The following is a 60,948-nucleotide window of genomic DNA, read 5'->3' as shown; positions in this document are numbered from 1 at the left end:
TCCACCCATCTAATCACTTTTCTTAATGAAACAAATTTCACGAAAATATTATCTGTTAAAACTTCTCACGACATAGCGAATCAAAATATATTCTAAATTTATTTATTTTCTAAACTCAGAAAAAGATTTTAGTATGCTGTTTCCCTGTCATTTTGCATTGAATTGAACTGAGCACGCCCAAGAGCGTCTTAATCTATATATAGAACTTTAAAGGTGGGGGCGTCTTATAAATATTCTCTTACAATTCTGTTCAATAGCTCTGTGAAGATCATCAGAGTGACGTGCCACCCGGATGTCACAACCAGGAAGTTCTACGCCTATTGGTGGAAGGTTATTTTGGGGGGTACCATGTGCTATATAATAAGCTGGGTAAGACGGAGTGGCAAGCATCTCTAGGACTGCAGGACAACTCACATATAAGCTGACAGAAGTTTGCATCTTACCAACCAGAATCGACACGATGGATCTCAAAATGGTGGGTACAAGTTGCCGGATTTCTTTTGGCAGAGTTATGTCATATAAAACCACCTCACAAGAAACATTGTCGATTATTTTGTTTTATCATACCGACTTGACACATAAGCAATTGCAAACGTTATTTTTGGAATGAATTGCTCTGATACTTTTGGTTGGAATTAGCCACAATCTGTCAAATGGTAAAGGTTAGCCAGTATTGAGATTTAGCTTCGGTAACAAAGAGAGACGGCAATGAAAGCATTCATTAGATTATTCAGCAGGTTAGAAATATCATATAAAACCATGTTTATTAATCTGAAGGTGGAATACTTTCTTCATATTTCATTCGTTTTATCGATATTTTATAAATATATAAATGTGCGTATGAATTTATGTTTTAGTACATAGGTACCTAAATTTACAAACTTGCTTCCAGATTATGCACCTATTCAGTGCATGTGTGCTGATCTGTGCTGTTGTTGGACAATGTCCGGCTCCAGATGACACTGTTTTGAGCTTGGAGCCCCACGATTCGTCAGCTGTCACACGATCATATTCCTCGGTCAGGTGAGTTCATGACTTACAATGCTCTAGCAATGATGCCATAAACATACGACTGATACCGCATTAACTATCAGCGGCTGGCATAAGTTAATGTAATTGTTATGCATAATAAATATAAATATATCTGATTATGAAGAAAGTACACATCCCAGTCTGTTGGTTATAAAATTAACAAGAAATAATTATTCGTTTGACATAAATTTATTAAGGGTTTTAGACCTCATGTTATGGTGAGTATCTTCAGGTAATTGTTTTTATGAAAACATTTGCAATTGTTTTCGGGATCGTACTGATAAATGTTTCAAAGTTGACATGTAGACATGAGAACAAAGGTTCCACATTTTCACGTAAAGGCTTCCTTTTATTTATTTCCAGAAGACAGGTATCAGCCTCTTCATCTGATCGGATGATCCAGATGTTCCTCAATACTCTTGAGAACAGCAAATGCGCGGACCTCAACACAATCCCTGAAGACAACCCCGACCTAACATCCAGGTAAAGAATACATATAAATGGAATATTTACAACCTTTTCATCTTGCAAATGTTCGAAAATTGATTCTGATTTGTCAAATTGATCATATCTATTAGTAAAAAATTCATTACTTGTTTCTAATACCTGTTCTCGGTTCCTGCAGGTCAAAGTCCAAGCCGGTGTTTCAGGTCAGTCTGGCCGTCAATGGATGCGAGCCATGTCCCCCAACGGTTCATTTCCTCGGTCGCTTCTACGGCAGCTGTTATGTCATCCAACCCCAGGAACAGCAAGTCCGATACGTCACCTGCAGGTGAGTTTCTCCATGGGTCGTCAAACTAGCTCTAATATTCACAGCAGGGTCAACTGGTTTTATTGGGAAGTTGTACTTTTCTATGGTCTTTGTATCATAATCTACATACCCATTGTGTGTAATATGCCATCTGACATGTTGGTTTTACAGTTTTAGGGCGAAGTGGGCCAATGGCTAGCAGGGAGCGATACAATGGTTGTCTCCCATTAGTTACACGCGCTTTTAGTTACCCAGTTTGAAATTGCCAACTCTCTGTTATATGGCCTCAGTCTCGTATTTACTGATATCTAAATAATTTCTTGCACGTAGATATACAATAGACGTCCTCGGATAATTTGTTCAAAACGCCCTTTTCCCAAACCAAAAATGAATTCGACATCAAGGATTACTAAACCAGAAGTTCTGACAAAAGAGCATCAGGCGGGGTTGGATTGTTAAAGTTGGTTACTTCATCACTACAACCATCTTATGTCATGTTTTTTTCTGACCTCAGCAAAACATGCCAGCAGCCATGCATGTGTTCCCGGAGCTACTGTCAGAGAACACGCTACTCCAAGGTCTGGTTCCTCTCTTACTGTACGAGAAATGTTGGAGTTGGAGGTTTCCAAAGCGGTTTAAACTTCCGATTCTTGTATCTCCCACAAGACTGCATGTGCAGAAACTATTAAGACAATAGTCTCGTGAACTATTAGTGACACAATATGTCTCTTTAAAAGATTTTAAACTTAAGTTGAAGAAAATGATTAATGTTGAAAAGCTTGAAAAGAAAATAGTTGTATTTTTATTGATTGTTGTTTTTGTCTTAGTGTTAGCTGTCTCATTGCCTTGCTATTCGACTCTTCCACAGACACTCCCAATGCCTGTGGCTCCCACAAGATTGCATGTGTAGAAACTATTTGAGTCAGTCTCGTGAGCTACTTGTGAACTAATGTTTCACTGTGAAAGCTTAAACCTAAAGTTAAAGAAATGTAATGCACTTCTTACGTTCAATGTTAACAATAAAGTGTTTATGTATTTATTGTTGTTCTGTTTTCATAATGTCAGCAGTCTTGTTATGTTATTATCTGTCAGCTGCAGTCAGGTGGTTTGCAATATAACCGAAAAAATATATGCTTGATTTATCTTTTAAGATACAGTAAACACAGGTTTCAACATACATTGTTACCACATATCAGATATACTCGGCATACTGATGAATACTCATAACAATGATAGCAGATCATATGATATACGCACCTGGGAGTTATACGAGATGCTGTCTAAAGTTATTCATGTTATCACGTGCCCACAGAAAGTAACCTGTCCGATCGGTGGTACAAACACAAGTAATTGCAAATAACATGTACACGTGAAAAATCCCAACACACACACACAGACACACACACACACACAGAGACACACACAGACACACACACACGGACACACGGGAACGTATCGTATAGTACAAGTATAAATATTGAATTGAAATTGTTGATAATACATGTTTATTTTTCTGACGAAATTGATGTTTGTATGAATTTAGGGTTACCATATGTTCCAGAGGTACACGGACATAGACACAGATAGAGACACACGCGCACGCACACAGATACACAGACACTCACCCACACGCACAGACACACTCGCGCACACAGATGCACAGACACTCACACACACGCAGAGACAGACGCACGCACACAGACACAGTCACAGACACGCATGTATGCAGACATTTGTAGAAAACTAAAACGTTGTTGTAATGATATAGTGGAGCGCTTAAACAGTATGGAGCATTGAAATGTAATAGGTTAAACATTGAAAATGTGTGTTTGTATTCATTTATATGATGGTTCCCAAGCTGAAACCGTGAATCAGTCCATAAAAAACTGAGTGTGAAAGCACCACACAACAAAGACATTGCAGTTGTAGGGGAGTCTGGCCATGAAATCCTTCTCCATCATGTGTCGTCTGCAATGGCTACCCAAAAGTGATGAAGGCTACAACATGTTGGCAGTGTAAAGAAATATTCACATATAGAACTTTTACATTTTTGACCGAAATTCTTTTACTGAAACTCTTTCATGTTGTCTGCAACACATATCTCCATAACAAGACTTTAACAATTACTTCACTGATAGGCGTACTCCATGAAAACCGAACATGGAGGTCACTATTTCTACTTTATACTTGAGTGAGTGAGTGAGTTTTAGCAATTTTCTAGCAATATCACGGCGGGGGACACCAGAAAATGGGTTCACACATTGTGCCCATGTGGGTACCTCATACTTGATTCTCTATGCAAGTGTATTACAGAACAAAGCTCAAAGCCGGTAACATTTACACAGTGTAATAGCGGTACTCATCTTCAGTTTAAGTATATATGTGTATGTTATTTGGAAACTCATCTTCAGTTTAAGTATATATGTGTATGTTATTTGGAAACTCGTTCCACTCTGGGTTCCATTTTGTATCTACCATATTCAATACGAAGAACTACGCCTTATGTTAGCCAAAGCCTGTCTATATTTCGTATATGTTAAATATGTTGTGTATTTCAGACCAAAGAGTAATTTTGATTACTGTTTTGATTTTGTGCTGTGTGATAAGCGCTGCTCGACGGTCTTGTTCATACCAAGGTGTTGATGTACATTGAAATTCGGTGATAACCGCAGTGATTTTCATCAAGACATTTTTTGAAGGAGAATACTGTTTACCATTTTGAAAAGTCTGGAGTAACATATTATATTTTTTATACCATATCGTGAAACTGGCAATTGAAAATGTATTACATCAATATTTAATATATCTTTAATTTGCATGAATGTAAGTGTCCAGTGTGATTTGAGATTGAGTTTTGAACTCCTGATGTCGTTTACACACGGTCATGTGGACAAACGTCCTATAGACCTATATATCTGACTCGTATAACATTGTAGGGACGAATTTGGTACCAAATATTGTGAACAAAAGACTGAAAGATAAGGGCTGAGGTTTGGATACAAGTGCTCCGAAAGATACTTCTGTTGCTGGCAGTGCTTCACCTTATACTTGTTTACCCAATGATACAAAAATAGCAAATGTTAATCTTTAACTCGTGTATCAGAGGCAAGATGTACCTCTGCCTATTGCATACGATAATACACTTCTGGTCAAAGTAATATTTATATCTAATAACCGTAGCCTGAGAGAAAATTAGATGACAACGTGAAGCATCTCCATAACCGTAACCTCATAAACAATATCCCGTGTCATATAAAAATTATTCATATTCATAGCCTTTACATCGTTGCTTTTGAAACTGTGAGCAGACTGAGTAGAACAGTCGAGGCACTGCATGCAGCGGGAGCGGTGCCGTTCTAACAGCTGAGTTTCTTAATATTCCGCTGTGTGTCGCATTGATATAACATTCTAATAACAACATTATACCACTTAGTTATTTTACATTGAAGATAAAAGAAAGTCAAACACTTTCTCAAGGGGGCATGTTTAAGCCATGCTCATTTTAATTTCAAGACCAGAACGAACAATAGGTGTGAGGAAATGTCTATCGTCAACATGCCGATCAGGAATATCATTTACCTGCGCGTTCACAGCAATTCGTTGCAGTCAGATCAAAAGACTATCACTTGCAACAACAATTTGAGTAAAAGAATTATCTGACAATCCCATGGGTTCACTGATTAAGCAAACATAAGACTTGTGACTTTTAATCCCATAATCCTTTAAGGACTAAATAGCTACTTCTCTCTTAAGAATGAAGATTTTTATGGATATCAACTTCTTTATTATGAGAGTTATTTATTCGGAGTTAATGCTTACTCCTTCATCAGGTGAATGAGAATGGGGTACAGAGCTATTTTTATATGTACAGGTCAAAAATAATAAGTGACACGTGGAATGAATTAACAAAAGCTGGAAGCCAGTATAAACAGTATAAAGAAGTACTGATAGGAAGCCGACAGTTATGATAACAATGATGGAAGCCAATGGTAAGATTATGTTTACATAACACAGATTGGGGATTAAGGACGATGTACGTGATTGGGGATTAAGGATGGAAGCCAATGGTGATGACATACACATGATAGCCTTAGGGTTAAGGATGATGTACGGATGATGATGAGGATGTACATGGGTGGATTGGCTATATATTGGCACACTGTTGTGTAAACACTGATGAATTACATAGATGGAATGCACACAGATAGACAAGATTAATTTATCAACAAGTCCCTTTGTAACAGTTTTTGTTGAATTAGTTTTGTTTTGGCAAAGACTTGAGAATAATTGCGTGAGACTTACAGTATAAACAAAGTAAATGACTAGAGAAGAGGATTAAATATCTATTTTCTGTGACATTTATCCATGACTTTTTCCTATAACATTTTCCTTTAACTCAGTTAAATACATAAGCTTTTAAATGATGAATGTGAAGTGAGTAAACCTAACGGGGCGCCTCATGAGCAAATATATACAAGTGTACATTCATATGTTCGTGTCTAAATCAACATTGTCGACTGTCACGTTTCTCTTTGTAACCCTCTGATCGGCTCGACGGCTCACTGAACTCATTCATTGTTGATTGTGTTTCATTTGTGTGTTTAACCGTCATTGTACTAACCCGGATGTTGGCCTTACGCACAGCTCTTGTGCGTCTACTTGAATAGATTCAGGATATAGGTCAGTGAAAGAGATTAGGCGAGTTCATTCGTTCTGTGGTGGCCAACTGTTTTTCTCACTTATACACTTCCGACATCACCAGATGAAGTATTTTCAGTATGTTGATACATATACGTACACGCTTATCTCATTACTCGCCAGCCTCGGTAGCAGGCATTGAGATTGCATTGTAATCAATAATCCAAGGGACCTCAGGGTCGATGGGGTAGTCTAGTGGTTAAGGCGTTCGCTCGTTACTTGGTTTCGATTCCCCACATGGGTACAATCTGCGAAGACCATTTCTTGTGTTCCCCGCAGTGACATTAGTGGAATATTGTTAAAAGCGGCGTAAAACTAAGCTCGCTCGCTCGCTCGCTCATTCACTCACTCACTCACTCACTCACTCACTCACTCACTCACTCACTCACTCACTCACTCACTCACTCACTCACTCACTCACTCACTCACTCACTCACTCACTCACTCACTCACTCACTCACTCACTCACTCACTCACTCACTCACTCACTCTGCTTCTCTCTCGCCCGCAAACGAAACCGCAGACAGGTTATAATTACGTAACTCTGCCGCCAGAGCCCTACAGTGACGTCATAGAAGGAACGATTTCCCGTTAAATGTGTAGAAAATGTGTAGGAAGCTCGTCATTTTGCTGACGTCACCAAAGACATGCCGAATTGTTGTGTTGCCGTCTATTGTTCCTTGGGGTCGGGTGACGGTGTCACTATGCACAGATTTCCACCAGACTCCGTAGTTTGTGCTTAAATTGGTTGTTTGTGTGTGCGAAGTGAGCTTTGTGGAAGCCTGTGGTATATACTAAATCGGATGGTTCGCCCCCAACCACGCTTCCAGGATAGAAATGGAGTTCAAGTTTCATAGAGTTTATATAATCAAGACTGCTTACTACACATTGCTGACCAAAAGGATTTTGCATGGATATATCGCTTTCTTGACTCAGCCTGTAACATAACCTAAACGAGGTCGGGGTCGAAGTGAAAATACTGCGCGATAAATTTCTTCACTTGCTAAATTTACTTGGTTTGTAACGTTCACTCACCAGTATGTAGACACTTGTCAATATACGTCTTTATACTTGGTCTCATAATCCTAATTACTTTATAATCATACTTGCATGCATTTTGAAGCTTAATAAAAAAGGAGCGATCTGCGAATGTATAACAGGAATGTAATATGTAGACATTTCATAGTTTTCCTATATGAATCATAATTCGCACGCACGCCCTAGTGTATGTCGTCTGCATCATTACACTTAACGACGAAAACAATGAATCTACGACAACTTATTAAAAGGAAAAATGCAAATATTAAAATGAAAGTTTTAGCCAGGTTACTTACTGTTTAGATCTGTGAAATCGTGCACTAACATTCGTGCACTCTGATGTAACAATGGCGTCGGACAAGGGGAAAATCTGTCACCGCTATAGTTTTCCATTTTCATAAATGATATTGAATCTCATTTACTTCATTCAGGCTGTAATGGTGCAAATCTAAATTATATTGAAGACGAAAATTTGGTTTAAAATGTTGTTAGTTTTATTATACGCAAATGATACAATAATGTATGATGAATCACCAAAGGGACAACAAGATGCTTAAACTCCTTTAAGAAGTATTGGAATGTATGAAATCTAAAAGTGAAAATAACCAAAACTAAAATAGTAATACATTTGCATTTGTGGGAGGACCACCAAAAAGCACAAAAAAAATTAAATTTAATTGGATGGTAAGCTGCTTGAAATAGTTGAAAGTTATACCTACCTCGGTATAACGATCCATGGAAACAGAAAACTCGTTTCAAGTATTAAAACTGTAAGTAATAGTGCTTCAAAGGCAATGTATAGTGCAGTTAAAACGCTAGAAAGTTAGACTTACCTTTAGACTGTTAATTGGTAGGATCTGTCTTAATGGTAACACCTATCTTGACCTGTGGTGCTGAAGTGGGGTCTTTCGAAAACCTTGAAATTTTAGAGAAAATTCATTACAAATTACAGGATTACACATTACAGGATTAAGAATTTCAACCCCTCGTTTTATGCGGTATGGGGAACTAGGAAGTTTCCCTACTAGACTTCTGATATATAAACGATTATTAAACTTTTGGCACAAGTTAACTAACCAAGAAGGTGTTTTTAAGCTTACTAACTTAATTTACAATCATTTATCATTCCACAGAAGTACAAATAAATATATAATCCCTGGTTACAGCACGTGAAATATATATTAGACAATACTGGACTCTCCTATGTTTTTGAAAATTCATCAATTTGCACAACCGACCGGCTGGTCTCGAAAGTTGAACACATTCTTAAAGATGACTTTATCCAAAACTGGCACAACGACATTTTATCTTGCCACACGCCGTTTCCTAAGTTTGATGTACATATCTCCTCTTTCCAAAACGTATTTCATTCCCATTGTTGAGATTTTGAACATTGTTTACGCATTAAGACGGGTCGCTGGTACAATATTCCAAGGGACGAGAGAACGTGCCAGCTATGAACTTCTGAAAGAATTGCAGACGAGTATCATTATATTTTCCATTGAAAAGGATCAGATACTTTGAGGAAGCAATATGTATCCACCCATCTAATCACTTTTCTTAATGAAACAAATTTCACGAAAATATTATCTGTTAAAACTTCTCACGACATAGCGAATCAAAATATATTCTAAATTTATTTATTTTCTAAAATCAGAAAAAGATTTTAGTATGCTGTTTCCCTGTCATTTTGCATTGAATTGAACTGAGCACGCCCAAGAGCGTCTTAATCTATATATAGAACTTTAAAGGTGGGGGCGTCTTATAATTATTCTCTTACAATTCTGTTCAATAGCTCTGTGAAGATCATCAGAGTGACGTGCCACCCGGATGTCACAACCAGGAAGTTCTACGCCTATTGGTGGAAGGTTATTTTGGGGGGTACCATGTGCTATATAATAAGCTGGGTAAGACGGAGTGGCAAGCATCTCTAGGACTGCAGGACAACTCACATATAAGCTGACAGAAGTTTGCATCTTACCAACCAGAATCGACACGATGGATCTCAAAATGGTGGGTACAAGTTGCCGGATTTCTTTTGGCAGAGTTATGTCATATAAAACCACCTCACAAGAAACATTGTCGATTATTTTGTTTTATCATACCGACTTGACACATAAGCAATTGCAAACGTTATTTTTGGAATGAATTGCTCTGATACTTTTGGTTGGAATTAGCCACAATCTGTCAAATGGTAAAGGTTAGCCAGTATTGAGATTTTGCTTCGGTAACAAAGAGAGACGGCAATGAAAGCATTCATTAGATTATTCAGCAGGTTAGAAATATCATATAAAACCATGTTTATTAATCTGAAGGTGGAATACTTTCTTCATATTTCATTCGTTTTATCGATATTTTATAAATATATAAATGTGCGTATGAATTTATGTTTTAGTACATAGGTACCTAAATTTACAAACTTGCTTCCAGATTATGCACCTATTCAGTGCATGTGTGCTGATCTGTGCTGTTGTTGGACAATGTCCGGCTCCAGATGACACTGTTTTGAGCTTGGAGCCCCACGATTCGTCAGCTGTCACACGATCATATTCCTCGGTCAGGTGAGTTCATGACTTACAATGCTCTAGCAATGATGCCATAAACATACGACTGATACCGCATTAACTATCAGCGGCTGGCATAAGTTAATGTAATTGTTATGCATAATAAATATAAATATATCTGATTATGAAGAAAGTACACATCCCAGTCTGTTGGTTATAAAATTAACAAGAAATAATTATTCGTTTGACATAAATTTATTAAGGGTTTTAGACCTCATGTTATGGTGAGTATCTTCAGGTAATTGTTTTTATGAAAACATTTGCAATTGTTTTCGGGATCGTACTGATAAATGTTTCAAAGTTGACATGTAGACATGAGAACAAAGGTTCCACATTTTCACGTAAAGGCTTCCTTTTATTTATTTCCAGAAGACAGGTATCAGCCTCTTCATCTGATCGGATGATCCAGATGTTCCTCAATACTCTTGAGAACAGCAAATGCGCGGACCTCAACACAATCCCTGAAGACAACCCCGACCTAACATCCAGGTAAAGAATACATATAAATGGAATATTTACAACCTTTTCATCTTGCAAATGTTCGAAAATTGATTCTGATTTGTCAAATTGATCATATCTATTAGTCAAAAATTCATTACTTGTTTCTAATACCTGTTCTCGGTTCCTGCAGGTCAAAGTCCAAGCCGGTGTTTCAGGTCAGTCTGGCCGTCAATGGATGCGAGCCATGTCCCCCAACGGTTCATTTCCTCGGTCGCTTCTACGGCAGCTGTTATGTCATCCAACCCCAGGAACAGCAAGTCCGATACGTCACCTGCAGGTGAGTTTCTCCATGGGTCGTCAAACTAGCTCTAATATTCACAGCAGGGTCAACTGGTTTTATTGGGAAGTTGTACTTTTCTATGGTCTTTGTATCATAATCTACATACCCATTGTGTGTAATATGCCATCTGACATGTTGGTTTTACAGTTTTAGGGCGAAGTGGGCCAATGGCTAGCAGGGAGCGATACAATGGTTGTCTCCCATTAGTTACACGCGCTTTTAGTTACCCAGTTTGAAATTGCCAACTCTCTGTTATATGGCCTCAGTCTCGTATTTACTGGTATCTAAATAATTTCTTGCACGTAGATATACAATAGACGTCCTCGGATAATTTGTTCAAAACGCCCTTTTCCCAAACCAAAAATGAATTCGACATCAAGGATTACTAAACCAGAAGTTCTGACAAAAGAGCATCAGGCGGGGTTGGATTGTTAAAGTTGGTTACTTCATCACTACAACCATCTTATGTCATGTTTTTTTCTGACCTCAGCAAAACATGCCAGCAGCCATGCATGTGTTCCCGGAGCTACTGTCAGAGAACACGCTACTCCAAGGTCTGGTTCCTCTCTTACTGTACGAGAAATGTTGGAGTTGGAGGTTTCCAAAGCGGTTTAAACTTCCGATTCTTGTATCTCCCACAAGACTGCATGTGCAGAAACTATTAAGACAATAGTCTCGTGAACTATTAGTGACACAATATGTCTCTTTAAAAGATTTTAAACTTAAGTTGAAGAAAATGATTAATGTTGAAAAGCTTGAAAAGAAAATAGTTGTATTTTTATTGATTGTTGTTTTTGTCTTAGTGTTAGCTGTCTCATTGCCTTGCTATTCGACTCTTCCACAGACACTCCCAATGCCTGTGGCTCCCACAAGATTGCATGTGTAGAAACTATTTGAGTCAGTCTCGTGAGCTACTTGTGAACTAATGTTTCACTGTGAAAGCTTAAACCTAAAGTTAAAGAAATGTAATGCACTTCTTACGTTCAATGTTAACAATAAAGTGTTTATGTATTTATTGTTGTTCTGTTTTCATAATGTCAGCAGTCTTGTTATGTTATTATCTGTCAGCTGCAGTCAGGTGGTTTGCAATATAACCGAAAAAATATATGCTTGATTTATCTTTTAAGATACAGTAAACACAGGTTTCAACATACATTGTTACCACATATCAGATATACTCGGCATACTGATGAATACTCATAACAATGATAGCAGATCATATGATATACGCACCTGGGAGTTATACGAGATGCTGTCTAAAGTTATTCATGTTATCACGTGCCCACAGAAAGTAACCTGTCCGATCGGTGGTACAAACACAAGTAATTGCAAATAACATGTACACGTGAAAAATCCCAACACACACACACACACACACACACAGAGACACACACAGACACACACACACGGACACACGGGAACGTATCGTATAGTACAAGTATAAATATTGAATTGAAATTGTTGATAATACATGTTTATTTTTCTGACGAAATTGATGTTTGTATGAATTTAGGGTTACCATATGTTCCAGAGGTACACGGACATAGACACAGATAGAGACACACGCGCACGCACACAGATACACAGACACTCACCCACACGCACAGACACACTCGCGCACACAGATGCACAGACACTCACACACACGCAGAGACAGACGCACGCACACAGACACAGTCACAGACACGCATGTATGCAGACATTTGTAGAAAACTAAAACGTTGTTGTAATGATATAGTGGAGCGCTTAAACAGTATGGAGCATTGAAATGTAATAGGTTAAACATTGAAAATGTGTGTTTGTATTCATTTATATGATGGTTCCCAAGCTGAAACCGTGAATCAGTCCATAAAAAACTGAGTGTGAAAGCACCACACAACAAAGACATTGCAGTTGTAGGGGAGTCTGGCCATGAAATCCTTCTCCATCATGTGTCGTCTGCAATGGCTACCCAAAAGTGATGAAGGCTACAACATGTTGGCAGTGTAAAGAAATATTCACATATAGAACTTTTACATTTTTGACCGAAATTCTTTTACTGAAACTCTTTCATGTTGTCTGCAACACATATCTCCATAACAAGACTTTAACAATTACTTCACTGATAGGCGTACTCCATGAAAACCGAACATGGAGGTCACTATTTCTACTTTATACTTGAGTGAGTGAGTGAGTTTTAGCAATTTTCTAGCAATATCACGGCGGGGGACACCAGAAAATGGGTTCACACATTGTGCCCATGTGGGTACCTCATACTTGATTCTCTATGCAAGTGTATTACAGAACAAAGCTCAAAGCCGGTAACATTTACACAGTGTAATAGCGGTACTCATCTTCAGTTTAAGTATATATGTGTATGTTATTTGGAAACTCATCTTCAGTTTAAGTATATATGTGTATGTTATTTGGAAACTCGTTCCACTCTGGGTTCCATTTTGTATCTACCATATTCAATACGAAGAACTACGCCTTATGTTAGCCAAAGCCTGTCTATATTTCGTATATGTTAAATATGTTGTGTATTTCAGACCAAAGAGTAATTTTGATTACTGTTTTGATTTTGTGCTGTGTGATAAGCGCTGCTCGACGGTCTTGTTCATACCAAGGTGTTGATGTACATTGAAATTCGGTGATAACCGCAGTGATTTTCATCAAGACATTTTTTGAAGGAGAATACTGTTTACCATTTTGAAAAGTCTGGAGTAACATATTATATTTTTTATACCATATCGTGAAACTGGCAATTGAAAATGTATTACATCAATATTTAATATATCTTTAATTTGCATGAATGTAAGTGTCCAGTGTGATTTGAGATTGAGTTTTGAACTCCTGATGTCGTTTACACACGGTCATGTGGACAAACGTCCTATAGACCTATATATCTGACTCGTATAACATTGTAGGGACGAATTTGGTACCAAATATTGTGAACAAAAGACTGAAAGATAAGGGCTGAGGTTTGGATACAAGTGCTCCGAAAGATACTTCTGTTGCTGGCAGTGCTTCACCTTATACTTGTTTACCCAATGATACAAAAATAGCAAATGTTAATCTTTAACTCGTGTATCAGAGGCAAGATGTACCTCTGCCTATTGCATACGATAATACACTTCTGGTCAAAGTAATATTTATATCTAATAACCGTAGCCTGAGAGAAAATTAGATGACAACGTGAAGCATCTCCATAACCGTAACCTCATAAACAATATCCCGTGTCATATAAAAATTATTCATATTCATAGCCTTTACATCGTTGCTTTTGAAACTGTGAGCAGACTGAGTAGAACAGTCGAGGCACTGCATGCAGCGGGAGCGGTGCCGTTCTAACAGCTGAGTTTCTTAATATTCCGCTGTGTGTCGCATTGATATAACATTCTAATAACAACATTATACCACTTAGTTATTTTACATTGAAGATAAAAGAAAGTCAAACACTTTCTCAAGGGGGCATGTTTAAGCCATGCTCATTTTAATTTCAAGACCAGAACGAACAATAGGTGTGAGGAAATGTCTATCGTCAACATGCCGATCAGGAATATCATTTACCTGCGCGTTCACAGCAATTCGTTGCAGTCAGATCAAAAGACTATCACTTGCAACAGCAATTTGAGTAAAAGAATTATCTGACAACCCCATGGGTTCACTGATTAAGCAAACATAAGACTTGTGACTTTTAATCCCATAATCATTTAAGGACTAAATAGCTACTTCTCTCTTAAGAATGAAGATTTTTATGGATATCAACTTCTTTATTATGAGAGTTATTTATTCGGAGTTAATGCTTACTCCTTCATCAGGTGAATGAGAATGGGGTACAGAGCTATATTTATATGTACAGGTCAAAAATAATAAGTGACACGTGGAATGAATTAACAAAAGCTGGAAGCCAGTATAAACAGTATAAAGAAGTACTGATAGGAAGCCGACAGTTATGATAACAATGATGGAAGCCAATGGTAAGATTATGTTTACATAACACAGATTGGGGATTAAGGACGATGTACGTGATTGGGGATTAAGGATGGAAGCCAATGGTGATGACATACACATGATAGCCTTAGGGTTAAGGATGATGTACGGATGATGATGAGGATGTACATGGGTGGATTGGCTATATATTGGCACACTGTTGTGTAAACACTAATGAATTACATAGATGGAATGCACACAGATAGACACGATTAATTTATCAACAAGTCCCTTTGTAACAGTTTTTGTTGAAGTAGTTTTGTTTTGGCAAAGACTTGAGAATAACTGCGTGAGACTTACAGTATAAACAAAGTAAATGACTCGAGAACAGGATTAAATATCTATTTTCTGTGACATTTATCCATGACTTTTTCCTATAACTTTTTCCTTTGACTCAGTTAAAATACATAAGCTTTTAAATGATGAATGTGAAGTGAGTAAACCTAACGGGGCGCCTCATGAGCAAGTATATACAACTGTACATTCATATATTCGTGTCTAAATCAACATTGTCGACTGTCACGTTTCTCTTTGTAACCCTCTGATCGGCTCGACGGCTCACTGAACTCATTCATTGTTAATTGTGTTTCATTTGTGTGTTTAACCGTCATTGTACTAACCCGGATGTTGGCCTTACGCACAGCTCTTGTGCATCTACTTGATTGGTTGAAATTTCGTTTGCGGGTGAGAATTGTGCACGGTTGACAAAAAGGTTGATTTAAAGTAATTAAAGATCGAAATGAGCAGTTGTAATGGCGGGGTTTCATTTATAACGATGCCAGCAAGTGATTTTGCATTTGTACCCTATTAGAGTATATGTGACATTTAAGGTAAAGCCAGAGTCTTGATAAACGTCGTCATACGACACACAAACAACTTCGACCCACTAACTCTTCGCGAAATATATTGCGTAAAGCAATTTAGCAGTCGTTATACAGTGCAGTGAGAAGTATTTCTATCCATTGTGCATAAACGTAAGAATATGTGAGATGCGTCATTAAGAAAGAGCTGTTAAATTTTTTCTATTGTCTGTATGTGTTATCATTGCTTTCTTCAGGGGAAAGATCCACATATACGTATACGTAAAAAGGACAAAAAGCAAACTAAAAATAGAAAAGAATAACAAAACAAAACAAAGCAAAGCCAAACAAGAAACACCGGCAAGAGGCAACATAAAGCATGATACTGTAGAAAGACAAGAGGCAACATAAAGCATGATACTGTAGAAAGACAAGAGGCAACATAAAGCATGATACTGTAGAAAGGCAAGAGACAACATAAAGCATGATACTGTAGAAAGACAAGAGGCAACATAAAGCATGATACTGTAGAAAGGCAAGAGACAACATAAAGCATGATACTGTAGAAAGACAAGAGGCAACATAAAGCATGATACTGTAGAAAGGCAAGAGGCAACATAAAGCATGATACTGTAGAAAGGCAAGAGGCAACATAAAGCATGATACTGTAGAAAGGCAAGAAGCAACATTAAGCATGATACTGTAGAAAGGCAAGAGACAACATAAAGCATGATACTGTAGAAAGGCAAGAGGCAACATAAAGCATGATACTGTAGAAAGACAAGAGGCAACATAAAGCATGATACTGTAGAAAGGCAAGAGGCAACATAAAGCATGATACTGTAGAAAGGTAAGAGGCAACATAAAGCATGATACTGTAGAAGGGCAAGAGACAACATAAAGCATGATACTGTAGAAAGGCAACATAAAGCATGATACTGTAGAAAGGCAAGAGGCAACATAAAGCATGATACTGTAGATGGGCAAGAGGCAACATAAAGCATGATACTGTAGAAAGGCAAGAGGCAACATAAAGCATGATACTGTAGATGGGCAAGAGGCAACATAAAGCATGATACTGTAGAAAGGCAAGAGACAACATAAAGCATGATACTGTAGAAAGGCAACATAAAGCATGATACTGTAGAAAGGCAAGAGGCAACATAAAGCATGATACTGTAGATGGGCAAGAGGCAACATAAAGCATGATACTGTAAAAAGGCAAGAGGCAACATAAAGCATGATACTGTAGATGGGCAAGAGGCAACATAAAGCATGATACTGTAGAAAGGCAAGAGACAACATAAAGCATGATACTGTAGAAAGGTAAGAGGCAACATAAAGCATGATACTGTAGAAGGGCAAGAGACAACATAAAGCATGATACTGTAGATGGGCAAGAGGCAACATAAAGCATGATACTGTAGAAAGGCAAGAGGCAACATAAAGCATGATACTGTACAAAGGCAAGAAGCAACATAAAGCATGATACTGTAGAAAGACAAGAGGCAACATAAAGCATGATACTGTAGAAAGGCAACATAAAGCATGATACTGTAGAAAGGCAAGAGGCAACATAAAGCATGATACTGTAGAAAGGCAAGAGACAACATAAGCATGATACTGTAGATGGGCAAGAGGCAACATAAAGTATGATACTGTAGAAAGGCAAGAGGTAACATAAAGCATGATACTGTAGAAAGGCAAGAGGCAACATAAAGCATGATACTGTAGAAGGGCAAGAGGCAACATAAAGCATGATACTGTAGAAAGACAAGAGGCAACATAAAGCATGATACTGTAGAAAGGCAAGAGGAAACATAAAGCATGATACTGTAGAAAGGCAAGAGGCAACATAAAGCATGATACTGTAGAAAGGCAACATAAAGCATGATACTGTAGATGGGCAAGAGACAACATAAAGCATGATACTGTAGAAAGGCAAGAGACAACATAAAGCATGATACTGCAGAAAGACAAGAGGCAACATAAAGCATGATACTGCAGAAAGACAAGAGGCAACATAAAGCATGATACTGTAAATGGACAAGAGGCAACATAAAGCATGATACTGTACAAAGGCAAGAGGCAACATAAAGCACGTCATCAGCGACTGTGTCGAGTGCCTTCATTAAATATATAAGCTAATTCTGAACAAACTATATAAATAATTATTGGTTCAGGATGTCTTTGAGTTTAGGGTAACGCAATGGTGTTTGCGGTCTTTCGGATAATGGTTATAGAACTTGTAAGGCTTTGAAAATATTTACAATCTTAGTGAAGTTCACGTTTAGTCAAAGATCGTACTGATAGGTTTTATTAGACTCTGCTTTTAGTAGAAATTTCTAGTGGATGTTTCATGCAAAGCTATCTATACTGAGTCAAAAAAGAAGAAAAAACAAAACAAAACACAAAATGTATTTTTTAAAAATATAATTTTTCTCTGATGATACATCTATGTATCCGAAATGGGATTCCTATCTTTCGACTCTAAGAAAAACGTTAGCAAAACCCACTCAAACCCATCTAATTACGTTAGTGCCAAATCAGGTTTTGCACGTGCAGTTGATCACGTGATCCTCGCATCGAAGTTTTCTTAATTTGCACGTGTTTGCATTGGCCTCAAGAATTGAAAAACAAGTTTTAAACCACAGTTCTAACGGTACTTTAAATGTCACGATTGTCAAATGCGCAACGTGAACGTGCCGTTGGCATGTTGCAAGCGGGAAGATCAGTTATTGACGTCGCAAGAGCAATGGGATGCAGCCGTCCTACTGTGTATGACTTGCGAGGTCGTCTAGAATTAACTGGCACCACTTCGGATCGCCCAAGGTCGGGTCGCCCAAGTGTGACGTCATGATCAGAAGACCGTCAAATCGCCCTACGTCACCTACTTGGCAGATTTCTGCCGGCTACACGAACCAGGGCTGAGATGTTTCCAGGTCGATTGTCCTCACAGACCATTCGAAATCGTTTGCAGGCTGCCAATCTCCATTCTCGATGTCTATATCGTGGGCTACTATTGACGCCGTTTCATTGACGTCAGCGTCTGATGTGGGCCCAACGTCACCTCCGATAGACCTAGAGAGACTGGAAATCGAATCGTCTTTAGCGATGAATCCAGGTTGCAGGCATAGAGTCTGGAGACCACGTCGTGAACGGTATGCCCAATGTTGTGTACAGGAAGTCGACAGATTCAGGGGCGGAAGTTGCATGGTGTGGGGTGTTTTCTGTGGGAACAACCGTTCTCACAGCTGCTGCTTACCTCGAAAAGGTGCTCAATTCTGAACCTAACTCATGGCCTAGGTCTACAGTTCCAGTATGATAATGCTCGGCTGCATACCGCGATGTTGACACGAAATTTCCTCCAAAACGCTTGAATCAACGTCATGGACTGGCCATCGATGTTCCCTGACCTTAATCCAATAGAACACGTTTGGGATGCTCGTGGGAGAAGGCTTCGTGGTGTTAGGAAAAAACCTCAGAATTTACAGGAAGTTGGCGCTGCCTTGCAAGAGCAATGGTGCAGAATCCCCAAGCATCAGGCAGTCGATGAGGAGGCGGTGTTTGGCAGCGGTGAATGCGCGGGGCGGCAATACACAACACAGACCTGAGAAATTTCGAAATTGCATTCTTGTGACTTGACATTCTGTATACCCATGATTTGGAACGGCGATGTAGCCTAATGGAACTGATTGTGGCACTGTCAGTGTATCGAGTACATTGCACAGATCTCAGCAATGAAATAACAGTTTAACCATCCTTACCATCTCTTGTTCTTTTATAGTGCCCTGAAGAAAGAATATGATGTTTCTTTTTTGACTCAGTATATATTAATTTCCAGAAGACAGATATCAGTGTCATCAGCTGATCGGATGAGCCAGATGTTGAGAAAAGAAAATGTGCGGACCTCAACACAATCCCTGAAGACAACCCCGATCTAACATCACGGTACACAATGCATAACAATGGAAGACATACACTTTTGTCATCTTACATTAGACATGTGATAATGATTAGTAGAATATGTCATCCAACCGAAGGACCAGCAAGTCCGATACGTCACCTGCTGGTGGGTCAAACTAGCCCTAGGGTGTGAACGTGAATGCAAGCGCGTACGTGCGTGCTTGTGTGTTTACGCTTGTCTCATATCATATTTTGCATGTATTTTCTTGCACCGAGATCATGTAATGGAGTCTGTCTGGGATATTTCTCATTTAAAACGCAAAGTCTACATCAAGTACTGCTAGGTCAAGAAGTGTTACAATTAAAGTTTTATTGTAGGGCTACGTCATCAAAGTAACCATCTTATGTCATGTTTTTTCTGACCCCAGCTAAACATGCTAGCAGCCATGCATGTGTTCCTGGAACTACTTTTATCAGTGGTAGCATAACAAGCTTATGTATATGTTACATCCATTCAGTGTAAGTTCCTATTGCGTATATTGCGACTGTCGTTGCTATCGACAACACAGCTTCCCCATTTCACGTAATGGATAGTAAATGTTTTTTACTGTCCTATTCACAGAAACCCAAATGGTCCCATTCGGGATTCGAACCCGCACTTTCAGAACTACGATGTAGTGCATGCTATGGCATTGTAGAATGTGTGAAACAACAAACCACCTTCAATTTTACATACCATGCCGTAATGTATGACGGATACAACAGCATAAAGTTGTAACACTACCATAATTTCAATTGTATACCAATTGTGACTACAAACATTATGCAGGGAACCAAAGAACGTAATAATTTCGCTCACAGCAACAGAGAAAACTGAGAAAAGATTCTATACGAGTAATATATAAGAAATATTTTGAGTTTGCAATCTTTATTTCACTGGGACAGTTACAAATAGTTCATTGGACTTTGCTTTAAACTGGCTTTTTACTGTCGCAGGGGTCAAAAAGCAGAGCCGTGATAGCACTTAAGGCCTCATCCACGCCATATACGTGATTTGGAATTGGTTCAGATGCGATCTTCGTGACAGCAGCTGTGTCCACATACGGCGTCACCGTCACCACAAACACCTCCGCCATTCTTTGTAAGTATGCCAGTATGGTTTGGGTCTCGCTTCCATCGTCTTTGTATTTGCCGTCGGTGATGAACAGAACCACGTTTCTGGCTTGTGGCCGATCCCCATACTCCTGTCGGAAGACATTTCCCAGGGCCACTTTGGCAGCGGGCGTTAGATAGGTGCCACCCCCTGTGACAGCCTGGGAACGTATGGCTGAAAGAACACTTTTTTGTTGACATGTGCATTCAACTTGAAGCCAACGTGTGGCTTTGAGGCAAAGGTAATATATGCGACATTGTTGCTTTCTCTGCTGACATCCATGCCCAAGACAAAGTTGTTGATGAAGTTGCGCGCCGTACCATTATCATGTTTCTCAACAGACGAAGAAACATCTTCTATAATGAGAATATCAAGAGGACCACCTTTACACTCTGCAACAAAGAACGTATATACTGTATTCATTTAACTTTCAGGTTAGATAGATGTAAGGATATGTGAACTGGAACCACGGTTACATTACATGATAGATACACCTTGGGCCCCATTCGTTCTTGTAACATATTTCTATCAATGATTTTCTCTCGCTCAGACTTCAACGATTGTCAGAATGATTCTTCGTAATGTGATTTAAACGTACATCAGATCAAAATTTGAAAGATAGGCCCTCAAACGAGCTTTCGGATCATAAGATAGGAAAGGGTGTATATTAAGCTTGAGTTGGGTGCTCGTAGATTACAAACAGATCCTGCTTGCATTTAAGAATGGTAAACAGTAAGTGAACCACAGTGAAATCTGTCCCGACGGCCAACTTCGATCGAGTCATGCGCAATGGACAGAAAACGAAGGTATAGTCATGAAACGGCCTGGGTTTGTTTATCATAATGCAATCCACATTAAAAACTCACCTAAGCAGACTACTCCATGATACGTCCGTGAGTAAAATCCGTAAACATCCCTGTCTGCACATTTATGTAAGAGGGCGACATGGGGAAATTCACAATCTGATTTCGTTGAGACATCGCACATGCCTATCATATTAGCGCTCCTCCCTGCAAAACAAAACAAAACAAAAAGACCTTATGAAAACACATATGGGTCCATGTGGCATTGGATAAATCAAAAGTTGTAAATGACTTATCAAGTCCATATAAGGACGGAAATATTAATTCTGTATCTGATCGGTTTTCAGTGAGCATAAGCTAGGCAAGCGACTTGCATACCAGTCTTCAGCAGTTCATTCAAAACGTAGTCGGTACCGGGATCGTCCCACGGCTGTATATTGTCAACTGGTGGAATCGTCGTCAATATTCATGTCAGTCTTGCCGCTAGAAAGACTTCCAAATTGAAAAGGTTGTACATATGTGATATTATGTCAATCTAGTATTCCATCCAAATCCAGGGCTGACCTCGTGGATTGATTTATTTGCTAAACTAGAAGCCCGCCTCAGTAAGCGAACAGACACGGCACCACTGTATTTTCCGTGTTTGAGCGACTCTCGAGTATGACGTCACACGAAATGGCGAAATGCTTTCGAGGGACGTACGTTTTAGATTCACAATACAAGCTGTATGGTGAAATATTACTGTTTATAACTCTATTTTGTGTATATTATATCCATTAAGGTGTTCATTAAGATCAAAATGTAAAGAATGTGTTGTGACCCTTTCAAAAATACTCCAAAATAAAAGCTTATAACATTTTATTAACGACATTCTCAAGAATAAATACCGCCCCTTCTCTTACCTGCCGGTATGCCCAAGCTGCCAGTATCTCGAAGGTGTGGGTCAAAACGTAAATCGTAAATGTGTTCACTTGTTCATACACAGCTGAACTAAGAGTTCGCGATGTGTAGATATAAAAATAATTATATCGCCGGTGCGGCGTAACATTTGAACCTACTCACTTACACAGTCGAAATTGGACCAGACAGTTCCATGACTGATGTCATCAATACCGATCTACGTCACTGCGATAGAACGTCACAGGATTGTAAAATTTACAGAGCATCTAGGAATAAGCTTTAAATAATAAGCGAGTGCAGGATAACGTTCACCCCAGAGGTGTTTTGGTTTGATTTTCGAGTTTGAGGACGTATTAAAATTAATATAATGGGTGTTATGTCGTGGAAATCAGGCAGGATGTGTGGGGAAATGTATAATTGAGAGGTACGTGTGCATAGTTTCGAATGTCACCGAATTCTTAGGGTACATTTCAGCTTGAAATCGGAAGGAGTCGATGTCTGCACGACAATCCAATATGGCAGCTGTTGCTCCTTGACTGTATTAATATATACGACGTGCGTGTAGATCTACGGTCTATGTTTAACCTACAGTGCGATATAGGGTTCCTGTGATTCATTCCCATATATCTCCCAATTCCGACAATCGCACATTGACAGTACAGTTCCCCTATTGTTTTGAATAGTATACAATGTTATCAAACAGTTCGTCACTATTTTCTTTTGTAGGACTTAATATGTTAATAAAATAGTCCTGTAGGACATCAACTGACAGTTGGCACTTGGGTTTTTTCTTTTATATAGTTCTTTCTTGTTAGAACAGCACTTCATAAAATTCTGTTTTGCCCGTATGTAATTTTGTAGATTTTCACCACACCTGTATCGTTGGAAACGATAAATGATAATACTTTTCCATTTTAATAATTATACATTCCTGGTCAAACCACGGTAGCTGGTGTCTGTTAGATTTAGAACAGTTGGTCAGTTTAGCACATGATGTGAAAACATCTCTCCTTAACTCGAGTCTCCGCGTCCTCCCGTGTCTCACATGCAATTGCTCCGTCGTGACAGAGATTCAAATTTGTCTATTTTCTTCTCCGTGTGTTCAAGTTTTTCTTGGAGTTTGGCGCTGTCCTCTTCCAGTTTATGGAGTTTGTTGCTGTATTCGGAAGTGAACAAATCCATCTTCAGCACAAGGGAGATAATCTGTGAACTGATCAGGTCATGGATGGCGGACAGCCTAGGTCCACTAGTTTAATGGGTTCTTCACTGATAGTGGATAGACAGGTTCGTGTTTGTATGCGATAGTCGGTGAAGTCTTTAGGAGTCCTGGGTTAGGTTCTACGTCACCACACGTAACTGTTAGTATCATGGCTAGGATAGCTAGTCTTAGTCTCGGTGTTACACACACACGCACACACACACACACACACACACACACAGAAAGAGAGAGAGAGAGAGAGAGAGAGAGAGAGGAGCGACTCTTCGTCACCCCTTTCTCTCTCTTTCCCTCCCCAGGGAGAGGGTTTCTGTTGTATGACACTTTACAGCGGAATTTCAAACCGGACAAGAAAAGAGTGAATGAGTTTAGTTCTACGCCAAAGTCAACAATATTTCAGTTACATGGCGGCGATCTGTAAATAATCGAGTTGGTTACTGAAGGTCAATATTCTAACCCGGACATTCACGGGTTCAGGTCAAGAAGTGATGAATCGAAAGTGCAGTGAAGAGGCAGAGTGTTTAAAAGACTGTTTATCAAATAAGATGTGACGTGACAGAATGAACTTACCGACAGCATAAATGGGATTCAAGGCTGAACAAGAGCCCACTGGTGGTGCGTGGTCCAACAATGCCATGCCTCTCGGCACATCGTACCAGCCTCGACCATAAGATGTATCTCGAGTGGATTGAGTTTCATCTCTGTCATCAACTTGACGTTTTTCGAAATACGGTAACATCGTGCTGTTTCTGCAGGGATCTACAATACAAAAAAGTACGTCAATTTTACATGAACGCCCTGGGTAGCAATGTTTCGTATTTCCAGCTATATATTATGGTGACTTTCTGGTATTTATGTAACTGAGCGCTCATATCAGGACAAGGGAACTGAGGCCCTGTAACCGCGTACAGTAAGACTCCTATACCAGGCCTGAAGATCCGTTACCGAGTACAGAAACACGCCTCCATCAGTTTTGAAGATCTGTAACCGACTACAGGAGCACGCCTGTATCAGGTCTGAGGATCTGTAACCAAATACAGTATTACTCCTATGCCAGGCCTGAAGATCTGTAACCGAGTACAGTATCACGCTTTCATCAGGTCTGAAGATCTGTAACCGGGTACAGGAAAGATTTGTAACCGAGTACAGTAACACGCCTACACCAGGGCTGAAGTTCTGTAACCGAGTACAGCAACACGCCTACACCAGGGCTGAAGTTCTGTAACCGAGTACAGTAACACGCCTACACCAGGGCTGAAGTTCTGTAACCGACTACAGTAACACGCCTACACCAGGGCTGAAGATCTGTAACCGACTACAGTAACACACCTACACCAGGTCTGAAGTTCTGTAACCGACTACAGTAACACACCTACACCAGGGCTGAAGTTCTGTAACCGACTACAGTAACACACATACACCAGGGCTGAAGATCTGTAACCGACTACAGTAACACACCTACACCAGGTCTGAAGTTCTGTAACCGACTACAGTAACACACCTACACCAGGGCTGAAGATCTGTAACCGACTACGGTAACACACCTACACCAGGGCTGAAGTTCTGTAACCGACTACAGGAACACGCCTACACCAGGGCTGAAGTTCTGTAACCGACTACAGGAACACACCTACACCAGGGCTGAAGATCTGTAACCGACTACAGTAACACACCTACACCAGGTCTGAAGTTCTGTAACCGACTACAGTAACACACCTACACCAGGGCTGAAGATCTGTAACCGACTACGGTAACACACCTACACCAGGGCTGAAGTTCTGTAACCGACTACAGGAACACGCCTACACCAGGGCTGAAGTTCTGTAACCGACTACAGGAACACGCATGTATCAGGTTCCATCATGGCCTTTCTGTCCATTTGCTTCATGGCTTGATATTATTTGCTCACCTACCAAAATCAGGACGATACAACCACCTGCAGCTCCAACATTATGGAATGTATCTCTTGTTTCAAACGATCGAAGTTAAGTGTTTTAAGTAAATAAGTTGAGTCCGTTAATCGTTACTTTTGATCTTATGAGGATGACTTCCGATTGCGCGACTGCAGTTTTCAGTTGCAACAACCAGCTTTGACAGTTCGAGACAAAAGGGTAAATTTGTACTTGTTAGAGCCTTTGGGGACCCTAAAATGAGTTCGACACAACCGGGAATTCGACACATCTAGTTCGACACATCAGGGTAAAAATAATGATAAATATAAGGAAATCGGCAGGGACCGAGATGTCAGTTCGATACATCCGAGAATTCGTCTCAACCGAGTTCGAGACAATGGGGTTCGACTGTATAGCAGTGCGTACTTCTTCATGCTGTACAACTGACTTGGCCTCAAGCAGAAATTACTTATAATTATGGCAAGGGTGTGTAGATTAAATTCACCGTCAATAAGGAGCGGCGGTGTAGTCTATTGGTTAAAGTGTTCGCTCATCATTCTGAAGACACGGTTTTCGATTTCTCAAATGGGTACAATGTGCGAAGCCCATTTCTGGTGTTCCCCAGTTGCTGGAATGTTTCTAAAGCGGCGTAAAACCGTACCCACTCACTCACAGTATATAAACACAAGTACCGCCGCTACTTGTTCATGGCCCCACAGAAAATGTCTAAATAAATTTTGACTTACGTGTTACCTCTTTGGTTCTTGTATTTCAGTTAAAGATGAATTATTTAAGGTTATAGTGGCATGGTTGGGTTGTTATTTTACGTTATGTAGCCGCGGTCTGTATGGAATTTGTACTAGATTCGCCTATATCGGATGATGAATTCACAAATGCAATTTCACAACTAAAATGTGGAAAAGCAGCTGGTCCTGATAGCATCATTATTGAAATGCTTAAATGTTTCTGTCTATCTATCGGTTAATTAAGACTAAACTAACATACTCATATTTAGATTGGGAGGCGGTGAACTTAAAATGTTGTGGCCATGGCTTGGTTCGACGTGCAAAGAAAGCTACGATTTCAATTTTATCTATCTCCCAGGAATGTGGAATGGTGGACTGTTTACTCCAAATATATTTTTCAATTTTTTTGATGCCCAGGTACAACCCATTTTATTATTTGGATCGGAAGTGTGGAGATTTCAACGCTACGACGACTTGGATAGATTCCATCTTATGGCCTGCAAAAAGTTCTTATGTGTTGGACCCACCACTCCAAATTGCATGGTTTACGGTGAATGCGGGAGACACCCCGTGTATATTACTTCACAAATACGATGCCTTAAATACTGGTTTAAAATTCTGATAATGCCTGAAAGTCGTCTACCAAATATGTCGTATAATATGATGGTTCATCTAGATAATATGGGTAAAACATCATAGGCATCACATATAGGAAATCTTCTGTTTTCTCATGGGTATGGACTGGTATGGATAAGCCAGGGTGTTGGGGATGTCGTTATGTTTTTGAAAGAATTTCGTGATCGAGTGGTAAATATGTTTTATCAGGAATGTCATTTCACTCTAGAAAGTAGCTCTAGTTGTGAATTATATAGAACATTTAAAACTCTAATACAACCTGAACTGTATTTATCTAAACTAATTTTTAAGTGTAATAGAAACATATTTCCCAAATACAGGACAGGCTTGTTGGACATAGTGGTAAATAGAGGCAGAAAACTGTCCATCCCAAAATCAGAAAGAATTTGTCCTTTATGCAGTTCTTCAGTTGAAGATGAAGTACATTTTACCCTTGATTGTCCGTTTTATGAAGAATTACGTTACAAGTATATCCCTGAATATCTATCGAAACCATCATTGACAGCCTTTACTGGTATATTAACAACTAATAATGAATCCACCCTTCATAGCCTAGCTCTCTATGTTAAAGATCACGTATACACTAGGGAGTGCAAATGCATAAATCACTCATTGACATCGTTATAAATGAATCCCTGTCATTAAAACTGCTCATTTCGATCTTTAATTACCTTACATCGACCTTTTTGACAGCAGTGCACAATTTTCAGCCGCAAACGAAATTTCAACATTGCATTTATTCGTCGTAACGAGCACAATTTGTCATGTCCTAACGTATATCCCTACAACATGTATCACAACGCTGTATGCAACTCTCTTGCATAAGGGTCGGTGGCCTAAAATACAAAAAACGATTGTCTTGTCTTGTGGTTACCTTTATGGTTCTTGTATTTCCGTTAGAGATGAATTATTTAAGGTTATAGTGGCATGGTTGGCTTGTTGCTTAACGTTATGTAGCCGAGGTCTGTAAATGATTGAGTCTGGACGAGACAAAGCAGTGATAAACAACATCAGCATTGATCCAGGAACTGGGATACAATGGCATGTGTCAATCAAGTCAGCTAGCATCACACTACCGATGCTACTGATCGTCCTTGGTTTGCTGAAGAGAAATTCTGTGTCTCATTTTCACATGTCATTTGATGTTACAAGTAGAAAGCACACCCATCTCCTTCACAGGTAGGTCCTGAAAACCCATCCGGACAACGGCAGGAAATACCATCCCGAGTGTTGGTACAGATTCCTCCATTCTTACACGGCCGGAGCATACAGACATCGGGTTCTAAAAAAATGACGTTGTAATAAGCGGGTATAACTTTTGACGTTTTTTGGTTAAAGAAACCTTCAGAAATCTGCTTTTAGTTTAAATACATCTTGTAAGTCATGTGTAAATTTGTCTTACGAATGAGTTGCCACTGGCACAGGGGTACACTGAAATGTAAGTGGGGGTACATTGGAAGCAATAGAAGAGCGCTTGGCCAATCAGAAAACGGCATTTACGTGAGAGGAAAAATAATTAATTGGGTACAACCATATACTAAGGAAAGTTACATAAAGAAGTATGCACGAGATGACAATTGTATAAGTTAGGTCCTATTGCATCGGTAGATATCCATTTTCAAGGTTGCCGAGACGTTCAGCTTCCCCAGCCGATGATGTCAAACACAGGCTGGAATGGCTGTCCACACGAAATGTGGAGTTGCCCCCAAAGTAACTCCATTTCCTCAACGGACAGTGAAAGAGGAACAAGTGGCACATAAGAAAAGGTAAGTTTTCCCTCGCGTTTTCATTAGTTTGCATGTATATCAAATTTTGCCATTTGGTAGAGGGGTCTAGAAATCTACAGATCTTTCTGTAATAGCTTGACACCCTCTACATCTATTTGGTAACTTGGAGAGGGAGGGGGGAGGGACATGGTGATGGCGTGCATTGGAAACGATCTTCTTAATAAAAGTTAAATCACAATAAAGATGGATGTTTGCACTGGAAATAGGTGCGGAAACTATACCATACTGCTCATCTTGGGGAACGAGCTTCCTTGATACGGTTATTTATGGCCCACGGGCCTTTCCACGAAGCGATCTCAGCGCCACGAGTGTCGTTAGTCTGTGTTAAAGTATGAGAGTTACGATCACCACAGTGACAGAGGTGCTATAGCGCTTATCCATGCGCCAGTTACATAAGAGTTATGAATTATACTTACGAAAACAAAACACACTCCCTGCAACATCAGTGTGTAGTTGATATACGTGGAAATAAGGGCACTCGGCTGTCTCAATCTCTATTTGTTTGAAGCAGGTGCTTGTCTCGTTTTGGATACACATCACGGAGGTAGTATTTCCTTTTGTTTCTAGAACATAACAGGTCCATATGCCATGATCAACCGAAACACATGTAATGAGTAAGCGAGTATAGTATTACGCCACTTTATGTAATATTCCGGCAATATCAGTGCGGAGGATACCTAAATAAGTTTCAGGCAGTTTACTGATCTGAAGATTGGAACCCAGGTGACGAGCGGACGCTTCACCACTAGGCCATCTCAAAGTCCCAGCAACACATATAGGATATCACTGCAAGAAGCAGTTAGGTTGATGCGGTCAAGTATTCAGGTGTATTACAATGTTAGAATGTACATGCCAAAACACTGCTAATGCCAGAATGCTGATAAACATACATATCTTGAATTTTGGCTTATCCATTAAAGAACCGTGGTTTGCAACTGCATGTTTCACTTCAGACACAGTGTAGACCATATGGAATAGGACGTTTGTTTGTATATGTCAGTGTCAGAACTGGTAGATTATACTTGACCTGGTCAGCCGTAACTACACTATGAGGACCCCTGCATCGAAGCCCTTATCTCGATAAGGAAGCAAAGTGACCTAACATATAGCGTCGTTTGACCAGTTGAGGCAGTTTGCACCCGTGCGATGAATGACATTACGCAAACTGTCAGCGCTCAAGGAGAGTTAGAGTAAATCAAGGAAGTGAGTGAGTGAGTTTTTTTATTCCGCACTCAGCAAAAAACCAGCTGGAGGGCGGCGGTCTGTAAACAATCGAGTCTGGACCAGATAATTATAGAGATCAACAAAATGAGCATCGATCTGTGCAATTGGGAATCGATGACATATGTCAAACAAGTCAGCGAGCCTGATCACCCGATCCCGTTAGTCGCCTCTTACAAGCATTGTCGCCTTTTACGGCAAGCATGGGTCTAGAGTAAGATAAAGTCAAATATATATTGGAGAGTAGTTTCGAATTTTAGTGAAAACTAGATGAAAAACCCCTAGTAATTATGTAATAAAATATGATACTGTTACATTTGTTTTATATGTAGGGTGTTGGCTAGCCTAGTGGTTAAATCGTCTGCTCGTCACGGCGAAGGCCTGGGGTTCGATTCCCCATGTCGGTACTAAGTGAGATGGAGATTTCTGGTGTTGTCCTTGGTGGTATTGATGGGACATTGTTAACAGCGGCGTAAAAGTAGCTCACTGACTCGTTGTTTTAAATGTGACCAACATGCCTATATGTATGTTCGCATAAACACTGACACGTCTAAAACGTGTGTTGTTAAGATAATCAGTAGCATCACGAGAAAATAAGCATGACATCGTGTTATAGCTGGAACATTGCTAAACTGTGAGATTAAACTCTGTGAATGTAGTTCCTGATACGGATAAAGTGGTTCCTGTTTTACAACAAGTCGTCATATTTATCTGACTGCGTGGTCGAGTATTTTTGTGGAGAGGGACAAACAAATTCTTTATCACAACCCCCCCAAATAACCCACAAGTATACGTGTTGACACACACATGAGCTGAAATGACACATTTTTTTACGAAATATTATTCCAAACAACAAACCATTTTCATGTACCAGTTTGAAAGTATTTGTGTTGGGTGATATTACCTTTTCTCCAGATTGGATATTTGCCACCACAATGACCTACACCAGGTGGATAATCCAAGAGAGACCCATGATGCAAGTAGTAGACACCTGGTTCCAGTCTTGAGTCGTCTATATCTTCACCTTTCATAAAGGGCCATCGTTTGTAATCGTCTTGCAATGCAGAAAAGGTCCCCTTGCACAGGTCTGAGCAATAAATAAAACTTCTTGAACAGAAGGAAACATATGTTTTCGTTTTTAACTTGGGTCAACTCGCACGAATACAAACGTTGGGTTTAATATCTCGCGTTTCGTGGACACAGCTGACGACAGCGTTGATCAGTTTAACGTTGTGATTTTGCTGGCCATGTTGCCGAGGAGCGAATACGTCCATATAGATCTCCAGCCAGTAGTTACTAATAATATTGGTTCCATTATCGGGGAAACATTTACATCATACAAGCTTTCTCATCATTCACACGGCGAATGTGCAGCGTGGGGGATTTTTTTTCACTGGGTTTACTGTTTTGTTTCGGTTTTGGTGTTTTAAATGTCACACATAATTATTTTGACTTTTCCTTTACTCTATACATGGGGAATACGAACTGCCTCATTCCCACTTTCACTTTAACGTATGTCTTATAACTCATCTTTTGGTCACATAAAACGTTTCTTTTAACCCATGACAAATAATGGCATCTGACGCATCGTCAGAGCGTTCCATGTGGAGCAGTGATATGTGACGAGAACAAATTAATTCACAAATTTAAATTACACTAGTGTAATATACTTTATTTTCATTGGTCGATGACGCTTTAACAAGTTTCCACGTCACCCGTACCAGGAGAGTGACAAATGGATAAAATATTTCCCGCTGCAACGGATCTTCGACGAGACGTTGTTACGTTAACAATCGTATGACGTCATATTGTGGCGCATGAGGTGCCGGTAGTTTTAAACCGTTCCATTCGCTGTTTTTTAGTTCTCTGGGTACACATTTATTTCACCGACTTTCGTCAACTTAAACTATTATACATTAAATCGCTTGCACACTCAAACATAACTAACCCTTTTATTAACAGTTTTAAGCTGTCAAAATATGTTTCATTGATTTTAAAAATCAACTCGAGAAACAGACGCCATTGTATGGCATATAGTCAGAAGCAAGCTTATCGATCTTAAAAATACTCCCAACCTGCTCGGGTGACACTGCTACAAAGAGGCGTCTTACCCTCTAAAGAAACATACAACTTAGTCTTGTATAGAAACGGGCTGCGTCTGTCCAGCTTTATGCATCGTAAGACGCTCTTTGGTTTGTTGCGTGTGTTTTGCATCATGGTAATCAGAAGTGTATTAAAGCATCACGATTAAGCTCATGCGGGGTAAAGGAGAGCAGTGCGGGAACACGTACTGCTTGACAAGTATAAGATGAGACACGACCTGACAAATGACCCCAATTTACATATATGGGAACGCCCACCAGAACATTCCATTTGAAACAAGAGGGAAACAGGTTGTCGTCTAAATATTGAAAAGTTCAATTTCCTCGTGCGAATCGTGATGGTGTCATGCTGAACTAAATCGCTCTGCGAGACACGTGTTAAACAGTAACGGTATCGATTTCACTCCACGGTCAGCATGTATTGCACGTGCCTAATCGCCAATCTTTTTGTAGGAAGCAAGTGTATTCGTCCAACTTACTTGTCACAAAGGCATTCAGTGCGCTGGCTCATCTAATACTTCTCAAGCAGTAAGTGTCCAGGTGCCACTCTGGGGTGAGTTGTTAAACTCCATTATTTCAAAACCAAATGCTTTTGAAGTACCTATATATGTAAAGTTAACACGATCAAATCTTGAGTTAAATTCCCTACCGTCAATGGCCGACGTCAGTTGAAGCAGCGCTAGGATAAGCAGCGGTGTTCTGATCCTTGTCTACAACATAGAATGTGGGTATGCTACGTATTTGACATAATGATCTTTTATATTATCTATCAGAAAAAAATGACAATGTGTGATAACATTTGTGAAGATGACAAGAATATAAATAATACATAAGGAGCATTACGGAACATTAGACCACTGGTCATGGATAGGTATACTATTATATTTCCTTATGATGGAAATCAAACATTGTCCCCACCTTCATCCAGTATCATTGTAGTAGTCATGATCATCATCATCGTCATCAATCATTAGTCATCACCAATCATCATTCATCACCCATCATCATCACCACCACCACCACCACCACCACCACCACCACCACCATCATCATCATCATCATCAAGTAATCAAGATCATTTTAAGAATGGAGGCTAGAGGCCTATATGGGGCGGTGGAAATCGTTCACTCGGCGCCTAGAAGACCCTTGCAGATCCAGGTTAGAATTGATTTTCAGTAACATGTGACATCGATCTGGTCGACCAAGGGCGACAACTGTGTCAAAAGACCGTTTCATCAGAACGACTGACTGTGTTATGGAACAGTGGCCATGGTATCTCTCAAATTGGAGATGAGTTTCGCAGAGTTACAAACCCGTGAAGGTCCGGGTTACAATTGTTCTTCAGCAAACCGTATTTGCCCTAAGAGGCGACTAACCGGATAGGGTGGTCAGGCTCGCTGACTTGGTTTGCACGTGTCATCGTATACCAACTGCGTAGATCAATGCTGATGCTATTGATTACTGGATTGTCTGGTCCAGACTCGATTACGTACACACCACCGTCATATACCCGGAATATTGCTGAGTGTGGTGTAGAACTAAACTCACTAACTCAAAAGACCAGGGTTCGATTTCCCCACATGAGAACAATGTGTGAGATCTATTTCTGGTGTGTATTGCCGGAATATACCGAATCGGTCTAAATCACGTCATGTTCTCCTTCCTGAGAAATGCTTAGAAGGATGCGCATAACGTTAAACAACCAACAAACGTTAAACAAAGACTCAACATCTTCCCGAGAAACCAATGACTGCCCCGTTCCCTTTTCGACATCCCTCGATTTTTCGGGGCATTTCTTAAGCTTAACTACATCAACCTACCCTTCTGTAGCTCTGTCTTCTGTCTGGCTGAATACAATATTGGGGCATATTTATGCTGGCTACATTAATTAGATTTGATACCGATGAAATATCAGAAGGTCAGACTGGTAATATATATCTTCTTCTTCTTATTTTATAATATTCATTTATTTTCTTGTTCGAAACCAGTGTGAAGGATACTCTGCTTAACTTACAGTCACCCTAAGCATATTCGTTTACCATTATTTGTAATTTATGTCTTAATACAGTCATTAAACGGAGGGACGTCTCGATCAACAGCGACTTTAATTTAATTAATCCCGTTTTGTAATATTAAATATTGTCGGCCATTGGTTTCTTTCTTCGGTTATTCCAATCTCGACAAATGGTGTATATATACGGGATACAGTGTTTTCGTAGACTGAGCCAGTTCGTAGACGCGGTGATTTCGTAACCCAGACTGTTTCGCAGACGGTGATTTCGTAGACGTGTATAACTAATTGAATAATATTATTCTGCAAGCATATAATTTAGATAAACCACTAAGCTTATGTATACTGAAGATCTTTTGGGTATTATGATACAAAGCTATACTCCCTTTTCAGCGGTTTGAAACACGGAACAGCTGAGGACATGAATAGTGTGATTGAAGAAGGACCGAATATGGACCGTAAAATATGAAAGACAGTTTTGACAAGGAGAGATAATTTAATATATTTATGCACAAGAGAGATAATTTAATATATTTGTAAACAATAAGGCTTTGATAACAGCACAATTCCACAGATCACAACCAAGCAGATATCACATTTTCTTCATTTCTTCATTCCGTTATCAGGGGCCCATTTAGCTTTGAAACCTCCCGCAAAAGTTGGGAGACGGTCAGTTTCGATGATTGGAATGCGTCCCACAACTTGAAAATTTTTTCTGTCTTAAGCTACTGGCTGGCGTGTTGCCTCCGTTCAAGTTGCCCGTCGGTGACAAGTCGGATCTGAAGTGGCAGAAGGTCAGCTTCCTTGAATAGGAGGGGGATAAGTTTGTTAAAAGGCAAGTGTCTCCGTCCAGAGCGCTGATTCAACCGCTTATGCCAGCTTTCCAAGTCATTGTTTGTCCTGATAACTGTTCCGAAAACACTCCAATTCGAGACAGACCAAATGCTGCTATTGATCCAAGTGGTCTCGTAATAGTCGCAGGGGGCAACTAGACCCGGCGTCACTGCTTGTTGTTTTACTTTCTGGAACGCGGGCTTGATATGAGCCGCATCTAAAAACTGAAGACCCATCAACTTCTTGACGAATCTAGAAAATAAATAGATTATAATATTATAAATACAAATATTGATGGTTTATACTGAAGTTGATACTTTCTTTTAACAGTAGATCAGTTGATTGATTGTGAAAAAACCTAATCACCTGTGGGTTCCTACATCCTCTTCATAGGCCGTAGTCAGACCCAATTTCTGTACCTTCCTGTAAATGGCCTGGTTCATATGGAAGGTGCAGCCCTTGATTTGAACGTCCGGGACGACTCGGTGGAATAGATTGTTTTATTTCACCAAATTTATCATGTTGGTTTTCTTAAACATCATCAATCAATCATACTTACCTAATATATGTTTTATTCCACCAAACTCAAACACTTTTCGTTTATACCAATGTCATATTTTACAACAATACCAAACTAACATTTACTAACATCATTTACTAACGTCTACGAATCCACCGCTCAATCCGTCTACGAATCCACCGCTCAATCCGTCTACGAATCCACCGCTCAATCCGTCTACGAATCCACCGGATTTCCACGTCTACGAACCAGTCTGGTATACGAATTCACTGCAAGTCATATATACTACAAGCAGAAAATATGGGAACACACTAAATTTGGATAGTAATATATAATTTTAAAAATGGTGAGGTCATTTATACTGTATGGTATGCAACTCTTTCCGTGCTTAATGGGAACTTTAAACGACATGTCAGAACATGCAGTGAAGCAATTTATACAATATGTGTTTATTTTGAGAGAAATGAAACATTGTCAAAAACAGCGAAAAAACAAGGGTGGTGAAACACACCAACATTATGGTTGAATGCAATGCCCAGAAAAACAGTCCAGTGCATGTGAAAGACACTTCCCATGCAGCTTGTGGCAACATTTAAAACAGCTACAAGCAGTATTGAAACCTCACAACATCATCATGCCACAGCTCAGACAGTTAAGCGCCCTCCACTGAAGCAGGGCCATTGCATTGTTACAAGATGGCGAATCCATAAAAAGTGTTGCTCACCGTCTTCAGGTGTCTCCCTCTGTCATTCACGGACTGAAGCACAGGATCCAGGCCACTGAGGGAATACAAGAGTTTCCTCAGGACTTTCCCCCTTTTCCTAGAAACACATCCATGGCAGGTGGCCGATATGTTGTGCTCCAAGCCCTTTGGAACCGATTCACAACTGCCGGTGCACAGTTATCACACGTTTCCTGGGACGTATGTCCTCCACATGCACTGAGCTCCGAGGCCTGAGCATTGGAATCAAACATAGTGCTGGAGTGTTTCAGTGCTATTGTTTTCCGCTGTTTTGACAATGTTTTATTCTAGTGAGTGAGTGAGTTTAGTTTTACGTCGCACTCAGCAATATTCCAGCTATATGGCGACGGTCTGTAAATAATCGAGTCTGGACCAGACAATCCAGTGATCAACAACATGAGCATCGATCTGCGCAATTGGGAACCGATGACATGTGTCAACCAAGTCAGCTAGTCTGACCACCCGATCCCGTTAGTCGCCTCTTACGACAAGCATAGTCACCTTTTATGGCAAGCATGGGTTGCTGAAGGCCTATTCTACCCCGGGACCTTCACGGGTCTTTATTCTACTGTAACCAAAGCAATATTGAATCAATTATTTCACTGCATGTTCTAACATGTCGATTAAAGTGTCCATTATGCACACAAAACGTTGCATCTACCTTAGGGTATAAATGATCTCACGACGTCTAAGTTTATGCATGACTATCAACATTTAGGGTGTTCCCATACTTTTTGTTTGTAGTATAATTAAAATGTTATAAACACTCCTTGAAGCTTTGTTCAGTAGTAGTGTGCCACGTCCAAAGTGGAATTCAGGTGCAGCTAGCAGAGAATAAATATATGTATTTGCCCTTTACAGAGAGCGGAATTTGCTTCCGAGGATAGTCAAGATGGGATAATTATACAACTAAGAATTCAAGGCGCGTCAAGGAACTATTGCTCAGACGTTGGTTGATCAAGACTGCAACATTCAAGGTCTCAAGGTGACAACATTCATGGTATCAAGGTTACAACATTCAAGGTCTCAAGGTTAAAACATTCAAGGTCTCAGGTTACAACATTCAAGGTCTCAAGGTTACAACATTCAAGGTCTCAAGGTTACAACATTCAAGGTCTCAAGGTTACAACATTCAAGGTCTCAGGTTACAACATTCAAGGTCTCAGGTTACAACATTCAAGGTCTCAAGGTTACAACATTCAAGGTCTCAAGGTTACAACATTCAAGGTCTCAGGTTACAACATTCAAGGTCTCAAGGTTACAACATTCAAGGTCTCAAGGTTACAACATTCAAGGCCTCAGTAAATCTTGTCAGAACGTCTTACAGCTGACATGTGAGTGACCTGTAACGTATGTCATATTTGGGATTATACTTTATATGGAAAATGAATATGACATATGTTACATTTGACCACTTTCTAAACGGCATTGTGTAATCATGTGAAAAACCTTTCAAAATTAATAACGACAATGCTGCCTGATGCACTTCCCCACAGTTTCAATCACGTTTTCTGGAGTTCCCAGCCGTGATACTCGTGGGCTGTTGCTTAAAACTAAAAAACGTGTTTTGACTTACATCATTTTTCAGGTGAATTACTGACTGGCCTTAAGTTTGTATGTGTGTGAAGGGTGCTTTGGGTGGGGCAAGGCACGCTCACCTTTCCACAAGGACCTGGAACCTTCAGTATTTGATGGCCACATATTATCATATTTGAGATTACACTTTCTTAGTAAAATACAGATTCTAGTTCTTATGTTGGGCTGACATGCGGGATTTGAAGTTTGAATATGACATCACAACAGGCATTCGTCATCACTCGCTCCCCCTCTCGATGGAAGCATTCATCACGACTCGCCCCTCTCTTGATTGTCAGCACTCGCATCCATCGAGAGGGGGCGAGTAGTGACGAATGCCTGTTGTGATGTCATATTCAAACTTGAGCTGACTAATATCTCTACCAAAAATAAGTGTAATACATCATCACTGAAATGCTATTACGAACGTGCAGCTTGTTCATCATCACAAATACACTGTACGTTATCTTGCAAATGTCATTTCAGATGCATTGTCGGTAAAGCCTCTGTACTGGTTCACCACTAAATGTGTAATTACATGTAAATAATATCACTTTTTCTACGTGTTAATTGAGAAACAGAAAAGCCAAGGACCCATGATTCGATGGATGCTTTCGTCACCACTCTCCCTCCTGTCGATGGATGCTTTCCACGCTCGATGTGTTCATTCGTCACCACCTGCCTCCTCTCGATGTATGCATTCGTCACATCTCGCCCCACGCTCGATGGGTTCATTCGGCACCACCTGCCTCCTCTCGATGTATGCATTCGTCACATCTCGCCCCACGCTCGATGGGTTCATTCGTCACCACCTGCCTCCTCTCGATGTATGCATTCGTCACATCTCGCCCCACGCTCGATGGGTTCATTCGGCACCACCTGCCTCCTCTCGATGTATGCATTCGTCACATCTCGCCCCACGCTCGATGGGTTCATTCGGCACCACCTGCCTCCTCTCGATGTATGCATTCGTCACATCTCGCCCCACGCTCGATGGGTTCATTCGTCACCACCTGCCTCCTCTCGATGTATGCATTCGTCACATCTCGCCCCACGCTCGATGGGTTCATTCGTCACCACCTGCCTCCTCTCGATGTATGCATTCGTCACATCTCGCCCCACGCTCGATGTGTTCATTCGTCACCACCTGCCTCCTCTCGATGTATGCATTCGTCACATCTCGCCCCACGCTCGATGGGTTCATTCGTCACCACCTGCCTCCTCTCGATGTATGCATTCGTCACATCTCGCCCCACGCTCGATGTGTTCATTCGTCACCACCTGCCTCCTCTCGATGTATGCATTCGTCACATCTCGCCCCACGCTCGATGGGTTCATTCGTCACCACCTGCCTCCTCTCGATGTATGCATTCGTCACATCTCGCCCCACGCTCGATGGGTTCATTCGTCACCACCTGCCTCCTCTCGATGGGTTCATTCGTCACCACCTGCCTCCTCTCGATGTATGCATTCGTCACCACCTGCCTCCTCTCGATGTATGCATTCGTCACCACTCGCCCTCCAGTCGTGTTTCATCTTATATACAAGGCAGAATGAAATGGACTAATTCAATACCAACATGACTGGGCTTAGGAAAGTCAAGGATGTTGTCCTTGGTCAGAAAGGTAAACCTGAGGTGATTCTTGACCGTCGCCGTTGCCAGAAGAATAACACTAGAGGCGAATCAGTCCATTGGAAGTGTGTACTTAAGACATGCCGTGGCACGTGCCCAACTGTGGGAGATTACTTTAGAAATACCAGAGCACGTTCATCAGAGAACTATATAGTTCTACGTGGACTAAATTGAACATGTAGGATGAAAGTGCCACTAAGTTATTACAAATCGAAACATGAGTCATACACACGCACACGCACACGCACGCACACGCATGCACATGCAGATGCTAGGGCTAGTTTTACGACCCGTGGAGAAACTCACCCGCAGGTGACGTATCGGACTTGCTGGTCCTGAGGTTTGATGACATTGCAGCTGCCGTACAAGCGACCGAGAATAACATTCACTGCAACATGAAAGACTGCCAGACTGACCTGAAGCACCCATCGATTGTGTATATATTATCTCTATAATTTTGTTTTGGGATGTAATGTGAGCTTAAAAGATGCCTGTTAATGAGTGGCAATTAAATACATCATATTGTTTTTTTGTTGGGCAAATCCAGGAAGTTGTCGCAGGCGACAGCATGTAGTTAATCTCTGCACTAGACCATAACATGTGTTGTCGTCAACTGTAGTTCTTATGTGAGGACACCTTGTGGGCATGCTAGATTTTACGTCCGCATTCTCATAGTTTGGGGCACTGATGTTATAAACTATGAGTTATAAAATATACTTATGTATAACTAATCAACTTTAATCTTAAACACTGTGCGTGCATTTCACTTCTCTGAGACTATTTTAGTCTGATGTTTCTTGGGGTCCTTCATGCATGTTTAAGCGTATTTTAAATTTCACAAGGTTTGTGCCAGCAAGGTTGTGTTATACATCAAAGTTCATTGTCCATTTGTCTACTATGAGAACGAGTGTGACTGAAACTACAACTCATTAACACGTGCTAAACGTTCCAAGCTGTATGTCTGAGAGAAAAAAAAGTGTTCCTCGTTCGTCAGGTTACTTTCTATCGAATTTAAAAAAAAAAAAATCCTCCCCCAAACACGGTTCCACCGCCACCATGGAGATGCACGTCGCTTGTGGCAATGAGCGTGCATGATATCGTCATTACGAAATATGCAGAATCTGTTCTTCACAGCCAAAGGCACCCCATACCAGTGCTTGATCTCCCACCGTTGTACTGCCCTTGCCCAGTCTTGCCTTAGACGTTGTTTTTCATGGGTCAGGGTAATCTGTCAAAAGTGACAATAAGAATATTGGCGGCACGGAAATGTCGTAGTGTTGTTACTGATGCCGCGCATTAACACTGTTTGACCAGTTTCCTTCTCTTTGACAACTTGTACAAATGTGTTGTCTACTGTTTGAACTTCACCTGGTATAGATGTTGATGAATACTAACAATGGCATGATACTTTAAGGGTGACAACTTCTCTATTGAATCACGTCTCGGAATGGTTTATGACCGTTGCTACTCTTGCTTGAAAACGATTAAAAAATCTATGCTGAGACGTCGCATCTTATCATAATAAAGAATCTGTTATCCAGAGAGTATAACACACTTTTTATTTTGCCAGCATTAACAGGTTATGTTTTGGATCTTATTACCTGTGTTGAGGCGACTGTTTCCGCCTAGTTTGTTTGTTGTTTAGCGACGCACTCAGGGGCATTCTAGCTATATGGCAGCTGTCTGTAAATAATCGAGCAGACAATGCAGTGGTCAACAACATGAACGTCGATCTAAGCAGTTAGGATACGATCATCTGTACTGCTAGACACATATTAGATGATCCTGCGCACTAAACGTATTTGTGACAAGATAGGCGGTACAACGAATTGGGCGAGTACACTTGGCTGCTACAGGTAGCTTGACGATTATGCACGTGCAATACATGCTAACCGTGACATGAAATCAACATGATATTCCTTCGAATGATACGACTGCAATTTCACGCATAAGATACTGATATTCCACGCTAACCTTTAGTTAAAACGAAGACAAATAGATGATTGGGGCATTGACAAGCATTTAAGATATTCAACAATTTCGTTAAAAAAAACCCAGGAAAATGTCATTTGCATCATGAAATGGATCTGTGGTCCTAAACATATTTGCTCAGTATATTGTGTTGATTCAATTCGTTGGGATTGTACCTGTTCCCAAATCGAGTGTGCTATAACAGTCCATGCGCACGGGGAAAATGAACTTCTCGATATCTATCAGACAACCTGTCTCCCTCTTGTTTCAAGTGGATCGTTCTGTGGGGCGTTCCCAAGTATGCAAACTGGGGTCATTTGTCAGGTCGTGGATCATCTTATATGTGTTTACCTGTAGAAGTCGCCTTGTAATACAAACATGAGCTGCTGAATATCACTTCTGTCCCGGATCTTCAAGCGTAATTTCAACCTATTACCGTATTGATAACGGTTGTGGTGTTTTCAAGAATATCCTCTGGCTGATTCGGCAGCTTCTACATGAGAATATTTTGACAGCATATAAAATATGTGCTGTATATGGTGGTTAAGGAAATGGTGTGTTTGCTGTCCAGATTTGACAACTATTGAACTACGATAGAGCGATATTTGCTTAAGGTTAACAAATTTTTAGTGTTGATGAAGATTCCAGATGGTTCATTTTAAACATGTTGGTGACAGACAACAATTGATGTCCACTGAAATTTTCTATTTGTGCCTGAAACACTTGACTTTACAAATGTTTGTACCGAGCACCTGCAGTGGGGCACCATAGACACACCTGGAAGTCGTCAGTATTTGAATAGCGATCAACAAATACTCTAACATATATTATATTTTAGATTATATATTCCCAATAAACTTCAGATTCCAATACCTTTGTTAGGTTCAGTCCGATCCGAGATTCGAACCCACACCCTCAGATAGTAGCACCTAATCCCAAAATCAGCTACATTACCACTTACAAAAAGGGTCTTCCACAGACTTGAGTGTAGTCGACTAGACGCATGACGCTGAAAGCGTGGGTTCGAACCCCAGACGGGACCCAACCAAACAGGCGTACTTGAATAATAATGTGTACTTCACCGAGAGAGTGTAATCCCCAAAATGACATTTCTTACATTCGATCACAGTCCAACCGGTATTCAGTAATTCTGCGTGAAGTGTCTGTCTTGAGATTTCTTATTTGGAATGTTTGCCCAACCTACATTACAATCAGATCAAATCAGGATTTGGACACAGAATTTGGATCGCAGAATTGGGTCTTATGGTTTACCCCCTAGTATTGAAATGTGAAACTTTCGACCGCTGGGAATGCATGGAATGACCAACAAGAAATTCATATAAAAACAACGCTTCATTATCTTTATTTCAAGATTCTATTTTAGTTGATCAAATCAGCATGTTTTATGCACTGTCTAAAACCACGTTTAAGAGATTGAGCTCTCGGCATTCGCAGTCTTGTGGTAACCAAAGCCAGCGCCAGTTTAGGCCAGGCCTGTAGCCAAAAGGGAGGTTATCGCCAATACACCATGACCACACCCAGACCCGGATGTAGCGTGTTGGCACACACCTTGTGTTGGAACACCAACACGGCTCTCTGCATTTACCTCTGAAAATTAGATGATACAAATTTAGTAAGTTCTGTGATGTATTCAGTCATTTGTGAGGACGCAACTGAAGTGTGTTTATCAAATTTATGGAATTTAGAAGAGAAATCACATCATTCTTGGAACCATTCTAAACCAAACAAAAACGGAACTAATGACAAACAACGCGGACGTTACAGCAGATTGAATGTAGCACTAACATCCTTAACAACACTAATTATAACACAATAGAAATTATTCCATACTAGCGTTAGTCATCTTAAACGGTTTCACAGCCTGTTTTCACCATCAGTTAAACAAGAGTTTCCCTTTACCCTATGCGTCCAAACCGTTCGGATCTGGTGTTGGAACAATTTTTTTGTAAGTATTTTTATTGTTTCACCACCTATTATCAGACTTTTAATATATCATGTACACTATGTCAATGAACATATTTATCTCAAAATGCATTGTTTTGCTATTTGGTTAAATTGATAAATTTATTACCTCCCTTGGCTGACGTTTTATCCAATCCGGTGCCTACGCTGGGAACAAGTAACAACTCACTTTCGCTTTTTAAAATATCTAACCGATTAAACTTGTCAACATAAACCATGCAGAGGTTCTCAGTGTTCATGAATGGTGTTTCAAAGTAACAGGACATTGGGACCTGTAGGTTTCACATGTTTGTCTGACCCACTGAAAATTCACAGGACCCGCTGAATAAAATGAAACACACATTTCAGATTGAACATTTCTCATAATTGGCTTGGAAATTATTAACATTATATATTGACAAACATTATAAACATAAATTTATAATCAGTGAACAAGTGTCACATGCACAATTAACAACTTCAGACAAAGTTATTGTGATATATTCAGTCAGACACTGGGGCCAGCAGGTTGAGGACTTCTGTCTGACCGTTGGCAAATCTGCCAGATTTGTCAGAGGGTCAGACACTATTCGTAAACACTGGGTTCTCTGAAAGAGGTAGAAAGAGTTCTTGCATATATTTTTCTAAAGTTTCGGACCTATAAATTTGTCTGTGTGATTTCCAGAACACATGGGTTGCACTGCGAGCAAACCTTCGTAGTTGCGACCGTTACCATTGTTGACACTGGCCATCTCGGCTATAACGGCGGCTTAGCTGATTGGCTATTGTGAGAATGCGGAGCCAGCAAAGGGAGGTAATACAATTATCGGGCCGACCTATAGATTCGTCCAGGGTTTGGTGGATATCGACGATGCAAGTTGACGCTGAGTCAGTGACTCGGTTCGGTCTAACGCCGCTTTGTCAGTTACTAGACCCGTAACGATGCATTGAACCATCGATTGATTGCAATTGTTGAATCCCCGATAGGAAATACTCGATGGTAGAAACGAAAGACTATAGATACATCGATAGTATCTATTATTGTCGATAGTTTAGTAATCGACCCGCGACTTCTGTTAACAACTGTGCAACGCAAATTACAGGACGTACCAGATTCATTCAGTTTGATAGAGAGTTATCCGCCCCTGTTTCCTCTTAAACAAATTTGACTGTTGGTTTGATCTGGGTTTCAAGTTTCTTGTCAGTTATTAAGAGACTGGGACCACTTCGGCTTGTTTTTGTTTCATATAATGTGTCCATTCATTCGGGAAAGTACTTCAAATGAGACAATTCAAAGAGAAAAATACACAACACCAAAAAAAAACATTGCAACAGCATTGCAGTAGTTGGTCAAAATAGACTATCGGTATCGCAATATGTTGCAACAGACCATCGCTATTATTTTCCCTCTGTCCCTTCCACTTACACGTCAGTTATAAAGCGTTAGCGCAGCGGACCCCGGGAACCAGACGACGCAGGTCTCAATATTGTAAATTTCTCAGTCATAAAAGGGGCGGAAGGGTAGCACTGTGGTTAAAGCGTTCGCTTGTTGCCCCGAAGGCCCGGTTGCCAACATAGCTCAGTTTCTGGTGTTCCCTGCCGTGATATTGTTGGAATATTGCTAAAAGCCACGTAAAACCATACTTAGTCACAAACCCACAACCAGGGAAGCCGAGAAATGTAACTTCGGTGTGATTTATGCATACTTACGGACACGTGACGTATCTCGTCCACTGTCTGTAAGGATAGATGACGTAACATCGCCGGAAGAAACGATGCAGGTAACGAACTGTTGGGGGACACGGCTCGCAGGATCGCCCATAAACAGGCCTCACTGAAATCGGCAGGGCCTGTCTGCAAACCGATAAAATCTTTTACAGATATCTAACCTTTCTCAGATATTGTTTTATAAGTACCAATCATTTTAATCGTTATTCTGTGTGTGCATATGTTACAGTCAGATAGTGAAATAAGTGGAATGACAAAAAAATTCATTTCATCTATATGTGGTGTACAGGGATTTTTTTAGGTGTATCTGCTCTGGACTCAGTAAGTGTTAAACAAACAGGTGTAAATGCTTCAAAGCCAAGCTGAAGGGAAACAGAATAATCATTTTCAAATTCAACATATATTCATATGTTCCCAAATAATGACACCTTAAAATGGAATATCCCTTCCTTTTAAAGTACATTTGTATACTGTTTTCTGTAGTTGTCTCCCTTTGCTGAGATTGAAATTTCCCAGTCGAGGTGGCAAAGAAATATACAGATAGAAACAGTGTATTAAATACTGACATCGGACGGGCTAACAAACTCCCGGTAGTTCAGGCATGAAATTCTGTGCCTGTGCTATCTATGATTTTGTCATAGAGGAAAATACCTGAAATTAATTACAATATTTTTGGTTCGCACCGTTTTCTGCTGGGTCTGGTTCTCTCACTGAAGTCCGTTAGATTATCTGGAACAGGACAGTTCTGCTCATCCTCAAACCCGGAAGCGATGCTTTGGTGGACACTTGTGAGTGTACCTTCAGCTTGTGCCCTGAAAGAACAACGTACCGTCTCTGGAGATGCTTACATTTACAATGACGGTGAAAAACAGTCAACTAATCACAATCAAGCAGAATGCCAGGTACTTGAGCGTTGTGAGGAAACACATCCTTAACTTGTTTAATAAAGACATAATTTAGCTCATCGGTCAGTACATGTGTCTAAGGACGGGAATGACTACAACGATGGCGATTTAGATGGGGATGACTACGAGGATGGTGACTTTAACTATGGTGACTTCAATGATGGTGACTGAGACGGGGATGACTTCAACGATGGTAACTGAGACGGGAATGACTACAAAGATGGTGACGGGGATGACTTCAATGATGGTGACTTCAACGCTGGTGACTGAGACGGAGATGACTTCAAAGATGGTGACTGAGACGGGGATAACTACAAAGATGGTGACTGAGACGGGGATAACTACAACGACGGTGACTGGGACGGGGACGACGTCAACGATGGTGACTGGGACGGGTATGACTTCAACGTTGGTGACTGGGACGGGGATGACTTCAGCGTTGGTGAATGAGACGATGGTGACACAGGCGTGGATGACGTCAACGATAGTGACTTCAACGATGGTGACTGTGACGGGGATGACTTCAACGATGGTGACTGGAACGGGGATGACTTCAACGGTGGTGACTGAGACGGGGATAACTACAACGATGGTGACTGGGACGGGAATGACGTCAACGATGGTGACTGGGACGGGGATGACACAGGCGGGGATGACTTCAATGATGGTGACTTCAACGCTTGTGACTGAGACGGGGATAACTACAAAGATGGTGACTGAGACGGAAGGCGGAAATGACTTCATTGATAGTGACTTCAATGATTGCTACTGACACGGGGATGACTTCAACGATGGTGACTGGGACGGGGATGACTTCAGTGATGGTGACTGAGACAGGGATGACCTCAACGATGGTGACTGAGACGGGTATGACTTCAACGTTGGTGACTGAGGCGGGGATGACTTCAACGATGGTGACTGAGACGGGGATAACTACAACGATGGAAATTGAGACGGGGATGACTTCAACGATGGTGACTGGGACGGGTTTGACTTCAACGATGGAGACCGAGGTGAGTATGACTACAACGACGAGGACTGGGACTGACCTCGTTAATGCAGATGGTGACTGGGTATTTTCAAAAGACTTAAGTAATGTTAGAATAGTTTGATGGTACTGTTGTCATTGGGGTTTTCGCTGTACTGGACATACATTACCTGATGGCTTCATAGCCTTTTTCAACTTCGTTCGATTCAGGTTCTAAGTCCTGACAACCTGTGTCTGGGGGAGGACAGTCTTGACCAAAGACACTCAAGGCGATCATCAGGATGATGGCGCACGTTGTCGGAATAACAGTCTAGAATGAAAAACCATGAACAGTATGACAGTGATTTATCAGCTATTTACTTAAAGGTTTCTACATTCTGACTAGACCGTTTACCTCCACTTAAGTCGCATATGCGACATATACAAGGCTCACATCTGTTACCTCTAGCTTAACAGTAGAGGAATACTGTACCATTGCAGAGCTTGATCCCTTCACGTTGTCGTAATCTGAAAGAAGCACCGAGTATACTGAGAAATGGGAAATTAGCACCACACATTATTACCATAGCTGTCTCGTCATCCTGTCCATAAATAGATAGGAAATGGTCATTAAAAGTTAACTGTATTCAGTTATGACAATCGTGTTTGATTAGTTTGCATTAACTGTTCAGTTGTTTACATTCTGATTAAAACAGAAATGTAAAATGAACCCTGAAATAGTTTCTTGTTTGCAAAACGAAACAAATGCAAGAGAGTCTTGCTATCACATTTCAGAAACCTGTTAGCTCCTCCAAATTATGCTGAAATAAACAAGCAACAAATTTCACTAATACCTTTGATAGATTCTAAGAGAATTCATAAATAAGGAGCTATTGTAGGTCTTCGCATTCAGACTGTAGTGAATATACCCACCTTTCACTCAACTGTTTAGTTGACATTTGGAAGGCTGGTGTAGATTACAGTTGTTTTTATAGTTTGAACATATGTGTCGCAACTGTCATGTTTTGATTGGCTGATTGATTTATTTCAGTGAAACATAGGTGGAACAGGTTTGTGTTCACGAAGTCATGAAAACCCTGCCAGCATCCATCTGTTGCGCATTGCAGTAAGTTTCCACGGTTCAAGGCCTATTAGAGTATAACACATTTACAACTTCTAGAAACAAAAGGCATATTTATGTTTGACCGCATCTTTCTCAAACGATTAGTGAAGTTAAGATTTTAGTGACACTTGGTCACATACCAATACCCCGCTTCTCACGGAATTCGGAAAACTTCGGTTGTACAAACCAACCGCAGCGCTCAGACAGTCTTAAGTCTGTGTGAAGATTGCTTTGATTGCTTTGTACAACCGCACCCAGGATAACTTGGATAACGACGTTTCTCGTTAACTAAACTAAACAGTCATGTCCTACCGTAATATGATCCATCACTATCACAGTTAAGCAGTTCCCAAATATAAATGTGAAATCGTCAGACCCCTTCGTCTTTAGCAGCTGCTGAATAAATTCATATCAACCTTATCCCATGTCTGGAATAGTGATAAAAGCAAAACTAATTCAACTCAATGCCACTCATCAACGTCAGCAAATATCAATCACGATTAACTGCTCTGGTAAGTTCTTTAACCATGTGTAACAGTTCTTTATGTATTCTTCGCCAAGCGGAGCGACTAAACCCATCTGTGATTTGTCTTTGTTCTCAAAATCATTATTTAAACTTGTCTGTACAATATTAAACGATCTGGGCGAGTCCAATGATGAGATTCGAACCTTCTAGCGAGATGACATGTGCCTTGTGACATAGCCAATGAGGTGTGAACTGCTTGCACAGCGGATGTTGTCCGCGGGGTGGGCCCAGAAACTACTGCATTACACTCACCCTGAAAATACAGAAGGTTACTATGTCATTTTGGGGCATAAATTATGTAAGAACGTGCTCTACACCAAGGTTGTCAGTAACGGAACAGACATACACTCTCCGCTGTACGTAATGGGATTTGGACCACGGATCGACTGATTCAAGGTCGGCCCCTTGTCGAAAGAGACTAAATATTCATCAAACAGTCAATAAAGATGTCATCTGTTGGATGAACCCATGCCCTGCTACACATGTGCTACCGTCTGAAAGCTAACTACAACTCAGCTGTTACAACTAGATATTTGCTGCTGGAAAATACAACTTCCCTACATTTCAGAGAGGGTATGCAAGTGCGTCGTAAGGGCACCATAATCTGATCCAACCCGAGACCGCCGAACTCCTACCACACACGCCCAGACTCTGATCCGACCCCAAAACCCTGGATTCCTACCTCATCTACCTCTGATCTAGTGAAAGGGGCGGTGTGGTAGCCAAGTGGTTAAAGCGTTCACTCGTCGGGAAGACCCGGGTTCTATTCTGTGTTCCGGGTACGACATGTGTACAATGTGCGAAGCTCATTCCTGGTACCCACGCCGTGATATTGCTGAACTTCTGCGAAAAGCGGTGTAAAACTTAACTGACTGACTGACTGACTAATCTAACCCAACATCCCCGGACTGATCCAGACCCGGATCCCCTGACTCTGATCCAACTTAGGAACCCACAACTGACCCAACCCGTCATTCTACATGCATGCTATCATTTGAGTTTCTGTCAGCAGTTGAAAGGGTTTTCAGGAAAATTAAAAAGACTTATGGGATACGCTTACATTTCGTCACCATGTGTTGGCAAGTACAAAACAACAGGCAGGAGAGAAACGACTTGCGGCGGAAGGTGTTACAGCATATGGCTCAAGTCGGTCAAGGTGTCCAGAATGAAAATACAGGCAAGTGTCACAAAGTCCGACAAAATCCTAAGTGATCCTAACATCGCACTATAATAAAAAAACTCCATCTATTCTCCTCGCATAGAAGGTAACGTCAGACCCCCAACGTCTCCAGTTTTTGACCTTGAGTTAGCCGCTATAGAACAGGGCCTAGATTTTCGAAGCTCTCTTTGCACTAAGATAGTCGTACATTACGTAATGTTAATGCATGGCACATACAGCTAACTTAGCGCTAAGAGAGCTTCGATAATCTGGACCCTGGACTGTAATGACTGAAGACCTGTCTGAAAACATATTACAATATTACAAGTTGCGAGTTGGCTACCGCCCTTAGGTGCTCCAAACAGTAAATGAAGATATTCACGTGCTACGATCAAAGGCAAGCATCACATGAATTGCGTATGCAAGTCATAGAGTGAATACAAATCAGTTGATTTCGTTGTTTATTAACAAAGATGTAAGGCCTACTCAACTGTCAAAGATGTTATTGGCATGCTGAATGCTGTCATCTCATTGAGGGCTGTTGCTGGAGAGTTTGGTTGTCAGCCGAATGGCCAAAACCAGCAACAACTAATGACGCTAAAGACCATCAGCGTTCAGGTTGACCATGAATGACAACTCCTTGGAAGGAGTAACTTCCACATGATCGGTTGTACAGCAGAACGGTCCGAAATCGCATACATTCAGCATAGCCTGGCATCCGTTCTTGTCCCATGGTCACACAACAGCACGACTAGTTTGGTGTCACGCTTGATGTCACTGGAATTTGAGGTCTTCGGAAGGGTCAAACTGGTCGGAAGAAAGTGCGTTTCTTTTGCTCCTGACCAGTGTTTGACAAGTAACCCGATACTCCCGGAATCTGAGCACGTTTGGCAAGTTACATGCTTAAGACACATCGTCAGCATTGACAGATGTTCAGTCATCAGCTGGCTGTTCACCTCAAATGGCGGAAACGCGATCCACGTCATTACATTAAAATAATTAAAGACAACATACTAAATTTGGGATACAAACTCTACAACTAGATTTTTCAATAAAGTCAAAGGCTACAAATCGCATATATCTTATTGCTATCACATACAGACAGGCGAATTAAACCGTTAAAACCTGGGTACCATAAGACAGGTGGAGGGACTTCAAGCAACTGCTTTTGGCTAAGTGTCTGCTTGTTGATGTGCGATTCAACGTTTCTTAACTCGACAGTCACTGTACCAGTCATGAAAGGACAGCCTGTAAACAATAGGAATTTCTCCTAGCAAATCACTCAGCGCTTGAATATCCGCTCGTTTTAAAACTGCTCTAAGGGAGGACAATTTGTCTGGAGATCGTCGTCTGTAGCGGACACGTGCTACAGGGTAATATTATGCCCCTTGACTTACCTTCAAGGAAGCCACTGACACGCTTAATTCCCCATGTTTAAATAGGTGACAACGTGAAGGATTGCAAAGTATTAATTATTAGACATGACTGCCATGTTATTGTCCTGTGCTTACTCAAACATTTTAAATCTAAGGATCATTAGGAGCACACGCACACGCACACGCTCCCTGAAGCTTGAATAGGTAGGCATGTCTGCCTGAAGCTGTTCCTGGGGCTCTCGTGCAATACTAGACAAAAATAGTTAGGGATATGTGCAAAATTTGAAAATTTGAATAATGACCCATTTATTCATTAACACACTGATAAAATATCAATCATGAAAATGCAAATATCTTTAACTCGTTGAGTCTAGTATAGATGTTACTGTCGTTGCATCGATAGCAGATGGGTACTGTTCAGGTGATACGTAACAAGTCCAGTATGGATGTTACTGTCGCTGTCATGTCAGCGTCTGTGTACTGTTCAGGTGAAAGGAAAGAAAAACAGTTTTCCAGTGTATATTCAGTCTTTCCTCGAAGCAGCTGATAGTTGGGACTTCGGTTGCGTCCCAACCCATTGGTGCATGAAAAGCGAAAACATTCAGCCTCATGGGTGTTCGGCATTGTTTCATTGATGCACAGATTCCATTCTGTTCTTTGGCAGACCTCAATTCATATACCTAGGTTAGGGAACTTCGGTGAAACGCACACCAAGGGGGCGAGGCAAGGTAACGCTCATAGATGTCTAACTGGAAGGCAGATGCAACCCATAGTACACTGTCCTTGTTTTCCCCTTACGGCCAACAAATTTTTGCTGAAAAATATGGGAAAAGGTTTTTGACCTTTGCTACTGAAACAAAATGATTACGGATGGACGGCGGTCAACTCTATGGAAGACAGAGTCATAAAAAGACAACATAAGAACCCCGACCAATAAAAAGAAAACCACAAACACAAAACCCCGCTAAAACAAAACAAACGGACACAAAATCAAGACAGACCAGTAGTTATTGTCATGTCCTTCTTACAATACTAACTTTCATACTGTATCACTCCATACATTACATTAATGCAAAGGAGATTATCCATGGGGACACTAATTACAGTATCTCATCCGTTTTCTGGATATCAGTGAGTGCGTTAAACTATGTTGCACAGCGCTTTTAGTGATATTCCAGTAATATTGTGGGAGGGGACACCAGAAATGGGCTTCACAGAGTGCATCCCCATGGGGAACCAAACCATCTCCCTCAAACGTGGGCTACCCTACTGCTCCTCATGTCAGATGAAACAGGGACATGTGATTTAGTCGTCTTCAATCTGAATCTAAACAAGTAAACATCACACACAAGTACTTTGATATGAGACCTTTTATTCTCAAAACATGATACCAAATTACTTTTCAATGAATATGACCATGAGGAATGGTACAGTGATACTGGTGCACATCAAACATTAATCAACAAAATTCACAATTGGAGTTTCTCCCTTGTCTCAGACAGATCACACACAAAACGTATAGCTAACAGACATAAATAATCAACAAGCCTAAAATTACACAATATTTACATAAATATAAAATGAAATGATAAATGTTAACCTAAAATGTTCAATTGCTTGTGATAATGGGGATAAGGCAGTAAAACTTGGACATCACACTGGACCCAACAAGTTTCTTTGACTGAAAAAAGCATTCATTTCTAAAGATCCACTTCATTTGAGGGAGTGATCATTAATGTGAATCAAGAATGTCGGATGAACGTCTAACATTAACGAAACACTTCCTCAGAATCTGCAAGACTTGTTCATTAGTACCCACTAAATATCATATAATACTTTACATTTTTGCTAAAGTCTTTATCATATTAAGTCACAGTTAGTCTAAATTAGTCTCATTACCGTGACAACTGCACCATGCCATGATGACAATCTCCGCCCCTACAAAATAACTAAGCACATAGGACAATATTGACAGGTGCTTGGCTGGACATCAATGTTGTGAGGTGTCTTTGATCTCTTCCCAAGTTCGGGAGTTTCCATGGAGATACGAGACAATGATATACAACAAAAATGTAGGTTTGACCAGAAGCAGACTGGCTGATACTAGTCACCAGGCCAAAAGCAGTCGACTCAGAGGATTAAATAGATCATTTCTAGCACACATGTCTTCAAGGTTTTTTCTTCTTGGGACGGCCTCTTCCATCGGGTGTACCATCTGCCTTGCGCTTCTGACTCTGAAATCACAAACAATATTTTACTTTACTGTTGACATCGAGACTTAAGACATCTAATATGCCAAAAATATGAAAATGTAAGATTAAACAACTTTATTCCAGCAGTTGCAGGTCTAACACTTCAAACATTCTTCAAACATAGTGGATCAAACCATGGAAAATCCTAAGCTATTATCTACAAAGTAAACCCATCACACAGTTAAGTTAATGACCAGAGGTACAGATAAGCTGTGTACCTGCGTAAATTATGCAAATATTTATATGAAAACTCAAAACCTATTATACACAAGAATGCTTGCAGTTTTGTAAATACTCAACGTATTTGAGTACACAGCTCAATGACCCAAAATGTTGTCTGTAGCTGTGAAATGAGGTAAATTTAGCATTAAATCCTGTGTTATACCCTAGGGCCAGGGCCAATACAGGATTCTTAGTGCTGCGACTCTCTGAAGCCACTGATAAAACATGGGAGTGGCGACCATTTTAGCGCTAAGATCATTATGTGGAGATGGCTGTTAACTACACACCATTGACCCCAACAATACAGTCTGAATCTGATGGTACTAACCTTGGGTGTTCCTGATTTTGGTCGTCCCTTCCTCTTCTCTGCCTTTTCTCTTTCCTCCAGTTCCATGTTCTCTCTCTCAATCAGTGTGATGAGGGTGTTGCAACGACGTTGTAACTCCTGGGGAAAAGAGGTTGATACTGATCAAGACAATCTTGTCTGAAATCGGGAGGGCACATGAGTGTCGATGTAACCAATCATTTGATATGACATGGAAATATTCAAATTTGGACAAGATCATCCAGTAGTTGATATGTCAAATAACGAGAGCAAACCAGAATATGCAACTCACAGTTAATGTACCCCACACTTCTGTGAATGCACATAAGTATTCCTTTCAGAAAACCTCCTTCATTGGTACAAATATCTATATATCTATATAGCAAACAGCACAGACACCTAAAACATGATCCACTCATATTATGTTACTTTTCAATACTAACCATAGCAGTTCTTGACTTGATGAACCAATCAAATCGGAACTGAGGAGCCTGTCGTACTGCCTGGCGGAGATCGTCATACACGTTCTCCTTGTCGAAACCCAGCTTGTGTAGCATGCACACCAGGAAACGATCTTCCTCCTCTGTGTAGTTCTTGCCCTTGTTGGTTCCGTACTGGATACGTAGCTGATGGAATGGTGCTCGGTAACGGGCCATCTGGATGCATAACAATATTGTGATCATTGCTTTACAATCACTCTCTTTAAGCAATAATCACTGCTCTTGTATTTTTTTAGCTTTGATTTGAATTGCGAACTTGGTCCAGTATAGATTGTTTTTAATTGTTAATTCATTACAATTCTTTGTTGTTTTCAGGTTTCACACTTAGCTCTATAACTGAACGATTCCTTGTTAATTTTCTACTTTCATCACGAGAACAGTGATAACGCTTGCATATTTCACAGCTAGACCTTCTGACCAGGCAGTATTTCAAATAATGGTCATTTGTAAATTTTACTGGTCAAATGATCACCCTTTTCACTCAAGCAATGTTCACGAATAGTGTCTGAGACTGGCCCCAGTGTCTGACTGAATATATTACAATGACTTTGTCTCAAGTTGTTATTTGTGGCATGTGGAACAAGTATTTTGAGACAATCTTGGGACAATCCTCACCTTGGCATCGAGGGCCTTCTTGATGCTGATCCTTCGTTGGATTCGAGCCTCTCCCCTCTCAATCTGCGCCATTATTCTCTCAATATCCTGGAGCTCATTACATCGTTCCCAGAAGACTGTTGAATAGGCAATCACCTGCAAACATTCAACAAAATACATGGTCCGGTTTCAAAATGGATATTACGGCTATCGCTTTCAAATAATATCATGAATGTATATTTTTTTAATGTTGTGCCACTAACATACACTGAATGAATGGGTAAACAGCTCACTCAATATTTCAATCTTGAAAATAGACTTCTGTGCTTGCATTTTTGAATGAAATGAACATGGACAACCAGTGTGAGTTTAGTTTTACGCCCCACTCAGCGACATTCCAGCTTCATGGTGGCGGCCTGTAAACAATTGATCAACAGCATGAGCATCACTTTCCGCAACTGGGATACAATGACATGTGCCAACCAAGTCAGCCAGCCTGACCACCCGATCTTGTTAGTCGCCACTCACAACAACCTTGAGTTCACAAAATTCAATTCTAATCTGTATCTTTATACATACAATTTATACATACATATAATATATACAATAGATACACATTGTGACTCAATCCTAAAAGAACAAAGTGCTACTGGTAATCTTTTTCGAATGTCAGTCACTGCATTTGCCTCAATGTCATTGTCAAGGATGAGTGTGTGTGAGTGAGTGGGTTTGGTTTCATGTCACTTTTTAGTAATATTCTAGTACTATCTTGGCGTGAAGGGCACCAGAAATGGGCTTCACATATTGTACACAAGTGAGGAATTGAATCTGGGCCATCAGCGAATGCTTTTACCACTAGGCATCTCCACCGCCCTGTCAAGGATGAATTCGAAACTTTAATGGTTTACCTCTTCTGGTGTTTTGCCTTCCACTTCTCTTGCAATACTTTCAACATCATCACGACCATATTTTTCATTAGCCTTGATGAACTGTTGGAAGTCTCTCTTGGTCCAGTTGGTGAAACCCTGCAACCACGCACAATAATTAGAAAGAACATATCTGGTTTTATATAGAATGTCTGCCTTATGGCTTCTAAATGGACATTATCTGACTTCACAGTAATTCCAAAACAGACTTCTTTAAGCAATGTCAGTGTCAGCTTTCATTATGTTCTGCACAAAATGGCGCTATTTCTTCACATTATAGTGGAAAACATTTTCCATCTGTTGGACTGACCCACTGATTTCAGGTTTAAAAGCAACACCATGTCTTTCATTAAAATCATATATTCTTCAAAGACATGTCTAGTTTTATAATTACCACCAACACATGTGGTCCAGAAGTTGGATAGATTTCACTGAGACACTTCATCAAAACACATAACACCATATTGCTACTACTGGTCACAAGCAGTTGATCACTAATTGTCTACCTGTTTGAGGAGGTCTTCCTTCTCTCCAATCTCATCATCGTTCAATTGTTCTGACTCATCAATCCTCATCTGATCTTCCTTGCGAACTCTGTCGGCATCTGACCCCAGATCTGGGTTCTTTGGTACCTGTAAAAGACACACAGATCTGAGCAAAGTTCCTTTAAACCAAAAATATTAATTAACTACATCTGGCACTCTCAGGACATTTTGTTGCTCTTTTCAAGAATATTTATACAATTCAAACTTTACAACCCTTTGGATCAACCGCATCTGTGAGTTCTAATGAAACTGCAATATTTCTACCAGCCATCCTGTTTGTGGCTCAAGATCTAATGAGGGACACATACAACCACATATCCCTTGTGAGATAATGATTCCATGTTTACGTCTATCAATTGTTGTGCACAAACCTTATAGCCTATAGTTTTTCGGTAAAAGTAGATCTCTTTATCCAGCAGCTCGAACAACCGTGGAGGGAAGAACTGGAAGTCCTGGATATTGGGCTGCTTTGGGGGACGGGGTGCCTGCAACAGATCAGAATATATTGTACACTGGCAAATCACTGCCAAACATAATACTGTGTCGCGGCACATCACAGCAATATGCTGTGTCGCGGCACATCACTGTAACTTTACACAGTATCATGGCACATCGAGGCAACATTATACTGTTGCTGCACATCACTGGAACATTACAGTGTGAAATAATGTCTTTAGGCTTACCTTGGGAGCTTTAGGCTCGCTGACACGTAGAGCCTCTCGGAAGTATGCATCCACAGCGTAATTAGCTTTCCGCTCTCTCTTGGGTGGCTCAATCCAGTGACCGATGCCCAGCTTCTGCTTGTCACGGTAATCCTCTCCCTCAAACTTGTACACGCTCTCCTGGGACTCCATGGTAAACGTCCGTAGACTGCCCTCACCCATCTTCTCATATTTCTCATTGATTTCTTCAGTCTACAAAAACATACGCTCATCATAAGCGGTGTAAGACTACTGTATTACATCAAACATGACTCGCATAGTTTTTGAGTTCACAGAAATTCTGATTCAACAACTAAAATACAAGGACCCATTGACACTGCTGTGCAATTGTAAACAAGAAGACAAAGTCATCAAGATCCCCCGCAGCAGCAAAATACTCTTCATGAATATGTCAACAAATTATGATAACAGTACGTCAATGTTTTGGAGTGTATCTGGCAGAGTGGAAGGAGAGTATTGCACGGTCTTACACCTCTACTCTAAGAAAGAACACTATTACCAAATTCATTTGTGTCAAAACGTCTTGCCATGGAACCGCAAAAATTATTTTAATGAGAAATCCAAATCTTCCTAAGGCACCACTATACCAACAGACCTAACTATGTGCCAAGTTTGGTGAAGAATAGTGAATGATTTTTAAGTTCTGCTACTGGAAAAGAGTACACACAAACATCAATTTCAATCAAAAACAAACATCCTCATCATCAGTCACAGCCCAAGTCATGCTTCCATGGAAACTGCAAAAAATAATGTTCATATCTGGGTCTAAACCCCAGAAGGTACTTTTAACAATCATGCTTGGCATGTGTACAAAGTTTGGTTATCACGAGCAGTTTACGAGATATGCTTAAGACAAAATATTGCATACAAATGAACATATCAAACTTGTTTCTATATTTCCTGAAACTTTGTTGTTGTGGGGGATAACAATGCCCATTAAAACATCAAAACTAATCTGTACAAATTTCCTCACATTTGACAACAGAAATTGAAAGAAAATGTTCTTGCAAGGTGCATTTGGTCATGAAAACAACTTCGCAAAGTCAAAATATTCAAACATTTTCAGGAAACAATTACCCATTTGACAGATTTATTATGTCTCAGTGTATGGTTAATGGGCAAAAATAGTGCTAAACGACAGATGAATAAATGTCCATTTTTAATGCATTGTATTCAGGCTGGTACCTTTCGCTCTCCCTTCTCAATGATGGATTCGATGTCTTCATCTGTGATTTCACTGTCTTTTGACGCAAAGACGTGACTAGCACCATGCCTGATCATACTCAGCACCTCGTCCTTACCAAGCTTGTTGGCCGACTGATCCAGCAGACGACCTGGAATGACACAAAAAATACATTGGAATAACTGTTTGTTATAAAGACTGGCTTTGACAAGAGATAGATCAAGATATATATTCTACGGACTACTGTGCAAGAAGGATACCACTACTCACTGCCAACTGCTTTACAGTTACACACATTTTCAAAAATTAATTACAAGGCAAAAATGTTGGAGGAACTGAACAATCCACAGAAACACATCCTTGTGTCCAACATTAAACTGCCTAAGAGAAACTACTGACTCATGCTGACACATCAGATCAAATATTGCTTAGGTTCATAATTAGGCCATTCTTGACATTTATAAGCATGTAAGCCAGTGATAAACGGAACGAACTAAACCAGGTGTGTAATGTGTTTGTTTTCAGTTTATTTTACGCAAGGAAACTGGAACACAAGATGAGCCTGTGGTAAACCAAAATCTTCAAAATTGGTACAGACTGCCTGCATGCTGCCGTACAGAATGTAACATGGGGATGTTCACCTTGTTGAATGACGATGTTATCAAGCCTCAGTTTCATTTCAGCTTTCTCCACTATACGTTCTTCCACTGTATTCTCTGTGATAAAACGGAACACCTTCACCTGTTTCTTCTGACCAATACGATGAGCCCTGTCCTACAATTCACAAACAAAACAGGATCATTTTGACAAAAGAAACATGTAATTTAACAGCCGAAAATAACACTGATTTTTTGGGGTGAAATCAACGAAGACAACTGATTCTTAGGTTTTATATTAACAAGGATATCACAAGATATCAAATTAGCCCTTGATTTTCAAGCCAACAATGGCCTACCATAGCCTGTAAATCAACTTGGGGGTTCCAGTCAGAGTCGAACAAGATGACAATGTCGGCAGTAGCAAGGTTGATGCCAAGACCGCCAGCCCTTGTACTCAACATGAAGACAAACTTCTTGCTGTCAGGCAAGTTGAAGTCATTGATGGAATTCTGCGAAGGCAAATTAACAAGGCTGTCAGTCATCGGTTGACACCACCAAGTAAGGATGAATTTAGAAACATGTTCATTTACATGAACTTTCTCCTCTAATGAAACATTTTTAAACAAGGTTTAACATCAAATGAAATAACGAAAAAATGGAGCTTCACGCGAGTCAATACTGCAAGTGGAAAGGTGAACGTTACAATTATCATGCTCAAATGTGTAACTATAGACTAATAATAAAGAAGTCATGTCTAGGTTTTCATCACAACCTGCTCAGGACATTATTTGGCCCTATGTCTGCAGTAAGTGAGAGTACAAGGAGTACAATTTGTAAAATGAAATGTTTAAAAACTATGAATTTACAAAAGTAAGAATGTAACTAAAAACAAATGAAAAAAAAACAAAAAAAAAACAACGAAAATAAATAACACACTGGAAAACTTGCTTTTCTTGACAACAGGTGGAGTAAGAGATATATACCCATGCATGACACTTGTCATGTTTTGTTTGGATCAGACAATTAGAAGAGTCACATTGTAGAAACTTCAAATGTAATGTGAAACGTCAAATGTACGTTTTTCTTAAAACTTACACACAACTTATTAAGTAAAAGTTGTAGAATCTTCTGCCTCAGTCAAGGATGTTTACGAGTTAGAGCATACAAACTGCTTGTGAGGGCGTACCTGTCTCTCCTCATGTGGGGTGCTTCCGTCAAGACGACAGTAGTCATACTGCTTCCAGTAGCAGTAGTCCTCCAGGATGTCCAACATACGGGTCATCTGACTGAAGATCAATACACGGGACCCTGCCAACACCACATACATATTAGATATCATAACACTGAGGAATAATGTGATTGGTCCAGAAGCTATTATTTCCTCAAAATATTCACACCTATACAAAATCTATCGATGGCATAAATAGAGTGGCATTGATAAGCAATATTTTACTATCTTTTTTAAAATTAGAAACAAAAAAGGCTTCCTAAAATTTTAACACACAGAACCATGTCTGCTTGCTCCATCATAGGATTGAATCATCGGGATACAGCACTGCCACTAATTAAGTGAGAGCAAACAAGTCCTTGTTTTAACTTTATTAATACCCCACCAGGCAGGGCAACAACCACCACCAGCTCTTATTGTATCAAACTATTGACGTGGAAAAATGGCTTCTTAAGTCAGCTAGTCAAATACTGCTTCATCAATAATTTGATTGTTTCTTTTTACATATCTTGTTTCTACTACCTCACAGATAATAGGTACGAAAAGAGTATATCTGTCAAGCAGTCAAACCTTCTCTCTTGAGTTTGGGCAACATCTTGTCGAGGATGACCATCTTTCCGCTGTTTTCTACAATGTGGTAATCTGTGGTGTAGGGTGGACCTGGCTCAGCCCCGTCAAACAAGTAGGGGTGATTACAGCACTTTCTCAGCTGCATGAGAATATTGAGGAGTCGCATCTTGTCTGTCTTACCAGCTCCATTAACAATGTCAATGTCCTTCATCAGAATCTTCGTGTACCTTGTAAGAGAAGAAGTAGACATCC

General features: G+C 40.3%; 4 protein-coding genes and 1 pseudogene across 4 annotated transcripts in view; 2 read left to right on the top strand and 3 right to left on the bottom strand.

Moving 5' to 3' along the window:
- Positions 1-393: 393 nt before the first annotated feature.
- Positions 394-2,542, top strand: LOC137272984 (uncharacterized). Its single transcript, XM_067805423.1, has 5 exons — positions 394-475; positions 893-1,023; positions 1,396-1,515; positions 1,658-1,804; positions 2,298-2,542. The coding sequence occupies exons 1-5, from the start codon at positions 461-463 to the stop codon at positions 2,470-2,472; spliced, it is 588 nt and encodes a 195-aa protein (XP_067661524.1). The 5' UTR covers positions 394-460; the 3' UTR covers positions 2,473-2,542.
- A 6,908-nt stretch (positions 2,543-9,450) lies between these two features.
- Positions 9,451-11,599, top strand: LOC137272983 (uncharacterized). Its single transcript, XM_067805422.1, has 5 exons — positions 9,451-9,532; positions 9,950-10,080; positions 10,453-10,572; positions 10,715-10,861; positions 11,355-11,599. Exons 1-5 carry the CDS (start codon positions 9,518-9,520, stop codon positions 11,527-11,529), a joined length of 588 nt encoding a protein of 195 aa, XP_067661523.1. The 5' UTR covers positions 9,451-9,517; the 3' UTR covers positions 11,530-11,599.
- An 8,914-nt stretch (positions 11,600-20,513) lies between these two features.
- On the bottom strand, positions 20,514-33,866 carry LOC137272097 (matrilin-2-like; annotated as a pseudogene).
- Positions 33,867-42,687: 8,821 nt separating this feature from the next.
- LOC137272096 (uncharacterized) lies at positions 42,688-47,342 on the bottom strand. Its single transcript, XM_067804457.1, has 5 exons — positions 47,301-47,342; positions 47,038-47,177; positions 45,658-45,786; positions 44,957-45,100; positions 42,688-42,892 (listed from the first exon to the last, which is right to left on the bottom strand). Exons 1-5 carry the CDS (start codon positions 47,340-47,342, stop codon positions 42,688-42,690), a joined length of 660 nt encoding a protein of 219 aa, XP_067660558.1.
- Positions 47,343-52,385: 5,043 nt separating this feature from the next.
- LOC137274553 (SWI/SNF-related matrix-associated actin-dependent regulator of chromatin subfamily A member 5-like) overlaps positions 52,386-60,948 on the bottom strand; it is a 15,244-nt gene continuing 6,681 nt past the window's right edge. Inside the window, exons 11-23 of the mRNA XM_067807807.1 lie at positions 60,697-60,923; positions 60,085-60,206; positions 59,255-59,407; positions 58,941-59,073; positions 58,302-58,450; positions 57,078-57,308; positions 56,766-56,879; positions 56,356-56,481; positions 55,832-55,948; positions 54,945-55,079; positions 54,273-54,485; positions 53,833-53,949; positions 52,386-53,264 (exon numbers count right to left, since the gene is read on the bottom strand). Coding sequence (XP_067663908.1) covers positions 53,199-53,264; positions 53,833-53,949; positions 54,273-54,485; positions 54,945-55,079; positions 55,832-55,948; positions 56,356-56,481; positions 56,766-56,879; positions 57,078-57,308; positions 58,302-58,450; positions 58,941-59,073; positions 59,255-59,407; positions 60,085-60,206; positions 60,697-60,923 — 1,903 coding nt within the window. The 3' untranslated portion in view covers positions 52,386-53,198. The remainder of the gene's footprint in view (positions 53,265-53,832; positions 53,950-54,272; positions 54,486-54,944; positions 55,080-55,831; positions 55,949-56,355; positions 56,482-56,765; positions 56,880-57,077; positions 57,309-58,301; positions 58,451-58,940; positions 59,074-59,254; positions 59,408-60,084; positions 60,207-60,696; positions 60,924-60,948) is intronic.

The sequence above is a fragment of the Haliotis asinina genome, chromosome 2 (assembly GCF_037392515.1).
Source record: "Haliotis asinina isolate JCU_RB_2024 chromosome 2, JCU_Hal_asi_v2, whole genome shotgun sequence".
Lineage (NCBI taxonomy): Eukaryota > Metazoa > Mollusca > Gastropoda > Lepetellida > Haliotidae > Haliotis > Haliotis asinina.
Note: the sequence above shows the minus strand (reverse complement) of the source record. Positions and strands in the feature narration are given on the sequence as shown.

Excerpts from the sequence above, each read along its gene's own strand:
- LOC137272096 (XM_067804457.1), bottom strand. The coding sequence starts at position 47,342 with ATGGTACAGTATTCCTCTACTGTTAAGCTAGAGGTAACAGAT. Across the intron at positions 45,101-45,657 it reads ACCAGACCCAGCAGAAAACG|ACAGGCCCTGCCGATTTCAG; the intron begins GTGCGAACCAAA and ends ATCGGTTTGCAG. Across the intron at positions 42,893-44,956 it reads ACGAGATACGTCACGTGTCC|AGGTAAATGCAGAGAGCCGT; the intron begins GTAAGTATGCAT and ends TCTAATTTTCAG.
- LOC137272984 (XM_067805423.1), top strand. Across the intron at positions 1,516-1,657 it reads AACCCCGACCTAACATCCAG|GTCAAAGTCCAAGCCGGTGT; the intron begins GTAAAGAATACA and ends CGGTTCCTGCAG. Across the intron at positions 1,805-2,297 it reads GTCCGATACGTCACCTGCAG|CAAAACATGCCAGCAGCCAT; the intron begins GTGAGTTTCTCC and ends TTCTGACCTCAG.
- LOC137272983 (XM_067805422.1), top strand. Across the intron at positions 10,081-10,452 it reads CGATCATATTCCTCGGTCAG|AAGACAGGTATCAGCCTCTT; the intron begins GTGAGTTCATGA and ends ATTTATTTCCAG. Across the intron at positions 10,573-10,714 it reads AACCCCGACCTAACATCCAG|GTCAAAGTCCAAGCCGGTGT; the intron begins GTAAAGAATACA and ends CGGTTCCTGCAG.